Source organism: Adiantum capillus-veneris, chromosome 28, assembly GCF_014529385.1.
Source record: "Adiantum capillus-veneris isolate H3 chromosome 28, ASM1452938v2, whole genome shotgun sequence".
Lineage (NCBI taxonomy): Eukaryota > Viridiplantae > Streptophyta > Polypodiopsida > Polypodiales > Pteridaceae > Adiantum > Adiantum capillus-veneris.
Genome location: NC_140958.1, coordinates 71390481 through 71455175, shown reverse-complemented (window position 1 = coordinate 71455175; position 64695 = coordinate 71390481). Strand labels below are relative to the sequence as shown.

The 64695-nt window shown below is 41.5% G+C and overlaps 3 protein-coding genes across 3 annotated transcripts; all 3 read right to left on the bottom strand.

The window, feature by feature from the left end:
• Positions 1-4931: 4931 nt before the first annotated feature.
• Positions 4932-6960, bottom strand: LOC147420658 (UDP-glycosyltransferase 85A7-like). The gene is made up of 2 exons (XM_086504700.1): positions 6349-6960; positions 4932-6041 (listed from the first exon to the last, which is right to left on the bottom strand). The coding sequence occupies exons 1-2, from the start codon at positions 6851-6853 to the stop codon at positions 5095-5097; spliced, it is 1452 nt and encodes a 483-aa protein (XP_086360826.1). The 5' UTR covers positions 6854-6960; the 3' UTR covers positions 4932-5094.
• Positions 6961-22762: 15802 nt separating this feature from the next.
• Positions 22763-24178, bottom strand: LOC147420657 (uncharacterized). Its single transcript, XM_086504568.1, has one exon. The coding sequence runs from the start codon at positions 24176-24178 to the stop codon at positions 22763-22765; it is 1416 nt and encodes a 471-aa protein (XP_086360694.1).
• Positions 24179-24864: 686 nt separating this feature from the next.
• Positions 24865-25635, bottom strand: LOC147420656 (uncharacterized). Its single transcript, XM_086504567.1, has one exon. The coding sequence runs from the start codon at positions 25633-25635 to the stop codon at positions 24865-24867; it is 771 nt and encodes a 256-aa protein (XP_086360693.1).
• Positions 25636-64695: the final 39060 nt, after the last annotated feature.

Sequence of the window (64695 nt, the reverse complement as noted above, 5' to 3'; positions counted from 1 at the left end):
CTTAAGTGAAACAATGAGTGACACATGGAGGGTCTCTCCTTCCTTGAAAAATTTAAGCTACTTCATATATAGTATAGATATAGATGACTTGCTCCTTACCCTTCACTTTTACATTTCAAACCAAATGTTTCTTAATGTTCTTGAAATGAAGGAGTGAGTGACACATGGATTCCATGTCCTCTTCTTCCTTGAAAATTTTAAGCTCAATTATATATAGTATAGATAGATAGATCTTGAAGTTTGACCACACATAACAAAAAGGGGATAACTTTAGTGGAGGTTTTGTTAGTTAATGTGAATCTACTTTTTGAACATACAACAAGAAAAGAAGAATTTTAGTGATTTTTTTTTATTATAATTTTTGAAGATATATTTGGCTTTATCTTTTTAAGGGGCTTTTTCAAGACCAATATTGATATATTTTAGAAAAATTTAAAATTATGTATTTCTTTAACGAGTTTGAGAAAAAGAGAAAAGCTCGCCTAACGTCGACTTGGGACTGTTTCGCTTTGAGGACATGCATGACATGCAAATGCAGGGGTCGTTATCCACATTATTGAGACACACACACACACAGACTACCACATTGCTTGTGTGTGTGTGTGTGTGTGTGTGTGTGTGTGTGTGTGTGTGAGAGAGAGAGAGAGAGAGAGAGAGAGACTATCACATTGCCTATGTGCATACACATGTACATTTATGAGAGAGAGAGAGAGAGAGAGAGAGAGAGAGAAAGATTTTAACGTTGAGCTCAGGTACTTTTCAAATTTTCAAGATATTATTTTTTGGCTTAGTGTATATTTAAAAGGATAGCTAAAGTTTTTCACCCGTAGAAAATGGATTAAATGCCCGAGAAAGACCAACCCTCACATTAACATCCCAAATGGGTAGAGAGATTTTCCACCATCACATTGTCTGTGTGCATACACATACACATTTATGAGGGAAAGCGAGAGAAAGAAAGATTTTACCGTTGAGCTCACGCACTTTTCAAATTTTCAAGATATTATTTTTTGGCATTACTGTATTTTTAAAAGGATAACTAAAGTTTTTCACCCGTAGAAAATGGAGGTAAATGCCCGACAAAGAGCAACCCTCACATTAACACCCCAAATGGGTGAAGAGATTTCCCAGTTGATGGAACTTTTACCAATTCTTGAATATTTTGTTCTTTTTGTATTTAAGAGTTAAACATGTGGGCTTTAAAAATCTATAAATTCCTTAAATTTTAGCAGACAAGGGTATCAATCTAAAATCAACTAGAGAGAACACCCCAAATGGATATAGAGATTTCTCAGTTTTGATGGACCTTTTACCAATTCTTGGATATTTTGTTCTTTTTATTTTTAAGAGTTAACATGTGGGCCATACTTAAAAATCTATAAATTCTTTAAATTTTGGCAAGCAAGGGTGCCAATCTAAAATCAACGCGAGAGAGAGACGGGGGGGGGGGGGGGGGGGGGGGGGGCGGGGGGGGACGAAGAGATGACATTTTTTTAGTAGTATATTTAATGTGTGAAAGTGCAAAGTCCAACAAATGACGCAAGAAAAGAGAGGAAGACAGAACAAAATGTTTGCGTGTAGGAACAATCTAAAGTGACTTTAAAAGTTACAAGACAAGTCTTCAACAAAAGTGGATATCTATGGGGAGAGAGAGAGAGAGAGAGAGAGAGAGAGAGGCAAACCACTCATAGCCATCTATACTTTTCGCTTTTCCTTTGTGAATGTCCACTTAGGATCGTCACTTCAACTAGAGGGTTTGGGAAGGGGGAGCATAGAAACTTTGAATGTCATAGTTACTGTATTGGAACAATAACAAGATGCCTCATGACCTATGTGACAAATCTTTCCTTCAAGCATATATATATATATATATATATATATATATATATATATATATATATATATATATATATATATATATATAGACATACATACATATAAATATATATACATATATATGTGTGTGTGTGCGCACGTGCACACGCGTGCGCTATGTGTACATATAGATATATATGTATATATACATCCATACATACGTACAAAGATAGAATCAAGTAAGAGAGTGGAGTAGAGACATTGAATCCAATTGCGTTCTATCATTGAAACCAATTCTAGGTCCCACTCTATTTATATTAAAAAAAAATTACTATTACATTGACTTCTCTTAGCTTTCATCTCTTCACACCATGCTAGCTTATCTAATCTCTATAATCAAGCTTGGTAGTATTGCTAGATCAAGGTAGACCAAAAGGAGGAATCTTTCTCTCTCTCTCTCTCTCTCTCTCTCTCTATATATATATATATATATATATATATATATATACACACACACACACACACACACACCCACTCCAATAGAATTAGAGTACTCCTAAGTTTTTAATTCCATTGGAACAATCCCAAAATATATATCTCACAACATGGGTAAGAATAAAGTTATTTTTGTTTCATCTTCTCTCTCTCTCTCTCTCTCACACACACACACACACACACATATACTTGATAAAAGGAGAATTGAAAATGTTATAGGAACATCCAATGAAATCTCAAAGATCTATCTGTCGATGCTAGAGAGAGAGAGAGAGAGAGAGAGAGCCCTCATAGCCATCTATACTTTTCTTTACAAAAAAGTATACTTCTCTACCGATGCTAGAGAGAGAGAGAGAGCCCTCATAGCCATCTATACTTTTCTTTACAAAAAAATGAGAAAAAGGAGTCCACTTTTCCTTTTTGAATGTCCACCTAGGATCGTCACTTCAATTAGAGGGTTTTGGGGAGGGGATGAGGAGAGCATAAAAACTTTGAATGTCATAGTTATTGTATTGGAACAATAACAAGATGCCTCAAGATGGATGTGACAAATCTTTCCTTCAAGCATATATATGTGTGTGTGTGTGTGTGTGTGTGTGTGTGTGTGTGTGTACGCACGCGCGTGCTATGTGTACATATATACATAATTGGAGCATATCATGATGCTTCAAGACCTATGTGAAAAATCTTTTCTTCAAGTATATATATATATATATGTGTGTGTGTGTGTGTGTGTGTGTGTGTGTGTGTGTGTGTGTACTATATGTACGTATAGATATATATGTATACATCCATACAAGGATAGAAGCAAGTAAGAGAGTGGAGTAGAGACATTGAATCCAATTGCGTTCCTATCATTGAAACCAATTCTAAGACCCGCTCTATTTATTTAAAAAAATCTTATTATTACATTGACTTCTCTTAGCTTTCATCTCTTCACACTATGCTAGCTTACCTAATCTCTATAATCAAGCTTAATAGCATTGCTAGATCAAGGGAGACCAAAACGAGGAATCTCTCTCTCTCTCTCTCTCTCTCTCTCTCTCTCCACACATCACACATCACACACACATACACACACACTCCAATAGAATTAGAGCACTCCTAAGTTTGTTGAACAAGGGCTAGCACCTAATGAAAATATAATGTCTATGAAAAGCTTCCAATCTTGGTATCAGGTCACATGCATCACTTTTATAAATGCGATAGACTATACGTGTAGGAATAGAGTATTGATAGTGTCCCACTTGGAAGAGAAGATAGCCGTATGAGAATAGAGGCATTGTTTCCTTAGTCGCAGCAACGCACGGGTCACATACTAGTATAATTTAAAACAACATAACAAATCTTACATGACTAAGTAGTTGTACATGTAGTAGATGAACCATTCAATTACTCACTACCTCTCATAACGACATGAAAACAAATAATTTAAAACATAACAAAATCTTTCATTACTAAGTAGTAAGTACAATTATCCTCCGACTAGTAAGACTTTACAATTAAGTAGCAATCTGAAAAACATGTTAACTAAGGTGGTGGTCACGCGAGGCACATTTATCAATAACTCAGATAGATAACTGAGCCGCAATGTGGTCACACGTATCCTACAGAGCCAACTCAACACTATCGAACATAGTCTGCTATAAATAAATGTGGCGATTTTGGCACAGGTGCATTAGGGGGGGTTTATAATACATTTAATGCAGGCAGTTTTCAAAGGAATCAACGTTCTCTTTCTACATCCTCTCTTCTCTACCTGCTAGCAAAGGTAATATCCTCCATGCAGCTTTTGTTGACTGTCACATGCAAGTAATTGTGCTCGCGTGTGACCGTGACCATGACTCGATTATCGCTCATTCAATGCGTGGGAGGATCAGTAGCCTCAGTTACCAAAACGGATAACTGATCCCTCACGTGACCACCACCTAAACGTGAAAATGGTTTGTCTTTAGATAAAGTGCTACTTCATCAATGGCTTCAACAATACCCTTGACATGAAAGGTCACCTATGGCCACGAGCAAGCTTTGCTAGCAAAAAGAGCTTGCTTATGTACAACTACTACATGTACAACTACTTAGTCATGTAAGATCAGGCTTGCTTTGTTTCATGGGTAAAATTTGCTTAGTCATCTACTACAACTACTTAGTTACAAATCTTACATGACTCCTTAGTCTTGGTACAACTACTTAGTTACAAATCTTACATGACTACTTAATCTTGGTACTGCTTTGTTACAAATCTTACATGACTAAGTAGTTGTACCAAGAATCTTGCTTATGTGTCATGTTGTGATTTGCTGGAAAGTGTATTCCTGGGTCTTGAGTGTCTCTAATGCTTCAAAATGCCTCAAAAACTGAATTGTTTCAAATGGAGCATTCAAATAAAATCTAAAAAATATTGATTTTGGTATCAATAGATTCACCTTTTTATGAGGAATCTCGTGCAATGCGTAAATATTGAAAATGATGAGATTTGCAAAATCCCCCCCATAAACATCACGTTTCCACAAAACACCTCTAAACTGGATCCCTTACCCTCCAACCTTTCCGCTCAAAAAGCTCAAAAAGCTAGATGCGTCTTCCCAAAAGAGGAAATTAAGTACTTGAGGTGAAAGCGCTTTCCACACATAATAGTTTCAACTTTCATTGAATCAAGATATAGGTACCATTGCTTGCTTTACAGAGCTTGTGTGAGCTGGCACTCGGATATTTCCCCAATGTGGAGAAGAAGAAGAAATAATCAGGCTTGCTTTGTTTCATGGGTAAAATTTGCTCTACCTGCTACTCTTGTAAAACATCTGCTCTCTTTTCTGCAGCTCGCCTAAACATGTCCTCCACAAACACATCCAGATGGGGAGCACAAGCTCCCATGGAGGCAGTCCGGAGCTCCGCCGCTTTCTGACGAAATAGCAACCGCCGCTCGCTCTGCATTAGCGTCCTTATCGCCTCCTCTACCTCCTTTGCACCGTCCTTACCCTCCTGCCTCAGCAACTGCACCCCCATTCCCCATTGACTTGACACCTCCCAACTGTTGGTGAATTGATCCAAAAAGCACGGCCACGCCAGCATTGGCACCCCCTTGCTCACACTCTCTATGGTCGAATTCCAGCCTGCATGCGATAGAAATCCGCCCACTGCGCGATGTGACAGCACTTTCAACTGCGGCGTCCATGTTGTAAGCTTCCCTGCCTCCATGGCAAATCCCCAAAACTCCTCGCTCAGAAATCCTCGTGCTTCATCCCACCCGGACCGCAGAGCCCATAGAAATGGTTGTCGGCAAGCTAAGAGTCCCTTGGCCACATCCTGAATGGCATCTGGGGTGCGTAAGACGACACTGCCGAATGAAATATATAAGACAGAGGCATCTTTCTGAGTGTCCAGCCATTGAAGGCAGTCAAGTTCTTGCTCTTTCCATAAGCTTGCGCGGAATTCGGGGGTGATGGATTCACAAAGAGGGCCAAGGAGGAGGAGCTTGGAGCGGGGGATGATGGAAGATGAGCAGAGGGCGTCGATGAAGGGGGCTTCGAGCGCTTGGAAGGAATTGGCTATGAACCAGGCTGCCTCATGCACGCGCTGGAACTGGAACTCAAGAATGCCGCGGAGCCACTTGGTGTTTTCGCTCTCCTCTTCGACAAAGTCCGTATCCCCATTGAAAGCCAGGTCGTAAGGATCCATAGGCAGTAAGCCAGGGAGCAGAGTCACAAGTTCCTTCTCGCCTCTGCGTTTCACTACAAGCCACAAATTCACATGGGTGCACCAGGTTTGAAATGAGAAAAAAGCTTGATCAAGCAGAATATGACATGGGTGCGCTTTAACGAATCAAATTGAACAGGTCAACATGAGTGCTATTGCAACCAGCTTCACATGAGCATTTCTCTGCAAGTAAAGTGACATGGGTTCACTTTGTTCAAGCAAATTGACAAGCAAAAAATTTTGTAAGCAGATTGACATGGTGGCACTTTTGTTCAAGCAGGTCCTAATACCACATATACACACTGAATCATTATGTAGCACTGTAAGCATTCACAGGGGTACCTCGTCGGAGAAACGGATCGTAGCCGCCAGCAATGAGCTTCGAGGTCGATGTGAACGCACAGCATGTGGCCATAGACATGGTCCAGAACAGGACCCGAGGGAGCCCCCACTTCAGTGCCACATCAAAAGTCCAGGGCAAGAAGGAGTCCGAGATGATGCAGGTGATTGGGGGCAAGCTCAGATTGTGGGAAATGGAGAGCAAGAGCTGCTCCAACGGTCCATCCAGACTTTCGACGGATCGAATGAAAGCCATATCTACCGGGTTGTGCGGGTCGTTGGCTGGAAGGCCATCGTCTAGCCCGACAAAGCATAGATTCCCTTCCTTCTCCTCTGGAAGAGCCTCCCCAGCTGCACAGAGGCGAATATGTGCAAGACGATAAGCAGTAGTGACGAAGGTCACCATGATTCCTCGCACAGCCAGCTTCTGGGAGAAGTGCATGGTGGGCGTCAGGTGCCCCTGGACGGGATATGGGAAGACTATAACATGAGGCCTAATCCTGCTCATGGTTGCAACGCTCGGGTAGCTCACATTCACACACGCTCTTCTCTTCGGCCCCCAACCAGAAGCCTGGCTAGGAGAGCACAATTTTATCGAAGATAGGAACAGGCTATGTGGACTGTGGGAGTGAAGATTTTAGCTTATCGTGCCTTCCTATTCATCGTTGAAAATGTGGACCGGTCACCGACACGCGGTGAACAAAAACAAGCATGTTAAATGTTTAAGAATTCAACTTGCCGTCCCAACATAAACAATCTTATTCTTAAAAGTGTGTATGGGAATGTGAGGCGGTGGTCACGCCGGGCTCAGTTATCAATTATTTGAGCTGAAAATTGAGCCAGTGTTATGGTCACACGCTATAACTGAATAGCTTAGGTAGTAGGCCCAATCTTTTGTAACTATGCCAAAATCGGCATAGTTGCAAAAGGTACAGGATATGTAAGTGAGCCCCTCTGGCACCCATGCCTTCATGGTGTCACCCCAACCCCAAGCCGCCATAGCAGGGCAACGACTTCAATGTTTTTTTGGCTCTCTCGCTCTCTCTCTCTCTCTCTGTGTGTGTGTGTGTGTGTGTGTGTGCGCGCGCCCGCGACATTGAATGGCAATCTCTCTCTCGCTCTGGCTCTACCTGCCCGCCCTCTACCCCCTCAGCCACCGTATTGCTTAACAGTCGTGAGGCACCTCAAGTTGCGCCTCTGTGAGGCTCAATTATGGGCACTCTCTCTCTCTCTCTCTATTAATTGGCCGCAGTCAAGCTTTCCCTACCCTCCACCACAAGCTCACGATGACGCAGTCACCTCTACCCTCAACATGTACCATAAGCCCCTCAGTATTCACCTTCATTATCTTAGAAGGTAACCTCTTCATGTATTACTTGCAGCTAATGAATAACCCCTGGGCCCTCAGTAGCCACCTTCATTCTCTCTCTCTCTCTCTCTCTCCACATAGAAGCCTCTTCTTTTACTCGTAGCTACCAAAGTTGACAGGTAGTGAGCCATTCTTTAAGACCGTGGTCCCGCAATCCTTGGCAGCCAGTCCACTGTTTCTTATATAGGGACAGCTTGTAGTGAGGATGAACTCGAGGTTTGATCTCAATAGCTTCTATGCTGATGACGAGGACAGCCAATCTGATGAGGAGCTCTCTTGGTCGCAATTGTTGCAAGTGCTTGCGAGCCAGCCCCCACCTGTGATGCCAACAAGCTTCTCTGGTGTGCCATCTCCAGCCTCCTATGGTTTTATTGCCCAACCCAGCCCCCTATCTACAGATTTTGAGGAAGTCATATATCGCCTTTCTAAGGTGCTCGTACAGTTGACTTCACCTCCTTTGTAATATATATTATAAGGGGTATGAGCCTCTCGAGAACGATCACGGGAGGGGACCCCCACCTAAACACGCTAGCCTCACTCCACGCACTCGTGCACTGTGGGGACTCCACGCAAGGTCCCCCGGGGCACGCTATGACCCTTCGTGAGTGCGGCGGAGCCTGAGGCTACGTGGGTCTAGGGACCCGGAACGCAAGACTCGTGAAACGTAACACGGCCGTCGACCCATGGAACGCAACCACGTCCAAACCGGCCCCGTCCGAGCCGGGCCCCCGTGAAGGCAACTCGACCCGAGCCGGGCCCTCCTGAGCCGGTGCCGTCCGCGCCAGGACCCCTTGAAGAAACACCTCGACCCGAGCCGGTCCCGTCCGAGCCGATGCCGTCCGCTCCAGGACCCCTTGAAGAAACACCTCGACCCGAGCCGGTCCCGTCCGAGCCGGGCCCTCCTGAGCCGGTGCCGTCCGCGTCAGGACCCTTTGAAGAAACACCCCGACCTGAGCCGGTCCCGTCCGAGCCAGGCCCTTGAAGACAAAACACCCCTCCGCCCGAGCCGGTCCCGTCCGAGCCAGGCCCCTTGGAAAGCGAACGCGCCCACCACGCACCTCAACCCGACGCGCCCAAATTCTGGGGCGTCACAATATACAAGTTGTAGATATTGTCATTATTAAAAAATTTGATAAAATTTCCTTTGTACATTGGCACTAATTTAAAAATATTATCAAATAAGCATGCCTCCAACTCAATAGGATCACCACAAGAGATTTAAAGCTTCCAAAACCAAACAAAAAAGACTTCTCTAAAGCAAAATAGATAAAATACTAATTTCACTTAACAATGTATTAAATTTTGAAGGTTTTTCTTAAAGTAAGAGAAATGAGATAAATATAATGCGCTACAGGAGATGATAACTCGGGATGAGTGCTCAATGTGTACTCTTTTTACTTCATGAGAGAGATGTGCAATAGACTAGAGAGAGAAGAGAGAGATATTGTGAATGAAGGTCCTGTGAGTGATAGAGAGATAAAGAAGACTAACACTAGATGGGATCCCAAACCCCCCTCCAAGGGCCCCCTCTCTTATCACTAAAGAGGTATTTGCTTTAGATTGCATAAATGTTGATACAATGGATCTAGAATTTGAGATGTTGATGGGATCTTGTGTATATGCTTGAATCTAAGCGACTAAGGGCTAAAAACTAAAAATTGACATGCTATCTGACTTGGATTGACTTGGATTTGCAACTTTTGATGAGGCTACTAGCGTGTGACCCGCGCGTCGCCGCGGCTAGAAAATACATGTTTTCTATTCTTACAATTAAAAAGGTGGAAATTTATATAAATTCTATTTTTTTACATGCATACACTCTTTTGCATTGCAAAAAAATTATTCATAACGTCTCTCTATGGATTCTCAAAAAAATTGATGCATGCAAGAGGCAACAAATATTCCTTTAATACCAAGCTTGGCAGGTTCTCACATGTTTCGTACGCTCGGTTGTAAACCTCTATCCCTCAAGGCTTGGCATGAGCTTGAGGATGATTTGTATATATGTTGGTGACTATATAATACAATCACTCCCAATTGTGAGTTTTGCAAAAAAAAAAAGGATTTTCTAGCCCTTATTCAATGGATCTAGGAGTGCTTTATAGCTATTGAAGAGAGAGAGAGAGAGAGAAAGAGAGAGAGAGAGAGATTAATGTTTATATTCTCCTCCTCCTCCTCCTCCTCCTTCTCTCTGTTTGATTGGATAGTCTCTAGGTTGCTTGTCCTCCTCCTTCTCTCTATTGGATAGCCTCTAGGTTGCTTGTAATTGTTTAAGTTTCACTATTCTCTCTCTCTCTCTCTCTCTCTCTCTCTCTCTCTCTCTCTCTCTAATTAATATTTATATTCTCCTTCTCCTCCTCCTCCTCCTTCTCTCTATTTGATTGGATAGTCTCTAGGTTGCTTGTCCTCCTCCTTCTCTTTGTTTGATTAGATAGCCTCTAGGTTGTTTATAGTTGTTTAATTTCACTATTCTCTCTCTCTCTCTCTCTCTCTCTCTCTCTCTCTCTCTCTCTCTCCGGCGCGCGCCCAAAAAAAATTAAATACTAAATACCTTCATATTGTGTATGTTTTCTTACCTTCTAATTTATAATTTAGAGGCAGCGTTTCAAAATTTGTAGGTGACATTCCACTTTTTTATCAAACTTTGCTCCCAAGTCATGAAGTCTCCAATGCTTATGGTGTTTGTTGCACGCACGCACGCGCGCACACACACACACACACACACACACACACACACACACACACAGTCTAATTGTCCGAGATGAAGGAGAGCTACATAGGGCCTTCCAAGTCCATATTGTTGAAGGAGAATTTAACTTTAAATAGCTTCTCCAAGGAGCTACTGCACATCTTTGGCCAACATGGAAGACGGTCATGCCTATGTGTACCACATCTGAGAGATGCACTTGGCCATAAACATGCAGAAGATGTGCTGTGTCATTGCCACCCAATGAGCCATCTTGTGAGGAGTACCATCAGCCCTTGGTTGCACTCACATCGAGCTCTTATGCTTAAAATGGATGATTCCAAGCATTTAGAAGAGGTGAAAAGAAGCATTGCTCAGGTTTTCTCATTGGATGACTTATACATCAGACTCGACATTCTCGAGTCCATGGGATTGGTCCCTAACTTGATGTAGGAAGACATGAAGAATGGTTTACAAACATTGAAGCATGTTGTTGGGCCGCTAGGCTTCAAAGGATTATCTTCATACCCATCCCACATTCAAGAAAACCAATAGTTCAAGAAACCATTAATTTGTTTGATGAGGGAGAATATGCCCTCTTCACCATCATTATTAGATGCTGGATCAATGGCACCTTCAACAAATAATGTGTAAGGCACTTTGACACCTTCTCCTCCCTGCTAAAAGTCTGAAGGCTTTCATCTCTTGTAACATTGATTTTGTGTATTCCAATGTTGGAAAAAGGGCTAGGTTTAGTGCAATCACACCTAGAAATTTATTTGAGTGTACACTTACTGTAATCATATGTAGATTTTCTAAGTGTTTTCAAAACAATATTGTGTATTTGAGTGTTAAAAAAAAACCTAGGTTTAGTGTGATCCCACCACCTGCAAAACAAAATCTAAAAATATAATAGATTTGCCTTTGAAATTTCTCATACGTACGTTTTCCAAGTTTTTGGTAGAAAGTATTGTGTATCTGAATGCTAAAAAAAAACCTATTTTTACTGAAATCTGATCTACAAATTTTGAGATTTACCTCTAAATTCTAGATTTGAATGTAAGAACTTCTACAAGGTTTAGATAAATTTAGTGTAAAAACCATCAAATACAATAAATTTGCCTCTAAATTTTCTCATAGGTAGGTTTTGTAAATTCTTGAAAAAAGCATTATGTACCTGAGTGCTCGAAGAAAATCTAAGTTTAATGTAAGTAAGTAAATTTGCCTCCTTTAATTTAAGTGCACTCCAAGATGTTACATTTAAATATAGTGTACATGTTGGCCAAAACATTTTGAAGCAGGATGGGTTTTTTAAAGAGCCCCTTAATAGCCTTTTTTTTTTGCTTATGCCAAATACTTGCATGATGCCACATGCCTTTGAGATATAAGGATACAAAATTGTATCCGGACACGAGTCCTCACCTTGCCTCATGTGAAGAGCTTCCTTACCCTCACCCTTCTCCTTCCAGACATATGCGGCATCCTAAACTGCTTGTTGTGCATTTTTCAGTACATGATCACACTTAGTGTACATGTTGAGTAAAACATTTTCAACCATAATCTGTTTTTTGGGCTTCTCCAAGAGCCCTTGATAGGAATCTCAGCATGAATTCTTTCATTCATATCAACTTCTTAAATGTTGGCATTGGATAATACTAACATACCTTCAAGGTGAAAGCCAATGTTGACATCATTTAGTCCATTTAATAAGCAGAAAAAAGGCTAGTTGTGTTGGCACGCAAAGCCCGGGACTTGGATGTAAGTTTCTAGGAAGGGAAACTATGAGTGATGACTTCTCAAGTTCCTTAGTGAAAGCCCAAAGATTGACACCGACAAAACACACTCTAGAGGGATCCACAAGGTCGAGACCTTGAGGAGTTGCAAGTTTTGTTGACTTTGGGACCAATTAGTAGGGATGAATTACAAATCAGAGAGGATGCATTCAATCATCATCAGACATGCAAATGGAGAAAATCAACTTGAAAGACTTCAAATATAGTAAATTTTCTTCTAAAATTTCTCATACAGAATACTTTTTGTAGGATTGGCCCTTGATATAAACCGCTAAATTTAGTTAAAATTTTCAAATTTTAGATGCAAATTTCTAAGCTTTTAGAGGAAAATTTTAGGTAATTGTGTAGAAATCTTCAAATATAGTACATTTGCCTCTAAATTTTTTCATATGGAGGTTTTCCAAGTATTTGGAAAAAAACACTTTATAATCAAGTGCTCGAAAAAAAACCTAGGTTAAGTGTAATCCCACCTACAAATTTTGAGGTTTACCTCTAAATTCTAGATTTAAAGCTGAGAAAACCTACCAAGTTCATAGAAATTAGCAGGATGAACTACAGATCAAAAGGGAGACACACAATCATCATCATATACACAAACTAAAAAATTTAAATATAAAAACCTTCAATTATAGTAAATTTGTCTCTAAAAGTTTATCATATGTAGACTTTTCAATTTTCAATTTTTTGTGGAATTCTCCAAGAGCCCTTGATGGCAACCTCCAAATTTTGTATAAACCTTCAAATTTTAAAGGCAAATCTCCAAACTTTAGAGGAAAATTTTAGGAAAATCACGTAAAGACCTTCAAATATACTTTCTCATATGTAGGTTTTCCAAGTTTTTGAAAAACACCACTATATACCTGAGTGATGGTGCTAGGAAAAAGGCTAGGTTTAGTGTAATCCAACCTACGAATTTTAAATTATAGATTTGAAGGTGAGAAAACTCATGAAGTTTATAGAAAAGCACTATGTATCCAAGTGCTCGAAAAACCCTAGGTTTGTTGTAATCCCACCTACAAATTTTGAGATTTACCTCTAAATTCTAATTTGAAGGTGAGAATGCCTATGAAGTTAATACAAAAAAACCTAGGTCTAGTGTAATCTCACCCACAAATTTTGAAATTCACCTCTAAATTCCAATTTGAAGTTGAGAATACCTACAAAATTCAAAGAAATTTAGCGCAAAAACTTTTAAACAAAGTCAAACACTTTACTCCGCCTTCCTTCGTTGTTAACTTGCAATTGCTCACACCCGTCTTAGATTTTCTCCCTGTCCTGGATTCGTAAACTTGGGCTTACTCACCCTTGTTCGTGATTGGCTATGGGACCAACTACTCTCTCTCTCTCTCTCTCTCTCTCTCTCTCTCTCTCTCTCACACACACACACACACACACACACACACACACTCTCTCTCTCTCTCTCTTCAAGTAATAAACACATAGTGAGTTTGAGTGAGTGATCACACTACCGCACATCTACATACAGATGGATATTATGTATCTTGATCATAAAAGGTTGAATTGGACACGGTTTTTTTGAGCACTATACTTTTGTAATAAATGGTAGCATAGCCACATATTTTAATCTAGGTACAAAATTGTATCAATTTGCAGGACAACCAAGGAACGGATGAGTCTAATACATGAGATACGTTTCACACTAAACAAGATCAATCAACAAGATGATTTATCAGCTGTTTTCTTCAAGCAAATTCATGTGGCTTCCTGTAAAGATCACCTGTTGGTGTCGTTCTCGCAATAAAGGGCCTTGTAACTAGGCAGATTTTTAGATTTACATTATTGTACCATCTTCGATACCTTGTGGGATTATTGATGATTCTTACTGTATAAGTTAGGTGGTAATATTATAAATGCATTATGTTCCTGGAAAGGGTAACAAAGTATGCACATGTAAGCCTTTATTTTATTTTATTTTTTGGGTTTAAGTACCAAATTTCTATAATATTTTTCAAGGTTGCATTTTATGTGCTATAAGGGAGGAGACAATATGCCTGAAAAGAAACCCCCTTAGGTTTAAAGTTGAATATTCTTACAAGAGTGGGCAACCTCCCCCTTTGTTTTCCCAAGTTTAAATGCCTTAAATGTGTAAACATAAGGCATGGGTTAGGTGTGAATATATTCACCCTTAGAATTCTTCTAAAAAGACTTAGTTGCTGCAACCGTTTAAAACATATAGCATGTTAGTAGCTTTCAATGTTCATCCTCAATTTTTCTAAAAATAAAAGTCAAACTTTCTATTTGAAAGAGTTACAACTCATGGCCTTAACTATTTGCGCATGGAGTTGCCAAGAAAGTGTAGTATGAAAAATAGCCTTCAAATAACTCTTTAAAAAGGCCTATGCATGAATAGAATTTGTGCGCTTCTTCTTGCAATTAGTTATTCACTTGCAATTGCTTGCAACACTCTTAGCTTCTCAGTGCTAAGGGATGCTATTTTTTGATAAGCATGCGCATGAGCGCGCGCGCGCACACACACACACACACACACACACACACACACACTCTCACATAAGCCTTGCAGGTGCTACGTTCTTTGCATCTCAACGTCAAGAGATAGTGAGCCATATAATTTCCCTTCTTGCACACACACACACACACACACACACACACACACATCTGTTGGCACAAGCTTCTTTCTTCAAGTATACATGCACATGTACATGCACACACAATTCCCAATCAAGGAGGCTTACAATTCGGCACACCCCTTTACCTTCAATTGCGTCAAACGACGATCATCAAGCAAGGATTGGAATTAGGCATCGTAACAAAGTGCATAGTTGAAGTAACATTTTTACGAACAAAATGGCTTCGACATCAATCTCTCAGGTTGGTTCGAACCAATTTACAAAGTTGGTTTTTTTTGGCTTTTTCATTGTAGTCATGATGAAAAGGCATTAACATATTGACCTCAAGCATAATTATGAAACCTTTTGTCATAGATTTAGAGGTTATTAAAGCTTTCTTTTCATGCATATTGAAGGTTACACCAGAAACAAACTTAAGTAAGCACAATGTTTGGATTTAGTATTTGAGTGATGAATAGGCATACATGGATGTTTAAACGAAAAGATTTGATGAAAGTATACTCGACTACGATAAATGGGCATCCCACAACCCACATGGCTATTTCTATCATGAGAAATGTGTTCAAACTAACGAATATTATCTATAAAGAGTTTAATTTTGTCTTCGTGTGCTGAAAAAACATAATTGTATCATCGCAATAAGACATACGGACTATTTGTTTCTAATTTTTTCTCGGTACCCAATACTAACTCAATAGGATGATTTCTATAGATTTTTTGCATTATGGTATGATCATGATACTCTATGATGGTAATTCTATTGGGTCTAGTTTCTCATCCCTTTATGCTTTTCAATCTTGTATTACCCACACCGATAAACTCATATTATCTCTAGCCCTTGGCCTCTTTTATATATCACATTATACCCTTGCTATACACATCTAATACTTTGCACACCAACCTAACGTGACATGTTGTGATTATCCCTCAAGAAACTTGTGTAAACGTTAATGATAACGCAACTCAAAAACAGGTAAAGGAGCTCATCGACAACCCAAAGGAAGGAAGCCGCTTTAAATACTCACCCTCTGGGAAACTCCATCCGTATGCTATACGTGATTTTCCTATAGGTTGTAAGCCTGCACACCTCTATAAAAGCACTAAAATCATAGCTCGAAAAATATTACCCTATCGCAAAGCAAAAAACCTTCCACCTAATGTATATAAGGAGAGTGAGGGAGTGTAGGGCTATGTGATAGTGATGACAAACAGAATAGACTGGTTGGATACCTGTCTTCCCATCAGAGATAGTCCAAGTTCTAACTTGTTATCTGTGTTGGATGGTGGCAGGTATAGGTCTATTCTCTCATGGTCTAGGAGCTCGTTCAGTCTCCTACAAGATCGGTTGTACCAATAAATATGAAATAACAAGTTATTTCTTAATCTTTGTCCATTTTTCTCTTGGAACCTTTTTTGGTACTGTCCATGTCAATAATTTATATATGGTTCTGTATTGAAGGGATATTAAACATAAACACACACACACACACACACACACACACACACACACACACACACACACACTCAGAGCCTTGGGTGTGCACATGGGCTTGCTCAGCTAAATTGGACTCTCTCAGAATTGCATTGTAGGTTGAGATTCAAATCTCACACACACACACATAGCCAGTGGCCAATCGCGTTGCTTCTCTCTCTCTCTCTCTCTCTCTCTCTCTCTCTCACACACACACACACACACACACACACAAACACATAAACACACCACATACACACAACATGGACATGAACACACACACAAGTAGATGTTGCAGGTTGAGATTGGTCTGAGACCTTCAAGCGCCAAGGTTGTTGAGCTGTAGTTATTTCATGGAGTTCCAAACATGGACGGTTGTGCAAGTTACAGTGGATGACACGTGGGAGGCCTCTCCTTGCTTGGAAAATTTAAGCTCCATATATATCTATAGATCTACTTTAAAATTATTTCGATTAAAAAAATAGTTTCCGCACTCTCTTTAAGACCTCTCTCTCTCTCTCTCTCTCTCTCTCTCTCTCTCTCTCTCTCTCACACACACACACACACACACACACACAAACAAAGACACATGTCTTTCCATTTTGGGGCTATTCGAGACCACCGTTTGATTAAAATCAAGGTTCCTAGCCAAATTTTAAGATCATCTTGATGTAAATCAACAAAATTTTAGTGGCATACACACTAACAATTTCTTAAGTTATAAACTTTTATGGCCATTGGCTTTCCAAAATCAAAGTTGAGCCACCCTTCAATTGGCTTTCAAAACAAAAATGAAAGTATGGAAAAGTAGAGTCATGCTTTTTTTGTTACTAGAAAGGTTAAAAGTTGAAAGGTTGAAAAGTTTCACCGACTCCCAACATTCCAAACTTCAAAGAAAAGTGAGATTTTATTACGTTTCTCTTAAGTGAAGCAGTGAGTGACACATGGAGGCAATGTTCGGGAAAAGCGTGCCTCAGCTTAGCCTTGAGCTGGTTGCAAAATCGAAGTAGTCGATTGAGGGCAGGGCAAGAAGGAGAAAATCCCGCATAAGATACATGGAAAATAGTGTAATTTTACAAAAATAATGGCTAGCATTATAAAATTTTTGGTTCAGGTTTGTCTTCGAGAGATTTCTGAATGTTTGTGAAAATGATTTTTCCCGAATACTACATGGAGGGTCTCTCCTTCTTTGAAAAATTGAAGCTGCTTCATATATAGTACTAGGATGTGACCTGCACGTTGCTGCGGCCAATTAGAAGGAGTATCATTCAATTTTGTGTAACTCCCCCTCTCCCCTTCTTATAAAGGATAACATGTGTAAGTATTCTTTATGCATCCAATTCAAGGTAGTGAGAACCATATCTTAAATGCTTTATTATGTGCAATAATGCTTTGTGCACATTGACTTTGTGCAGTAATATCATTTCTACTAGACATACTGGGTCGATGACCCTTTCATTAATTAATTAATCAATGAGATTCCATTTTGCACCAATATTTTGAACTCTCGCTAGCTCATGCGCAGCGACGTGCTCGCCGCTCGCACGTCGAGGTCACCATCTGCACGATCGACAGAGACAGACGAAGCTCGACAGTCCACCCCTCTTTGCGCAGGCGATGCAGAGACAGACGACCCAAAATGGCATATGCTGTCGACGCGCCAAAACTAGATCCTCTCTCTCTCTCTCTCTCTCTCTCTCTCTCTCTCTCTCTCTCTCTCTCTCTCTCTCTCTCTCTCTCTCGCTCTCGTCTCCACACGTGTCCTCCCTCCCTCTTTTCTCCTCAAAAACCTCAAGAGCATCTCACTAGATTCTGGCTAATTAGACGTGCTTGGAAAATCGTGGCAACATACTGCTTTGAATCACATTGACTTTATGCGACAATAGAAAGTGCGTAGAGAATTAAATGAACATAACAGCTATAGAGCATAAATTTAAAAGACTACACAGGAGAGAGAGAGATAGAGATAGAGAGAGAGAGAGAGAGAGAGAGAGAGAGAGAAGGGAGACTAAAAGAAAAAAAACAATCCAGTTCCATTACTGTAAGTAGTCGTTGTAAGCATAACCTAATATTCGTCTCTAAAGAAGAAGTTTTTGAAAGCCACTAAATCTTAACTAACAAAACAACTACAACTTCAAAATGACAGCCTTTGGGATGTTGCATTTGGTACTCGTAGAACCCATGGACCCACATAACGAATGCTCCTACCAAAACGACGACGGCCCTCATACAGGGTGCAAACCAAAAGAGTACACTATTAATACCATTGAAACTCTTAAATTTGTAACAAAATCTTAGTTCTCAATCACTCTAGACATTCATAAAGAGCCGCACAAATCTACTCGTTTATGTGTACATAAGCCACAACATTTCAAACATGAAAAATATTGCACATATGCAACAACTTAAAACAGAGGCAACACTTAGTTTTGAGATTTTGATGCCTTTTTTGAAAAGAAATAACTCCAAATGCAATACCAATAATCGTTCAAACACCGAAAGATTTTATTTATGATTTACATTGTCCACTCCATGCAAAATGTCAAAACTCTTAGGAAACAAACAAAGTAGTTAGTGGCAAAGGATGCTTTGGTGGAGTTTCAATTGGTAATATATAATAATTATAATAATAACATCCAAATTTCATACACTATCAAACATCGGTGACCCTTTTGTAAAAACAATCCCACAAACTCTATCGTCTTGTTTGAACCTTCCACAATTAGGATACATTATACATACTTTGTGGATATACATCACAACAGGGTCTCAATGGTCCTAATTGCAACCTTGAAGCTCACATAGCTAAGCATAGTTGTAATGATGGAAGCCTCTTGTCTAACAACATGCTAACTTATGTCCCCAAGCCACAAAGGTAGTACCTCATATTGTTTTGACAAAAATATCATCTCAACCAAGGACTCAAAACTTCTCAACCAGGGACTCAAAACTTAATTTAATGGCTTCATGCCATGTAGATCAAGCAACACAAGTATAAAACCAAACAAAACAGCATGTTCACTAATTTATCCTATCAACATAGTTCAAAGAAATGTATGCTTTAGTACATCAAGACAGTGAATCAAATGAACACATAGAAGTACGTGCTTCAATTATTTCTAGTAGCCAAGGTTGAACGTTGCTATATGGCACGGCCATCAGAAGATCGAGCCATCTTTTTCGTCAATGCATTCAATCGATTCAGGTGGACCTTGAGCCGGGTTACCTCTCCTTCAAGAGCAAGGACCTAGTCCTTCAATGCATCAATTTGGATATGGATTTCCCTATTGGGCATGCCTTAGCTTTGCATTGATTCAAGTTTTTGCTCCATGCGCACCAACATGTTGAATTGGTTCTCCTCAACCTGGGCGATTTCTCCATTGAAGCGTTGTGCACATAAACACACCTCATTGCGAAGGTCTACAATGTGTTGGCCATTCGCTTGCTGAGTCACGTCTAAAACTGCTTCCAAGTGTTGTTCAAAGTCCAACTGCCTAGACTCACTACGGGTAAAGAAGTCCCTTAATGCATCCATGAGTTAGTGATTCCCATCATTTACGATAGGATTAACAGAAGAGGATCCCACACATCGAGCACTTCTCTTTGCCGCTCGAACATTGGCATTAAACCTTGGAGGAGTAGACTCAATACCATCAGACTAAGTCTCAATGATGGCATTGTTATTAGTGTTCTCCATAGCTGTACCATTAAAAAGTACATCACAATGCATATAAAGCTGAATTATGTGTCAACTACCACAAAGGAAGCAATCCCTTGCACAATATTACGAACATAACATCTTATCATACAAAAAAAACATAATCTACACAAAGCAAAAGAGGTGAAAGCAAAAGAGGTGAAAGTTCAGGAAAAGACACAAAGAGACTTTAGAGTTTTCTTCATGCAATATGCATGATTTTCTCTCTTCCTTATTGCACACCTCTCTCTCTCACACACACACTCAACATAGAAACCTATATATCCTCTCTCTCTCTCTCACACACACACACACACTCAACATAGAAACCTATATATCCTCTCACAAATGTGAGGATCAATGCATAGAATTGTTATGCTTAAACAAAGATCTCTAAGATATGAACCTAATATATTGGATCCCTCAAACTCAAATAGCAAGTGGAAAACTCTACTGCATAGAATTACAAAGTCATAATAAACATCAAGACATTTAGCAATGTATCCATACCTTCAAAGAAAATTGCCTAAAATGGATCACAAACATGGCAAAGTTGTTGATATGTTTTTCATAGAAACAAACACAATCAAGGACACTATTGTGCCACAAATGATCTAAGAGGCAATATTAACGTAGCTTGCTTTATCATGCAATTGGCAATCAGCTTGGAGTTTCTCCATTCCTAAATTAAGGACCGTTTTTCCATCCCAAAGTTGATTACCTCCTGGATTAACAAACAAAAGTAGTAAAAAAGGAGACTTTTTTTTGGAATAATACAATCATAGCTCCAAACACAACAACTTACATGTACCACTTATTGTAGCTATGTATGGTATCGCCAAACATGCAAGTTGTTTAGGCAAGTAGATTTGGTAGATCAACTCAGCAAACCTAGAACTCTGGAGGTACTCCCAATCATTGGGAATAGAGTATCCTTCATATCTAGCAAACCACTGAGCATCATCTTCATCTTGGGAAGACACACACTCCTTCCTTATCGAGTAGACACCGTACTCAACGTTGGAGGAGTATGCCAAAATACACAATGTAAAAATATCAATAGATGGCAACTTCCTAAGGTTCGTAACACATAAGGAAACAAAAAAACCATGAGTCTTACTTTATGCAAAGGGAATTCCTAATTTCAAGCACACACACCTGGTCTTGTAGTGCTTGCGGATGGTCCTAACAATTTTTTCGTGCGGCAAAGGCGCACACCAAAAATGTGGCTCTGCTTAAAATAATGGAAAAAAAATAAAGGTCCCAAAGATAACACAATAAGTCTCCACATAATGTCTTAATGGTGGACAAAAACATACCAGGATGTGGATGATCTTCCACATTTAATAGAAAGGACACCTCAGAGATGTAAGAAAACTGATCCATGATCTTTATACCCAAATGGAAACCAAAAAATAGACAATGTTATGGAGAGAGGTAGAAAATTAATTCATGAAATATTCTATGATTTGAAACATATACAAAGAAGAAGACAATCATTAGGAGATTTCGGAGGTCTTTTGGAGGGCCTTTTGGAAGAGAGAGGAAAATAAGCTCCTCCAATGAGAGAAGAGCTTACGTTACGTAGAAAAATAGATTGATATTAACAAAAATATAAAAGGTGTCCCTCTCCTCATTTAATAATCTAGTGGTCCTTGAAGACGATCACTTTCTTTCATTTAATGCGAGCACCTTTTTCAGAAGGTAGATGCAGTGCATTTGATACGGCTTACGTCATCACTAGAACTCAAAAAGTTACAAAACTATCAAGTGCTGGAAGATTTTGAAACTTTTGATACTGTCAATGCGTCCGGAACGCCCTAATATCCTAGAAATGAATGTCCAATTGCCTCGCTCCGACATCCAAAAAGGCAAAGAATGTCAAAAACCCCTAAAAGAACATTTTACTAACGGCGCGCGAGGGGGCATTCCAAAATTTTGGAATGCCTCCTCGTGCGCCGTTAGTAAAAAGCCCCTTTTTTTCTCTTTTAGGGAGCTTTTTGAGAGGAAAATGTTCAAAAACCTCTAAAAAGGGGCTTTTTTGAAAGATAATTGTCCAAAAATCACTAAAAGGAGCTTTGTACTAACGGCGCACAGAGGGGCATTTTAAAATTTTAGAATGCCTCGTCGCGCGCCTTAAGTAAAAAACCCATTTTTTGGGGTTTTTCGACATTTTTTGCCTTTCCGGATGTCGGAATGAGACAAGTAGACATTCGTTTTTAGGGTATTTTGGCGTTCCGCACGCATTGGTGGTGTCAAAAGTCTCAAAATATATCACTATTTGATAGTTTGTGACTTTTCAACTTTCAGTGATGACGTAAGCTGCATTGAATATGCCGCACCTGCCTCCTGGAAAAGACGCTCGTATTAAATAAAAAAGTGATCGTTTTCAAGGACGATTGGGAATATAAATCTACTTTTTAGAGTGTCTGGTTGTCCTTTTGGACTTACTCACAAGGTGCAAGTGCATTTTAAAAAATGTTTCTAGAGAGAGAAATACAATTTCTTACAAGGCCCTCCAAATGACCTCCGAAATTTTCTAATGGATGAGAAGGATTGGAGCCTTCATATGGCATTGATTACTATCTCATGGTATTGTTACTGCAATTGTTTCGTAATTTACATCAACATCATGTAGGAGACTTTTCACTCCAACAATTGAACGTGCGCGTGATAATGCAACATACAATTGTCCATGAGTGAAGATCGGTGTCACCAGGTATAGCCCCAACATGGTAATGCTTTGGCCCTATGACTTATTTATCATCATATAGAAAGAAGGATTGGAACTTTCATATAGCATTGTTTAATATCTCATGGTACACAATGTTTGTTGTTAGTGTAGTTGTTTTGTTTACATCAACGTCACGTAGGAGAATCTTCACTCCAGAGGCTGAACGTGCACGTGACAATGCATCATACAATTGTCCATGAGTGAAGACCGGTGTCACCAGGTATAGGCCCAACATGGCAATGCTTTGGCCCTGTGACTTATTTATCGTCATACAAAAAGCCAATCTAACTAAAAATTGTCTCCATCTAAGAACAAATGGCAACTTTGTATCAGAATGCACAAAACTTATTCGAGGGATGAAAACCCGATTGCCAACCCGTGTACCCGTAATAACTTCTGCCTCCAAAACTCTTGCATGAAATGCCTTGCACACCAAGAGTGTCCCATTACATAGACCTCGATTTGGATCAATGTTCCGTAGTAGAATTATTGGGGCATTCATCTTCAACTCCAAGCAATGTGTTGGAAATCCACCACCCAAGGTGAGACTATTTAAAAACTCCATAGAGTATAAGAAAGGATCTTGCATCGAGTTTTCCACCATAGAGTCAGCACAAAAGTATTGCACAACATCACCTTTCATTGTGTACAGGGCCTTAGCATTGAGAATATCAACTTCAGAGTTTTTTGGAGCAAGAATGGCCCGCTCTTTGAAGTATTCTGCATAGACCACATCTTTATCAATTTTTGAATAGATGCAACCTAGCAAATCATCTAAAGAAGATGAAGAAAGCACCATGTGACGGGGGATTTCTATCATTTGTTCATCACCGATTGTCAAAATCCCATTTCCTACATCCATAAGCCATTCTCTGTAGGTAGAATTTGCAACATCACCACCTCCCACACACATGTTATGTGCCAATTTAAGGATCTTCACATGATTCCATAAGTGCGATCGACAAAGTGTAGCATCAACAATGTCAGCACGCGCTCCCTGGAACACCACTGGTAGGATTTGTCTGAAATCTCCCCCAAGAAGCAACACTTTTCCACCAAATGGATTTCTTGAGCACATGATATCTTGCAAAGACTTGTCCAAAGCTTCGAAGGCATATCGATGCATCATAGGAGCCTCATCCCACACAATCAACTTGCACTTTCTAAGCAATTCAGCAAGTTGACCCTGAACAGGGATATTGCATGTGCTGCAACTATCAAGGTCCAAGGGTATCTTGAATCTAGAATGTGCAGTGCGTCCATTTTGCAATAGCAATGCTGAAATACCAGAAGATGATGTGGCCAATGCAACTTCTCCTTCTCCACCCACGCGCGACAATAAACAATTATACAAATAAGTTTTCCCAGTCCCTGCAGGGCCATCTAGGAAAAAAATAGTCCCACCGTCAATAGTCATTCCATGCAAGACTGCCTCAAAAGCAATTCTTTGGTCTTCATTTAGAGCCTGCTCCATTTCACGTGACAAGATAGTTCTTGTACCGTCTCAAGGCATTGCTCTTGGAAAAGCAAGCTATTTTCATCACGTGTCACAAAGCGCTCATCAGGCATTGGAATTCCAAGAAATTCAGCTAGACTTCGTCCAAAAGTACCAAGAATGTTATGAAAATCTCTCAACGCATACCCTTCAGCAACTTGTGTACATCCATCTAACGACTCATATCTCATCTCCAACATGTGTTGGCAGTCCTCATACAAAAAACATCGAAATCTTTCCCACAAGATATGAGGGGAGGAGGGTTCACAAAATAGTAGAATGGTCACAAACAAATGTCTCAATTGCAAGCTTGTATGTGTACTGCAAGCTTCCTCCATGCATCCGAACCATTCCCCATTATCTTCCAAGATACCCCTTGCAATGCATGCTGCCTTGAATGTTGGAAACAATACACCATTTGCGGAGCGTAGATCCTCAAATGATTTACATCCTTTACAAATAGTTAAAAGAAAACGAACAGAATATCGTTCACCTGTAGAGGGCTGCACAAAGTACATCCGCCCAATAGTGTCCCCACGACGTCTCTTTGTCCATTTTTTGGAACCCGAATTCCACACCCACTTTTGAGGAAAATCAATGTACAAACTATCATTTGCATCAGGATTCTCCAAGTTGCATGTGAACCACTTTGTCAAAGTGGTCTTCTATGCATTGTCCCTTTGCAAGACATCATTAAGTCTATCATTATCTCGAAAAGTCACCATTTGACTAGTCGGAACATGCACACTCAATCTCTGAACAACTGGTGCGTCATTGTGCAAAGGATATCCAAAAATTCTCCAGCAAGCCTCAGATGCAGATACATAGCGGCCATCTGTGTACATGTCTATCTCATCAATGTTCTCCCTTTGTGCATCATGTACCGATGTATGGAATCTTACAGTTGCCCTATCATGCCCCTTGTAGATGTACTTATAAACATACTTGACAACTGAAATTGTAGAGCATACCTCAACATTGATATACGCATTAAATAATGCTGACAAAATAGGATTATATGGCACAACCCATCGGTTATCAATAGTAGAACCCCTAACCTTGGCAGTGAAGCCATTGTTTCGTCGCACATAAATGGGGTAGCCATTATTATCCATGCTTGTTTGCTCACAAAATGAACGTGGATATTTTCTAATACACCGGCCATCAACCATGCAAGGAGACGAACTATTGAACTCACCACATGGTCCATGAATGTTACAACTAACAATGATATCATGGAGCACTGGAAATCGATTTTTCTCTGGCAGCTCTGCACAAACCATCTTGTCATAGTCAAATGTTGATTGAGGCTTACATCGAGGATCTAAAATCAATAATGTATGAGAATGTGGCAAGCCTCTCTTTTGGAACTCCACAACAGACATGTAAGCCACCACTTTCCCAAAGATATCTTTCTTTAAGATATACTTCATCATGCTCAAGTGTTTCAAGAAGAAAACCCTGGTGGTTATGTCTGGTCGATCAAAGGAAACATGTCCTAGAAGTAGTGCCTCATTTATTTCTAGCCATTTAGGGTTACATGTGAATGTGATAAATAGGGTTACATGTGAATGTGATAAATAGGCCTGGCTTTCCCATTGCACGCACAATTGCCATTGCATCTTGATACAATTGGTACAGGTGCCAAGGGCCACCTATAAAAGATGAGGGTAAGACAATTCTTCGACCTACAGATCGTCCAAGTACAGCATCACTCCCAGACAAATGCACCATGTCAGCCAGACCTGCATGCAATTCTACCCTCAACGTCTTCTGATTTGTACGGACCCATGCAAGACAACATTCCTCAATGGCACAATATGCATCAACCATAAATTGTTGAAGTAAACGACCCCCACGAAGCAAGCATGACTCCGTATCAGTACAAACCTGTAGTCGATATGCATAGTACTCTCTTTGAGTGACACATTGTCAACCAGCCAAGGCATCCAAAGGTCCATGCACTGCATGAGCATAAGGAAGCTTGATATACCATCCATCTTCTCGCCGTGGAAAGAGAAGAACATACAATAGTGGCATGTATGACCTGTGTAGATTTGAAATCCTTTACAGCCTTCCATTTTGACAATGTATCACAATGTCTCGATGGCCAGTTGTTTGTACATCCCCTTGACCCGACATAATTGCAGCAACCTCATTGCCAACAGGTATCAAGTACTGCCTAGAAGTATTTCTATTCTCACAAATTTTCATTTTGATCTCCACACCAGGACTGTCATGTAACATTCTACCAACATTGTAGAAGGCACGCATATGGATTGCATGATCGCATCATCATTGATAATGCTTCAAGAGTGGACAAATTCAAACCATCCAAGGCACTCATACGATTCCGAACCTCATGCTCAGTATCATATACATATATCTATGCAAATTTTGGCACCCCTGCTTGATGTGGTAGCAAAGAACCAATTCAATGGTACACACCGCCATGTACACGAAAGCAATATGCACCAGACCTACCCATCAATGTCTCATTAATGGTAGCTCCAAGAGATGCAAATGCCATCACACTATTGTAACTCCTGATGTTTTTTTTGAAGGACCTACTCATAGCATCATTGTTATTGAGTAGCCTCTCCAATACATCTGGCGGTCTTGCAAAAGGAAAGAGGGATACTTTTCCACCTTTGCAACAATATTTTCCCATTGATGGTGTATCTTCCTTCTTCATTCACACGGCCAAAGACGTGCACCACAAAACTCATAGAAGGAGGACATGGTTCCTGTATGATCTGTAGGCAATGAGACATGTATCAATGGTAGCATGGAAGGGTGAACACCTTGTATACAGGGATAAGCATGTAGAATGCAAGAAATTCCTCCATGTGATGTGTCATGAAAATACGAGACCTGTTCCTCATTTTGAGCGTCTATGAGAGGGCAAAAGTGTCCGTCATGTTGATGGCGCTGCTCTCTTATGTTGGAGGTACGTTGCCTTGCCCGTTGTCAACGATATCTTCTTGTCGCATCCAAACATAAAAGAGTGTGTTGTCTTTGTCCTTGTCCTTGCATGACTGTTTGCAGAGGGACTTGTGGAATTGTAACATCACCATGGATAGAACCCTCCACAAATGTGGAGGGACTCCTACCACGACCATGGTCATTTGTTAAGCATGGCAAGGCATTACTTGTCAAGTATACGGTACGCTGTATAGCGAGTTGGCGTTAATAATTTCGTGCAACCTTTTGGCGTGCACACACATGAGAGGAATGACTTGGAGATTCACAAAGACAAAGGAATGTGTCCCTTGTCCTCATAAATGCTTCTGTCAAAGCAACAAAGAAAACACTAAGCTCATAATGAGTGCATAAGTTTTAGCAGTGCAATATGTATAATCAATTTAGACATCATGGCAACGTGATAGAACGTAGGTGTAGTAGTCCAAATGGCCCCGAAGGCTATGGTGCAAAGGTGTAGAGAGGTAGGTCATGGTCAAATATAGTGGAGGTTTGCCCTAATTTATTGTGCCCTATGTCATCAGTGCTTTGAGAAAAAGCATTGTCACCCTGAAAGATCGGTTTAGTGTATTCTTGCCTAACAAATTTTAATATGGGAAATTACCAAAATACCCCTCTAATTTGTCAAGATTCCCACTTATGAATTTCGAGATCCACCTCTAAAATTTTACCTCAAGGCGATAGCACCCACGAAAGGTGATAGCACCCATGAAACTCAAAGCACCCGTGTTTTGGACGAAAGTATCTTAACTTTAGTACAATCCCACCTACGAATCTTGAGTTATCTCTAAATTTCACCCCAAGGTGATATAATGCATGAAACTTAAAGGAATTTAATGTAAAATAATCTCCAAATATAGCGAAGGGTTGCCTTGATTGATCGTGTCCTTTGTCATCAGTGCTTTGAGAAAAAGCATTGTTGCTCTGAAAGATCGATTTAGTGTAATCCCACCTAACAAATTTTAATATTTACCTTGAGATTTTAATTTTCACCTTGAGAACACCATAAGGTGATAGCACGCATGAAACTCTCTAATGTAAACATCTCCAAATATAGCAAAGGGTTGCCCTATTTCATTGTGTACTTCATCATTAGTGCTTTGGGAAAAAACATTGTCACCCTAAAAGATCGATTTAGTGGAAATTCCCGAAATATCCCTCAAATATCAAAAATACCTTTGTATCCATTTTGGTAATTTTCTTCAAGATTTCCTAGTCTTAATTTCTTCTTGACAATTGAGATCCGTTTTTGAGTGCTTAGTATGTAAAAAATTTGGCACAAATTAGCTCGCATAAGAAGGGTTTTATGTCTAAAAATAAAGAATCTCCAAAGCGTACATGACCAACTCAAATTCTAGTTTTAGCATCTTGTATGATAGACAATCAGTCTTCTTATGAAAAGCTACAAAAAAGCAATCGTTGGAGAAATTTACTCTCTCAACCAGGGGTATTTTGGTTGGAAAATTTGAAGGACATTTTGGGAATTTATGACAAAATATTGGGGATATTTTGGAAATTTTCTTCAAGATTTCCTAGTCTTAATTTCTTTTTGACAACTGAGATCCGTTTTTGAGTGCTTAACATGTAATTTGGCACAAATCACCTCGCAGAAGAAGGCAATTATGACTCAAATTCTAGTTTTATCATCTTGTATGATAGACAATTATTCTTCCTATGAAAAGCTACAAATTTTCTAATTTTTGGAGAAATTCACTCTCACAACCGGGGGTATTTTGGGAATATCCACATATTAGAGGGGTGTTTTGGGGATATTTTGCAAATTTTCTTCAAGATTTCCTAGTCTTAATTCCTTTTTGACAACTGAGATCCGTTTTTGAGTGCTTAGCATGTAATTTGGCACAAATTACCGAGCGAAGAAGAAGGCAATTATGACTCAAATTCTAGTTTTAGCATCTTGTATGATAGATATGATAGACAATTAGTCTTCCTATGAAAAGCTACAAATTTTCTAATTTTTGGAGAAAGTCACTCTCACCGCGGGTATTTTGGGAATTTTGGAAATTTGAGGGGCATTTTGGGAATATCCACATATTAGAGGGGTGTTTTGGTTTCCCTTTTCAAGTTGACCTTAAGAACACCATAAGGTGATCGCACGCACAAAACGCAGAGGAAAATGCAATGGCAAAAAGACAGGGTTTAGAGCAATCGCAAACACGAAACGCAAATAAAAATGCATTGAGAAAACCTCAAAATCCAACTTGAGGGTTCGTCGCCCTAAATCCACTCACTCCTGCCACCATCCCTTGTCGCTTGCCTTTGTCTTCGCCGCTCGCGAAGTCCCTCCCCACCTCTCTCTCTCTCTCTCTCTCTCTCTCAAGCACTCGACCTGCATCCTTTTTGACAATTGAGATCCGTTTTGGAGTGCTTAGCATGTAATTTTGGGAGAAATTCACTCTCATAACCAGGGGTATTTTGGGAGTTTTGGAAATTTGAGGGGAATTTTGGAAATTTCCACAAATCAAAGGGGTGTTTGAACCTTAAGAACACCATAATTAAGAACTGAAAATCACAATTACCCAGCATAAGAAGACAATGATGAATTTTGATGTTGACCTTAAGAATTGAAAAGGCACAAACTACCTAGTCTGCTATGAAAACCTATTTTGAAAATTTTGAAAATTTGAGGGGCATTTTGGAAATTTCCACAAATCAAAGGGGTGTTTTGGTAATTTGCCCTTTTCAACGGCAAGCATTTTCAATGGAAAGCAAACACAAACGCAAACGCAAACGCAAACAGAAACGCGAACGCAAATATTGCATCGGGAAAACCTTAAAGTTTAAGGTGAGCGTCGTCGTTCGTCCCGCCTCCCATGCTTGCTGCTTGCCGATGCTAATCGCTTGCCGCTTGCCTTCGCTAATCGCTTGCCGATCGTCTTTGCGGCTCGTCTTCGTCGCTTGCCTTCACCACTTGCCGACTGGAATGGCAACGAGTCCCTCCCCACCTCCCTCTCTCTCTCTCTCTCTCTCTCTCTCTCTCTCTCTCTAGCAAGCACTCGAACTTGAAGTCTCGACCTGCTATGGACCTCGATGACTCTCTATGAGTATAGAAAGAGTCCTAGAGGCTTAGATTATCCTTTTGTAGTTGTGCGCACACAGAATCTGGATGTTTAAACTGCACAGAGAGAGAGAGAGAGAGAGAGAGAGAGAGAGAGAGAGAGAGAGAGAGAGAGAGAGAGAGAGAGAGAGAGAGAGAGAGAGAGAGAGAGAGAGAGAGAGAGAGAGCCCATCCGCACAGAGCGCTCAGATAGCCCTCATGAAAAGCTGTCGTAACCTGCAATAAGGTTCAAACACCATTGAGTCGAAACCTTGTCCACATGACTGTGTGTGTGTGTGTGTGTGTGTGTGTGTGTGAGAGAGAGAGAGAGAGAGAGAGGGTTAGGGCTTCGTCCAGCCTTGCTCAAGGGAGAGTCCTAGAGTTAAGAGCGAGAGGTGGTTTGAAGGCGGCATGCAAGGACATCACGCACAGGAGCTGCATGACAACGTCAATCGAGCATTCAATCTCGACTGCAGGCACAGTCTCTTGGCGCACTCTCTCGTCAAGGCCAGAGGCCCGATTGGGGGAGGTTGCAAGGGCCACGCCCTATATTCGGATGGGATGGAAAGTGAATTAAAGATCCTGCAGCAGCAACAACAGGCGCCATGACTCCAGCAGCTCAGCGCGCAGCGTGTGTGTGTGTATGTGTGTGTGTGTGTGTGTGTGTGTGTGTGTGTGTGTGTGAGAGAGAGAGAGAGAGAGAGAGAGAGAGAGAGAGAGAGAGAGAGAGAGAGAGAGAGAGAGAGAGAGAGAGAGATAGAGAGAGAGAGAGCGAGAGACCCTGTGCGACAGATCATGCCGGTTGGGGGAGGCGGTCTTTCCTGCAACTGTCGACACATGTTTCCTGCGGGGACAGAGGCCCGGTTAGGGGAAGTTGCAAGGGCCAAGCCCTATGGGATGGGTGTTAGGAAATGAGACGTAGCTAAATAGATAATTGAGTAGATTACTTAATGGAGAGAGACAGATTTACATACACGAGATTATAGAGGAGAGAGAGAGAGAGAGAGAGAGAGAGAGAGAGAGAGAGAGAGAGAGTACACACGATATATGTGGTTCACCCAATGTGGGCTACGTACACGAGAAAGCAGCCACTCAATGGCTTTAGGGTATAAGCATGTTAACTTGTCATGCTTTTTGGTGTCCCGGACAATGCTAGTAAGAGGTGCTTGTTAGCATCTATTCAAAACCAAAGAGCAAGTGAAGTTTGAAATTTTAATAACCATAAGATATATTATTTGTTCCCTCCCATATGGGGTGTGGACTCTGTTTTTTGTTACGACGACGACGTGGGGTGTGGCCTTTGTTCTCTGTGTGTGTGTGTGTGTGTGTGTGTGTGTGTGTGTGTGCGGCGCAGACTCCCTCTCTGTCTCACTCTCAGACCAGTTTACAGTTTGCCCTGTTCCTACTCCCTCCTTCCCTCCCTCCCTCTCCCTCTCCCTCTCCCTCTCCCTCTCTCTCTCTCTCTCTCTCTCTCTCTCTCTCTCTCTCTCTCTCTCTCTCTCTCTCTCTCTCTCTCTCTCTCTCTCTCTCTCTCTCTCTCTCGCATTGCTTCTTGCCTCGAAGTTGAGTTGTCAAAGCTTAGTAGACTTGCAGATATGGAAAACCAGCAGACAACATTATTGCCACTAGAAATGGAGGCAGAAGGGAGCCATTACAGGAAATGAATCACAACTACCATCATCAAGCTTTTCTATTATCAGGAAATATGAGACAGAAAGAAAGCGTAAAGAGCGGGAGCACCGACAGATGACAACTAAACGAGGACATCATGCCGTCGATGATGAGGAGAAAAGGAAAATCTCCTTCGAGATTGTGAAAGCTTTCAAGAGCAGGACTGAAGGTCTCAACAAAGAAGCAAAGTGCGAAATCTGGAATCTTGTTGCTCAACATCTGCTTGTTTGGGTAATCCGTGATCAGTCTTTAGAGGAGGAGGCTGCTGTTGTGCATAGTGCAATTGTCTCCAATGTCCACAACACACTAGCTATCGTCAAGCATCCAGCTTCTAACGACGAGCTGTTTTTGAAGAATGCAGCATTGCAGATGATGATAAATTCAAAGGAAAATATGCCTATTGCCAAATTCTCCAGGGTCCTAAAAGTTGACCGTCGCAGCTTGTTCAAATCAAAATCATGGCAGGTGAATTCTGGTGTCAATGCTCGACTGTTTTCATTGGCTGAATGTCACAAGCAACACCGTCATAGCCCTATCACAGATGAAATTAAGGAATTGGTCTACACATTTTGGATAGAGGAGACTTGTGTTTCACCCAACAAGAAGGATGTTTGTCGAAAGAGAGTGGGAAGGAAAAGCTACATAAAACACCCTGTGCACCTCTTGGATGAGTCTCAGGTGATCAATGACATACTTGCGCCATAACTTATGCATTCTAGCATGCTAGTAATCTACCTAACATACAGAGAATGCTAGTTATCACAATATATTATGCTATGTATGCCGTGCTAGTTAGCATAGTCTCACTCCTAGTATGCTGGGTATGTTGTTTAGCATGATAAGTATGCTGTCTAGCACAATATGTAAGCTACTATAACACCCTTTATGCTAGTTAGCATACCTATTATGCTAACTAGCATGCTCTGTATGTTATTTGACACAATGAGTATGCTAGCTATCTTTCGTAGTATGCTAACTAGCATAATGGGTAAGTTGGTTTATGGTATATGCTAGTTAGCATTCCTGTATGGTGGGTATGGTGTTCAGGATAAATCTTCCACTAGTTAGCATGCCTAGTGATCTTGAGGACTATGTTGGTTAGCACAATATGTATGCTACTTTAACACCTTTTATGCTAGTGTGCTAGCTATTCTATTCAACATAACAAGTGTGCTGGCTAACACAATATGTATGCTAGTTAGCATACCTTCTATTCTTCTTAGCACACTTTGTGTGGTTAACCATGACTCATATGTTAAACTACACACTGATTTTGCTTGTTATCATAGCTAGTATGCTAGTTAGCATACTCAGCTGTGCTAACTAGCAATATAGCATGCTAGTAAGCATACTCAGCTAGCTAACTAGCATGCTGAGTATGCTAGTTAGCACAGCTAAGAATGCTAAGTAGCATAATGGGTAAGCTGGTTTATGCTAGTATGCTGGTTAGCATATTCAGCTATGCTAACTAGCATACTCAACATGTTAGTTAGCATACTCAGCATGCTAACTAGCATGCTCATGAGTATGATAGTTAGCACAGCTGAGAATGCTAAGTAGCATAACGGGTAAGGTGATTTATGCTAGTTAGCATTCGTAGTGTGATGGCTATGTTGTTCAACATAATAAGTGTGGTGGTTAGCACAATATGTATGCTAGTTAGCATACCTTCTATTCTTCTTAGCACACATTCATGTGGTTAACAATGACTCATATGCTAAATTACACACTGATTATGCTTGTAAGCACAGCTAGTATACTAGTTAGCATATTCAGCTATGCTAACTAGCATACTTAGCATGCTACCTAGCATGCTTATGAGTATACTCAGCATGCTAACTAGCATGCTGATGAGTATGCCTCGTATGCTAAACTACACACTGATTGTGCTTGTTAGCACAGCTAGTATGCTAGTTAGCATACTCAGCATGCTAATGAGTATGCTAGTTAGCACAGCTAGTATGCTAACTCAGCATGCTAGTTAGCATACTCAGTATGCCGATGAGTATACTCAGCATGCTAACTAGCATGTTGATGAGTATGCCTCGTATGCTACACTACACACTGATTGTGCTTGTTAGCATAGCTAGTATTCTAGTTAGCATACTCAGCTATGCTAGTTAGCATACTCAGCATGCTAACTAGCATGCTTAGTATACAATGTTATTCCCAGTTACATGCATGTTAGGACCATACAATGTGTTGTTTAACACACCAATTTGTTTCTATGGTAGATGTATTAAGTAGCAATGCGTATAGTCCTGTTTGGATTATTTCTCCTAGTAAACATACTGATCAAATATGGATATTGTAGGTTGAGCTCTTTCAAAGATTCAAACAAAAAAATCCAGATTGTAAGATTGGCATGAGGATGTTTGAGATGTTAAAGCCATTATTTTGCAGGAGGCTGAAGGATAGGTACACATGCTGTTGCGAATACCATGTGCAGATGACCTTTTTGAAAGACGCACTGAACCACATGCGCTCTCGTGCTTTGGGGCTGCATGATACATGTTGCAACTGTGTATGCAATATCTGTGCTACAAGCAAGAGCATTAGCAGCGGCTTCCTGGCTTCACATCACACGTTCAAAGGTGTCACACAGATGTGAGAGTCCGTTCTTCGTCCAAAGCCAGCAGATGCAGTTTTCCATAGAAGGGAATGCCTGATGGGAGACTGTAAGATATGTGGAGTAAAGAAGTTAGAATTATGTTGCTTAGAAATAGAAAATCCAGGTAAGAGTATTAATGTGAAAGTATTTGCGTATGTAGAAGCAAAAGACAGGCATGGAAACAGTAAGAAAAGAAAAGATCTTTTGCATAAAGAAATGCAGTGCTGGGAGTTTCTTCGACTGTTGCAGACCAAGTTGAAGCTCTTCATCACTCATAACTATGTGGCACGATGGCAAGGACAACAATTTAAGGATTGTATACTTCGCTTTTTGGATGATGTCATTGTCTCAATTGTTGACTTTGCTGAAAATTACGCCTTCAAGGAGCAAAATGAGATTCAGTCAATGCATTGGCACTCTAGTCAAGTAACTATTTTTGTACACATAACGTACTACCGCAAGGCAGGGGAGGTAGTCAAAACAATCCACTTCTTCATATCAAATGATAGGGTCCATGACACACTGTTTGTGCAACATTGCTTCATGCTACACTGTGACTGGTTACAACAAGAGGGTGTCACTTGTAAACAAAATTGGGTGTGGTCAGATGGTGCGGCCTCGCAATTCAAGGGAGCCAGGCCTTTCTATTTTGTTGCAAGATATGGTGGACTCACAGGGATTGGGATGAGCTGGTTCTTCTTTGGATCAGGGCATGGCAAGGGCGAGCATGATGGTGTAGGAGAAGTTGTGAAAAGAACCTTGACCCATGAACAACTAAAACCTAATGGAGCTATATTGCAGTGTGCAGCTGATGTGGTTGCTTATTGCCAGGCCAACCTATCGCATGGAGCACCTGCATCATATCCTTCAAAAGAAAGGGAATGTGCTCGTGTGTTCTGGGAGGTTAAAGAGGGGGATGTTAACAGGGAAGTTAAGTGGAATTGTGCCACTGTGGCAAAAACTCGCTCTTTGCATGCTATTCGTGGTCACAACCTGCAGGATCCAACTGCCCTTGCAACAAGAAAGTTGGCATGCTTCTGTGATGCATGCATGAACGGAAGGTGGAATCACTGCATCAATAAAGCTCACGTGGAGGCTTGGGATTATCAGATTCTGCAGCCATTACTTGAGCAAACAGATGAAGTTTCGACAGAGGAAGTTGTTGGCTATGATGACTTCACATACGAAGGTCATCATGATGTGTTGAGTAGCGCTCTATGTTCTGGAGACACATTTGCTGTAAATCCAGATGCTTTAACCAACGCCGAAGATGTGGATTTCTATCTGGTCAAGTGTGTTGGAGAAAAGGAGAAGGTGGAGAAGGGGTACATTGATGAATGGAGCAATGTAATTGACAGAGGCTCATATGTTGTGCAAGGACTGTATTACAAGCAATTGGATGCATACACCTTCAAGCTAGACCACAAGCAGCCTATCGTCCACCTACTTTCACATCTGGTGCGATGTATCAAAATACCCATGGAGCACGTCCCAAGGAGAAGGCAGGTGTACACAATCACTCCAGAAAGCTATGAAGCAATTTGTAATAGCATGCCCTTCAGCTTTTAAGTTGTATCCACTGGATTTTCTATATACCACTTTGCTGTAAGGGTATGCAGTTTTATTATAAAGTTGGTCAGCATGCTAACTATCAAACTGTTTATATTAATTGCCAGCATGCTAACTCAAACTGTTTACATCTTGTGTCATCATGCTAACTATCAAACTGTTTGCATTAATTTCCAGCATCAAATTATTTACATAGGGTTCAATTTTACAATGACAGTCACTGCCCCAAAAACCCTTAAGGCCTCCTCGGAGGGCGCTTGTAGTGACCGGGCTGTCCTCGCTATTTGTCTTCTTCCTGCTGCCTCTTTTCTTTTCTCTCTGCTTCTAGGTTGGCACTATGCTGCTCACTTTCTCTTCTTTCCCTCTCCAGCTTTTCTTTCTCTCTTTCTGCTTCTAGGTCAGCTTCCCGCTGTTTGCGACGAATTTCTTCCAGTCTTTTAGCCTCAATATCCCTCTTTTGAATGTCAAGAAAACGTTTGACGACTGCATCAGAAAACTCATCTGAGCCTATCTCAAACACATTATCAGCAACATATGCTTTCCGATCATTCGTTTGCAGCCAAAGAAAAAGCCAGGACTTCAAAGTTTCTATAAGGAACTTTTCCCTCTGCTCAGCACTCTGGTGCTCTAGACTGGGAGTAGCAAGCCAAGTTTGTGGTGGGTTCTAAAACACTTAATTTGTAGAAGCTATTATTGATTATAAATGTGTTTTGGGCGTTGTACCCCGGAGTGTGTTTCCAGAACAAGGATAAGTCTTTCATAAACACAGGTTTTCTCTGGATCTGCCAGGATTGCTTTGTACAGTGCGCTTGAGCAAAAAACCCAGTAATCCTTGGCACCTGCTCTTTAAAAACAGTACGGAAAATACTCATGACTTTACTATGAAGGCTTGTGCTCCATATAAACACATTAAAGAACTGCAGGCACCGGTCAAAAAAAAAAGGCTGTCCGTGCGACAAAACACCTGCTTATCAAGTACATCGTATTTCAACATTTCATCTGCATATGCCGGGGGCTTTTCACCAAAACGAGGCTCTACCACTACCACCAAAAGACCGTTCAGGTCCAGCACCAGAGCCCTTTTTTCATCACTGTTGGACGGGAGCGACTCACACACCCATGAAGTGCATGCAAACACTACCTAGATCAACATAATGTCAATCGAGGACACAGATGACACGATAGGCGCACGGAGGAAATCTCTGTAGCTTGTCAGACTGAGACCATCCTACACATACAACACTCTGGAAGGCCAACTATACCACAATCAAGAACCTCACTGCTCTCAACTACACCACCTAGCCACATACACACATACGGAAGGTAACTCACCTAATCATGCCAGATTCAGACGAAACTTAAGGAACACCATCCCCTCACTAGGATACACCTATCCCTAAGCTTCTACACTCAAAACCCTCACTCTAAACCCATCTGCGGAAAACGCGTAGGATGACATAACAGAATTTTGAAAGTGCTCGAAACTGAAATTTATGAGTACCTATGCGTAGCTTATGTCGCCACGATTCTATAGACTACTAGCACGCAAAAAACAGACATCGTTTGATACACTTACGGCCACAAATAGCTCGTAGATGCGTCGGCGTGTGCGCTTCTTCTCGCGTGGAATGCTTGGCGTTGTCGCGTAGCTCTCCTTAAGCCTACAACAATGGTGCAGTCAGATCTCCAATGCGTTGAGCGAGCCGGGCTTAGCGAGAGGATGAAGCTCACGCTCTCTCTCTTTCTCTCTCTCACACAGTAGACGGCAGCGCTAAAGTTTGATTATGATAAAAGTCTTTTTTACAAAATGAACTAGGTACCTTATATACTAAGGCTACCTTAGGTTTAACCAAAAATGGGGTTGAAAGGGTCAAATGGCTCTGTATTTACAATCTGGAAGTGCCATTGCACCCCGGCTTCTGAAACTAGAATAACTACTCATTACAAATGACGTTTATAGCCATAATCCGCAGCATTTCATAACTCGCAAAAGATAAGACTTTGGTACGAAACTTGAGTTATGTTGTGTTGTTGACCCAGTGGTCAACATTCCCCCCTTCCGCAGTCATGTTGTCCCCGACATGACCTGATTGTCGATGGCGATGTGGTCCTTGCTGTCGTTTTGTTGTTGGAAAGAAAGTATAGACTATAGCCTTTGCAGTAGCTTGTCTTGTTCGTCCAATCCGATGTACATAGTCTTCACATGATTCAGAAAAATCATAATTGATGACGAACTTTATGTCTTTCACATCCACGCTCCGAGCTGCAGCATCTGTTTCTGTCATTATAGGTCTACTGCCAGATCTAAATTAAAAAAGAACCCAATGTCGTTTAACTTGACTCTTATCATCATGGATAGAGAAAGATCCATCCATCATTTGCTCCAGCAAATCTGTGAATTTGGAGTATTTGTGATTCTCAGAAACAACTTCTACAATCTGTAGAATTAAGTGATTGGCTTTCTTGAGTTATGTTGTGTTGTTAACCCAGCGGTCAACACTTGGCTGTTGTTTTGGCTTCATCTGTTGCACTGCTTGTATCTTTGTTGAACCACAACAAGAACTGTGATCCATTAGAGTGGACGTCTATCATCGGAACCATTCATCTATTGAGATCCTTTGATTACTTTTATGTCTGCTCTTCTTCATTGAGGACTTCTTTGTTCCTGTGCAATCATGTTGTTAGTGTTGTTTGCAGCTTTGTCATTGTAGGCCATTCTTCGACTCGCCATTGAGGAGAAGTATGCTATGATCTGAAATTGGTGCTCCAATTCATTTGTAAATTGATTAAGTAGCATTTCCTTATTGTTGATGTAGAAGGAATATGTACAAGAGGATGGTGATAGGTGTCTTTAGATTAGGGTCTAAAACCTGGATGACCAAAGGGAAAAAACCCGGTGGGAAAAAAATGCCTTTGGTATACACTCTTATTGGAGTTGAACAGTTGAACGTGAAGTACATGTTCATGAAAGGTGTGTGCTTGGGTGAAACACGGAAAGAGTGCCTGATGCAAGTGCCAATTATGGGACACTCTATATGCATATGAGAAATTTTGTCAACAAAAGCATGCAATGTGAAAGAAGGAGATGATGGGTGTTTTGAGGAATAAATGTAGCACATGTGACATCAAAAGATGTCTCAATAGCTTCCACCTTTCCAAGAAGGGTTATCTATGTAGAAGTTTCTCTACTCATATCTCACTGTGCTCAGTACGTGAGTGTCTTTTGGACCTTCTCCTTCACTTCACCAGACTTAAGTACTTAGACTTCGACTCTTTTGCTCACCTTACCAGCATGAGCGACACAACGTAAATATGCTCAACTCTTCCAGCTTGAGCAGTACCTAGAATAGCTAGAACACTTAGACCACAGAGAATATTACTTGAAGCTTTGGGACTAACACCTCAGTCATTTTGTGGCTGAGCTACTCGACTCTGACTTGTATGACTTGTCGGTTGCATGATGACACTGCTTTGTGACAAGTTCTTCGGTTGTTGTAGTGGCTACTGAGACATACTTCATGAAGTTTCGTCGTTTCCTTGTACCTTCTTCTTTTTGTAGTGCTCAGGCATCTCGTCAGTCTTTTCTTCATGTGGATTATGGATTTTTTTATTTTTTTCTTAATAAAAAACAAAGAAAATCTTAAAACAACTTAACAAAAGAAAAATCATTCAAATAGAAATCTAAATGCTATGTACACTATACACATGTCCCTAGGGGCTCATATATGGATTTTGTCCCCATACTCCTCTGTAACACTACTATGAGGGCATATACTCGAAATTTCATAAAAAATTATCACAATAAAACGCAAAAATTCAATGCATCTCACAAAACATTTCCCTCTAATAGTCATAATATTAGGTCCGCATTCAGAATGCCTCCCCCCTTCCTATTTGGAGTCATCCTTTATGACAGGGTATCGCAAAGGGTATGTGTTGTGCTTGGGCAATTAAAAGTTGTGCCTATGCAGGCCTGGTAATGTAGCCCTATTATGCATACACAATCAATGCATGGAAAAGATTTATGTTGTGCAAGATGTGGGTATAAGCAATTTGCTTATTGGCATTTGTTGGCGAGGCTTCCTATTCTAAGCAATGTAATGGTCTTTGAAGCTCCGGTATCGTTGCTTGATTGAAGCGACTTGCTCTCTTCTAACTGTACTGTAATCGTAGGAAGAATTGTAAGAATTCAAGCGGAGATGCACTGACAACAGTTTTGTTGTTCTTCTTTGCGACCCATTTCTTTGCGATTATTAGCTGTTTTGTTGCTGGCTCTCGTTTGGGAACTCATACTTGCCCGTGCTTCGTTTGTGTTTGAAGAGACTTCTTTGGGATCCACCTTTTTGTTGTGTGAGTCGACAGTGGTCTTTGCTTCAGCCCTTGTATGCTTAGTTGGGGACGGGATTTAGGGTTTGAAAGTTGATACTGTGGTTGTTTTGGAATCCAAATGAATTCCTGACTTTTTTGTGCTTGAATCAACTTCTTTGGAGCCCAAACCTGAGTTGTGAAAGCTTGCTATTTTGTGATATTCTTACCCGTTCGTGCACGCTTTCCTTGTTTTTGTTTTGGTGTTGGATCTTGTGATTTGTCATTAGAGATCTTTGTCGTCTTGATCCATATCTGTTTTTGGCCGATCTGGCTTTTTGGTATCTAGATTTGTCGAGCTTTTTGGATTTGACTTGTTGTCTTGTTCTTTTGACCTGTCATGGTTGTTGCTGAAGGGGTTGGTGATAGTGATGGCGTGAGTTGATGATAGTGGATGTTGTAAGATTCATCACTATCACTACTATCCTCAGCAAGGTTGACTTCTTGTACTTTCCCTTGATTTTTTGGCTGGTAGTGGAAAGTTACTGTCTGTTTGCTCGTGGGTGGTAGTTTCTTGGAGGACTTTTCTAGCCCATTGATTAGAGCATTGTTAGCTCGTTGCTCTGGTCATATTCCTCCTAGCTAAGTCTTTGCATCCTTATTAGGAGCCATGTATGAGAATGCTTGTGGTGGCTGTGTCTTCACCGAGGACTTTGGAATCCACTTTTGATGCACTTTATTCATGTAGCGATGACATTGATTCCAGGGTCGTTGATCTTCTTGAAGCTCGAAGTGTTCTACAGAGTCATAGAACTCGTCGTCTTCTTCATCTTTTGATTCTCCACATTTCTTTCTTTGCTCCTTATGTCGAGAGCTTGTTGATATTTGGATCTCTTTGTTTTCCTGGATTACACTCACTGCAAAATAAGGAACGACATCATAGCCATTTTCATCACAAAACTTTGTTGTGGGAGCATCCTCCACGGCGCACACGTCCAGAGTAGCCAAGATGTGTTCCCATCCAAAAGGCTCAACTCTTCTTCAGGAAATGGTTCCGGGATTCCTTATCCTCTATAACCCGCTCTAGGATACATTCCTCACGTTTTAAGCTACCACATTGTGAAGCTCCACACATCCACAGTTCTTTAGGCTTACCTAACCAAGCTGGAAGTTCTGATCCTGCTACTGTGGCGGAATCAAACTCCTCTACCGGTGTTCTTGTCACATCCATATAGCTATGGTCCCTCAAGTTTATCTTTGTTATGGTCTCCATATGTCTCAGGTATATATGGTCATAACCCCAATCTTGGACCATTTTCAATTGTCGCATGAATGGTCTTCCGAGAATGATGTCATAGTTGTTCTTCTTGCCAAAGTCAACAACAGCAAAAGTGTGTTCATATTCAATGCCACAAGAAGTAACAAGTACTTTTTCTAGCAGTCCTAGGGGCTTTTCTGTGTGTCCGTCTGCAAGCTACAGGGTCATTCGTGTGGATATCAAGGCAGGTTTTCCCCATTTTTTCCAAACCTCTTTGGTTGCAATGGCCACACCAGCTCCACTGTCAAGGATTGCCATGGTTTTTACATTATTGAATTCCACAGGAAGGGTGGTGTTTCCATCTTCTCCCTCGTAATACTCGCCTACCTTGTTTAATGGAACTGGCCTAGTATTTAGTTGAGGCATTTCAAGCTCTTTGATGCCTTCCTCGATTTGAGTCATTAGGGTTTTTACACCAAATTTCTCTAGACATTTACCCACATTAGCCCACATGTTTGGTCTAATTCTGAGCAACTCGGCTAACATTATTGTACAGGTGACTGGGGTAGATAGAATATCTACTAGCCCCTTTGAATCGATGGCCTTGTTGGGAGATAGTCTCTGTGATGGGACTGCAACCACATCTGACTTGGTCTTGTACTCTCCCATGTAGGACGGTAGTGTTCTTAGCGAATGGGGTTGACTATCCATAGATTGTACAGATCCTTTCTCGCCCCAATATGATCACACGTCTAGATTTATTTGAGATCCAGTCTCAAATTCTTCTATTGGCGGTAGAAACACTCCTCGTTCATCACCAATCTTGTCTACTTGTCTTCTTAGGTCATCGGATTCATTGGCCTCTCTGACTTGTTTCCACAATTCGTCAAGACCATCTATCTCTTTACAATCCTCAGGTATAGATTGGTGAAATCCCTCGGAAGAGTTATCCGTGGTATTCAGTACTATCCTTGGTTCTAATGCTGGGTCTTTGAGGTTTGGTATGTGCTCGTGACTAGAATCTGGCTCTTTTAGTTCCTGGTTTGGTGGGATTACTTGTGTAGGCATGACACGGATCACATCCTCAGGTTTTGCAACTGGTGGTTCTAGTAAAGCTTGGGCTGTTTGAATCATTTTATGGCACATTTCAAACCTTTGCTTTTCTAGTTCCTCATAGGGATATGTCATCCACCTGTGTTCTTGGGTTTGGTTGTTTTTGAGCCTCACATCATAGGCTTTCAAGAGGGCATCTAATGTCTCATTAACCTTCTCTGCCAACACAGATCCTCCTGAACTAGCACTTCTCGGTTTCTCATCCGTGGATGGTTCTTCTAGAGGTTTAACCATCTGTGTAAGAGAAGGTGCCTCCTTTTCCTCATGTTGTTTTATCTTCTCCTCAGCTTCGGTAAGCTTCTCAGCTAGGGATTTTTGCTCTTGTTCCCTGCGTGCTTTCATCCTAGTCTTTCTAGCTTTCCAACTATTTCGTTTGCTCTTGGTTTTCTGACTAGGTGCGTCTGTCTTTGGTCCATCATCTGTCTTTGGACTTGTGTCACTTTCCGTGTTCTTTGTTTCTGGATTTTCATCAGCTTTCTTTTGAGCTTGTGCTCTCGTAACTACTTGAACTGGTACAACATTTTCATTTTCTGAGCTACTAGGGAGCTGAACAATCGAGGATCAAGTGAGTGATGCCACACTCAAGACAATAGGCATTTACTTCAGTGATCTCCGTATGAGGACATTGTTTGACCAAGTGGTTGTCACGACTTTTGTGACAATCTGTCTCTGGTTGAGGAGATTCTTTTAGCATTTCCTCTTGGCTATAAGCAAGCTTTGACCTAGATAAGCCGCTATTTGCAATGAATCGCAATGTCCTTTCGTCCATTTCATACCTTCTTTCTTTCGACTGAAACCCAGGAGGTGGAGGTTGTACCGGCCTCACCACTCCACGTGTTTCTCTAACATTTTGTTGCTCCAAAGGGTAGTACCCACTTTGGTTGCTATACCACATTGTAGCTGGTACTGGCGTTGGTTTATTTGATGCTTCCATCATTGGCATGTATCTCATGTCTACCGGCATTCTAGCACCTGGCAGCGGAGGTTGTTGTCCTAAGACAAGCTGTGGCCTTAAAACTCCTACTGGTCTTGGTGCATTCCCCGTAATGTATCTAGGTGGAGTAGGTGCTTTTGGAACAGGTTGTACATACCTCTCCCTATCATTTTCCATGCTATAATAGCACTCTTCCTCCGTATGGTTCGTCCATTTTCTCTCAATTTCACACCACTTAGGCTCTCCTGAATCAGACCTTACAAGAGGAATCAATCTCTTCACCAAGTCGTCGATAAGCTTTTCTTGATCAATAGGTGCCGTTGGCTTGGAAATGGACTCACTTATCTGTGAAACACTGTGCTGAGAGGATGTGTCATCTCCTTGACTCTTAAGTCCTTTTCTTTGTATGCCTCACAATTATCCACTAGATAAAGAGCCTCTTTGATCAACTCGTTTAGCGTTATCCTCCTTATCATATGTAGATCCTTCTGAAGGCCCGGATGTCTCATTCCCTGGATAAAGATCAGCATCAATCGTGCTTGCGTAGGTAATTCCGCTCTCGGACAGAGCTTAACATATCTCTTGAGTCGTAATGATGCTTTGCGTATTGATTCATCCTCTTTCTATTTGAATCTATGGATTTGTGAGACCGTGTTGTGAGCAATGCCTTTTGGCGAGAATTCTTCAATAAACTCCTCAAGCAGCTCATCTAGGGTCTCAAAATCCAATTTTTCCACCGATTCGAACCATGTAGCTGCATCATCTTCTAGAGTCAATCCAAATCCCGCAAATTGTGTCGCAAAATCTGAAACTTCCTCTACTCTAATCTTTCTTCTAAAAGCCGTTACGTGATCTCTCGGATCTTTATCTCCGGAGTATTTTCTGTTTACCCATTTCTGGACTTGGGATGGTCTAACTCGTCGATTGTCTACAAGTCTAACCAGAGACTCTCCCAATCCTTCTCTCGTTATCGCTCTTGAAGGGAATCATGGTGGCTCTCTTCCTGGAATTTCTATAGGAATTCTCGTGTTTGGTGGAGGCATTTGTGGTCCTTCATTGACCAAATATCCACCTCTTTCTAGTACAGTCTGTGGATTTGTGCTTTCTACAACTCTGTATTCTCGTCCATACTTGTCGACAACTATAGATCTCCATTGACAGTCGACTCCGTATGTGTAGACATATAAGAGCTTGTAATCCGTTATCTCTTCTAGGTATGGATCTAAGCACCTATGAAGATTGACCTCATTGTCGTCAATGTATTTGTATAGTCCTTCACTCTCATGACCAATCATCCAAACTCTCGCAACAAGATGGGTCTTTATCAATTGCAAGTTTGGAAGATCCATTGTGGGAGGATATTCCTCTATCGTCTGGATCTCCAAGCTTGTGTAAGCTGCGTTTGAATCTAGGGTAGACATGATTTCTGGGCTTAAGAGTTTTTTCTTGGTTCAAGTAGACTTAGTCCACTGTGTTCAAGTGCTTTGGTTAGGGAAAAGTCGAAACTTTGTCCAAACCCGCAACCATTTCATCACAATTCTCGTAAATTGTCGCTTTCAGACACCCCTAACTTGCGGATGAATTTTGAGGCCTCAAACGATGTTTTTTTCAAAATTGAACTAAATGGTTTCCATAGGCAAACATTTAGTTCATGTTTTTGTCTAAGATCTGTAGAGCCTCTCTCAGGCTACGTTTTGATATAAAAACTTTTCGAATCCGATACCGTTTGTGAAAGTTATGGCCAAAACAGTGAAATGCAGTTTAGAATAGTCAAAATGAGTCCAAATTCAATTTTGAAAAAAGATTTGGGATCTCTATGACACTGTGAACACTCTTGTATGGTCAAAATTACAGTTGGACCCTAAAACTGGCCTAGAGACATCCTACACGTAGGATGTCTATATGCTCAGAATTTAACAAAATTTGGTCCAAAGACTCCCCTTAAGTCCAGCAACACAATGGTATGCTTAGAGGTTGATTTGGACCTAAAAATGGCCTTGAGACATCCTACGCGTAGAATGTCTTTTTGCTCAGAATGACTTGAAATTTTCACTCCAGCTTCTCCTTGATGTGTTGATCACAATGGTGTGCTCATAAGTTGGTTTGGAGTCCTAAATCAAGCTGAAGACATCCTACGCGTAGGATGTCTAACTGCTATGATTTTGTCCAAACTTGCACTGTAGTCTCCCCTTCATGTGCTAAACCCACAGCTATTTTTACTTTTTGATTCTGACACCTATGGGTTGGTCAAATGATCAAGAATCTGTTCCAGAAGCCTGATGTCTGTTTTGATGAATTCCTAAGTCAAATCAACTCCAAATTGGACCAAATTTTCCTAGGAGGCTTATCTAAGGCTATATCACAGCATGGTATGGTCACAGTAGAATTTTGGTTTCAGAATTATGCATTAGACATCCTACGCGTAGGATGTCTTTTTTGACCACAGACTCTCCTTAAGGTGCTGATCACTGTGGTATGCTCAGAATTTTGTTTAGAGTCCAAAATCACACAAAAGACATCCTACGCGTAGGATGTCTTTTTGGCATGTTTGACCCCAGACTTGTCCCACAGCTTCCCCTTGATGTCAGCAACCCAGTGGTATGCTTAGAATTTGGTTTGGATTTCAAAAGTCTCCAAAACTAGTTATTCTTGCCTTTTTCAGTCAAAAATGCCAAAGTCTGTTCAATCTTCCTTTCACTGACCCAAATGAGATAAAATCTCTCACATGCACTCAAAACATCATGTATAACATGCACATGAAGTCACCCTATGGTTTTGGTCTTGGAATAATACCTTGGCACAACATGGGTAGGATGTCTGGCAATTCTAGTCTTTTGGCTTTGATCTGTCAAAACTTGGTCAAATTTCCACTTTCCAGGTGAAAATAGGGTAGAACCTACCTTTTGAACACATTGGTAAACTCAGAATTTCAAAATTTCCACCAGATCACCCTGTAGACATCCTATGCGTAGGATGTCTTTTGCTGATTTTTTGAGACTGAAGTGTCCCTGATGCTTCCTTATGCTCTCAGAAAGTGAAAGTATGCTTTACAATTGCAAAAACATGCAAAAATCACTCAATTAAGCCTGTGCTGAAATTTTACGTTTTCTGACTCCGCCTTTTGGCTTTTGGTCAACAAAAATAGGGAAAAACACCCAAGTCAATATGTTACTAGGGTAAAACCTACCCTCTGAACCCACTGGTGCAGTCAAAATTTTCAAATTTGGTCTCCAGAACCCCCTTGAGACATCCTACGCGTAGGATGTCTATGTTTACAGAATTGCAGGTTTTCTTCACAGAAGCCTTGCAAATGCTCTTTTATATGCACATCATCAGTCAGTCATACAAAAATATCCACAAAAGCTTGTTTAATGCATTTTTACCCTCAAAAGCACACTTTTCTGTGATTTCAAATGCAATCAAGCACTTTAGCAAATAATTCAATGTTGAATAGCTCTAGATCAGAATCGGATCACTTACCTAAAGCTACTCCTACAAATCATATGGGGTTTTGCATCTATGAGTAGAAAAACGCTTCACTGCCACACACGGACTAGTAAACGCTTTTATCACCTCACAAATCCCTCGACCACCAACAACTACTCTAATCCACAGATCCTAACTAAACCTATCTAGTCGTAGACCCTCGGCAAGACACACGCTTCTTGGCTATCCACTTGATCCCGGAATATCCTCTTCCGGATCCACTTAAGAAAAATGCTTTCTTTAGCCGAAACTAAATCAAGCAAACATCACACGAGTGTTAGTAGGAAACCTACTTAAGTCCTTGTGTCCCCGGAAACAGTGCCAATGTTGGACAAGAGCGACTCACACACCCATGAAGTGCATGCAAACACTACCTAGATCAACATAATTTCAATCGAGGACACAGATGACACGATAGGCACATGGAGGAAATCTCTGTAGCTTGTCAGGCTGAGACCATCCTACACATACAACACTCTGGAAGGCCAACTATACCACAATCAAGAACCTCACTGCTCTCAACTACACCACCTAGCCACATACACACATACGGAAGGTAACTCACCTAATCATGCCAGATTCCTACGAAACTTAAGGAACACCATCCCCTCACTAGGATACACTTATCCCTAAGCTTCTACACTCAAAAACCTCACTCTAAACCCATCTGCGGAAAACGCGTAGGATGACAGAACAGAATTTTGAAAGTGCCCGAAACTGAAATTTATGAGTACCTATGCGTAGCTTATGTCACCACGATTCTATAGACTACTAGCACGCAGAAAACAGACATCGTTTGATACACTTACGACCACAAATAGCTCGTAAATGCGTCGACGTGTGCGCTTCTTCTCGCGTGGAATGCTTGGCGTTGTCACGTAGCTCTCCTCGAGCCTACAACAATGGTGCAGTCGGATCTCCAATGCATTGAGCGAGCCGGGCGTAGCGAGAGGATGAAGCTCACGCTCTCTCTCTTTCTCTCTCTCACACAGTAGACGGCAGCGCTAAAGTTTGATTATGATAAAAGTCTTTTTTACAAAATGACCTAGGTACCTTATATACTAAGGCTACCTTAGGTTTAACAAAAAATGGGGTTGAAAGGGTCAAATGGCTCTGTATTTACAATCTGGAAGTGCCATTGCACCCCGGCTTCTGAAACTAGAATAACTACTCATTACAAATGACGTTTATAGCTGCCATAATCCGCAGCATTTCATAACTCGCAAAAGATAAGACTTTGGTACGAAACTTGAGTTATGTTGTGTTGTTGACCCAGCGGTCAACAATCACATAAACGCTTAGGCACCCATATTAGGTATGGTAGAGGATACCATTTAGCAAAAATAACTGGCCCACTTGGGTGCACATAATTTAGGCGCTCAATAATACTATGGGCAAGCTGTGAATATCGTTCAAGGCGTTTTTCAATCTCCATTTTCTGTCTCCTTAACTGCCTGGCTTTGTGGACTCGCCATCTCCGTAATTTCTGCCATTGCACGGCCGTAGTTGCATCAGGCATGACGATCAATGCCTGTTTCTCTTCCTTTGCAGGGAAACCGCGATACGAAATGAACAAGTTTAAAAAAGAAAAACCGCAAAAATTACAATGAACTATTACAATGAACTGCTACTCAGATTTATATTGCACAAAAGTACATTTTCATTGGAAAACAAAATGCATGTCAGTTACAATACGCATTTGGGTTTCAAAATGGTCTAGCATATACAGTGAAGGGCACAACCGGGTAGGGAGCAATAAGTCTTAACACAATTTTTTGCAAGCTCTTGAGCGGGTGGCTTTCTTTTCACCTTTGGAGCTTTCAGCCTTGTCCGAACCACAGGCTGTGCTTGCAATGTCTTCGGGTACCTCTTCAAGGCCAACTTTTCTTTTCAGCTGAGCTTTACGCAAAAAACCCTCGAGAGGGCTGTTGTCACCAACTTCTTGCTCATCTTCTATGTTGTCATTCTTCAAAGTTTCCCCTGAGCCACTAGCCACTGTCTGCTGCCGAGAAGCTTCGGCTTTGTCAGTTGCAGCAGGCATCGCTGGCACATGAGGCACACTAGGATCCATGACAAAAAAATCATCTTCTTTTTCATCTTCTGAGTTCCTGTTCACATCACCGCCTTCCTCCGTTGTTTTCATGCTTTCATTTGGCATCTGCTAGGAGCCCTCATCCACCCCTTCACTCCTTGCATCCAGCTCAACACCCTTCTCCATCAAAGGGTTCTCACCTGTATCCAGCTCATCACTCTCCTCGATTGAAAGGTCCTCCATTACAGCCTTTCCCTTGCCCTTCGTGTCATGCACACTGCCCACATCACGGAGGGACTGTCCCAGGCCTGCAACAAAAAATGTGGATTAAGACTCATATAAGCATGTCATGTATGCTAGAAAATGTTTGATATGCTGTGACTATGTGTGCGGCCTGGCATACATTGGAATCCATTATGCTGACAAGCCCAGTATGCTAATTCGAATTTTTGAGTATGCTAACTAGCATATCCAATATGCTAGTTTGCATCTGGAGATGGTAGCTTAGTTACTAGATTTGCCATTATGACAAACTTACTCTAGTCTGTACACTGAGCACAAGTATGCTAATTAGCATACTGGGTATACTAATGAGCATAATGGGTATGCTAATTAGCATACTGAAGACAATCCTTGTATGCTAGCTACTAGCAATTCCAGTATGCTAATTAGCATATCCAATATGCTAATTAGCATACCCAGTATGCTCATTTATACTAATTAGCATATTGGGTATACTAATGAGCATACTGGGTATGCTAATTAGCATACTGGATATGCTAATTAGCATACTGGGACTGTTGGTAGCTAGCATACAAGGATTGTCTTCAGTATGCTAATTAGCATACCTAGTATGCTATTTAGTATTCCCAGTATGCTAATTAGCATACCCAGTATGCTATTTAGCATATCCAATATGCTAATAAGCATATTATCCAGTATGCTAATCAGCATACTCAGTATGTGAATCAGCATACCCAGTATGCTAATGAGCATTCCCACTATGCTAATTAGCATACCCAATATGCTATTTAGCATATCCAGTATGCTAATTAGCATATCCAATATGCTAATAAGCATATCCAGTACGCTAATCAGCATACCCAGTATGCTAATCAGCATATACAGTTTGCTAGTTAGCATTTGGATATGGTAGTTAACTTACTAGATATGCTAATATGCCAAACTTACTCTAATCTGTTCACTGAGCACAGGGTATGCTAATTAGCATACAAGGTCTGCTAATTAGCATATCCAGTTAGCACACTCAATATTCTCACTGGGTACGCTAATTAGCATACCCAGTATGCTAATGAGCATATCCAATATGCTAATCAGCATACCCAGTATGCTAATCAGCATATAAGATATGCTAATTAGCATATCCAATTAACACACTAAATATTCTAATTAACACAGTGGGTATGCTAATTAGCACACCCTGTACAATCTTACCAAATGTTGGTGTGATTGGATGTCTTTGCCCTGTGGGTTTCCAACACCATTCTTGTGGTATCCTTTGCTGGCAGAGGTCACAGCTCTACATTTTGTCGACAAGGAGCATGCAGCTGCAAAGCAGAGAAAGTGATAGCTATGTCCACAAGGCATCTTGACCATGGCGGAGATTCCCTTTACTTCAAGTGGAAAACTGCAGCCACTGCACGGGTTGATCATCGTCCCATCGCATACCCCTTCTATACTTTCTATAAAAGTGCCCATAGCCATATTACACAGGGCAGTGGGAATGGAGGAGCCTTGTAGCATCTTTCTCATGTGCATTAGGAGCTGCAGTTGACCTTCACATGCATTCACTTTTTCTTCCATAACCTCCACATTAATTTGTACACCAAAAAAAAGAGGAGCATGGTAAGTACATAGGTCTGTTGTGCACATATTCCAATCATACGATAGAAGCATAAAAGTCACGCACTTACACGCTGACAAGTTGAGTCAGCAGCAAGAGTGTCCTCACTGTCAAGAAATACCAAACCTTCCAATGTCTCTTTAAATGTCTCTATTTTTACTTTACACTCTATTTCCCTCTTTGCATCCACGCTGTCGCTCTGTAGTAACCTCTGTAATTCATTTTCAGCATCGTGAAGCTTTTGTCTCATAGCAAGCACAATTGGGGTGACCCTAGCATTGCTTGCTTGGACAACCCTCACAGCTTCAAAGTCTGATTTTGTAGTTAGAAGATGTTCTTTAGCATCTTGCAGTTGTTTGCTGAGAATTTCAGAGGCAGCCTTTATGTGCTACAAATTCTCAACGCCAAAAAATGACAGGCTTTCAGCCTGCTGGTGAGTGCTGTGGCGAGAGATGGGTGTCTCCTTGGTATCCTCGTTCATTTCAGCTTGCGCCTCCTCGATGTTTAGACATACATTGCGCATCCTCCACTTTTCGACATGGGCCTCGTAGTACCCTTTCTCTCGGAGGTCCTGCAAATGCTGGACAGCGAATTCAACCCAGTTGAATTGCATGGCTGAGCTACTTGCAATTGCCGCCGGGCTGAATTCTTTAACAAACCCCTTGGCGAATGCAGAGTTGATCTCCATGTTTGTTGGGGGCTTCTGGTACACCTTGTAATGCAGCTGCATCACCTGGTCGAACATATCAGTACGCAAACAACTGCATTTAATGCGATAGTGACTACGATTCTTTGACTCTCTGAAAACATTGAACCACTCCACATCACTGATCTGATCCCACCTCACTAGTTTGGGGTTGGCACCAGCCAGGGAGAGGCCATGAACATCATTGAACTCTTCTGCTGTAATACAAAACTTGCTCTGTACTGGGACTGTAAACTTTGGAGCTTTCCATCGACCTGCACACCCCCAATGTCACAAGATTAGCAGTAGGAAAGTGCAGTATTGAGCACTTCCTTCCAATTTCAAGGTTCAAATCAAACACTAGTTTGTGCTTCTTGAGCCAGACTTCGACTTGAGCGATTGTATTTCAAGTGACTATTCACAAGATGTCCTACTGCTAAAGACGACATCAAGGGACAACTCTCCAGCCAAGACAGCACCAACTACCATCCTCGCAAATCATAATGAGGTAGAGAGAGAGAGAGAGAGAGAGAGAGAGAGAGAGAGAGAGAGAGAGAGAGAGAGAGAGAGAGAGAGAGAGAGTACCTGAGTCATCCTTCCCCTTTGTATGCAAGGTCTTTGCCATTGGGGATGCTGGGGAATCAGAGAGCTTCACCCTTTTTCGGGGCGGAGAAGAAGCAGCAGAAAGTTCAGGGGTCGACTTTGTTTTTGGTTCTCTCTTACCTCTGGTCCCTGCGTCCCTCTTACCTCTGGCCCCTGCGTCCCGCTTCTCTCCATGCATGTTGACTGGCCCACTCCGCTTCTCTCCACACATTTTGACTGCCCCACTCCCCTCAGAGAAACACTGCGTAAATGGTCAGGAAAGTGGATTCAGGGAGATCTCCCTATTTTGAAATATTTGATGGATTCCCACACGTTTGAAAAGTTACACTCTCATTATGCTTACAAGATATGCTTGTTGCCACATGATAACTAGCACAAAAAGCATGACAAGTTAACATACTTATATCCTTTAGTACTTCCAAACAAGAAGTAGTTTACAAAGGGATTATACCCTTAATGGAGCTCCCGCCTTGCTTCACTCTCACCACCTCACACTCACCTTGTTGCATCAACTTCACACTATATAAAATGTGTGTATAAATGGCCTCCTTTTATAGGCCAAAAGGGTTGCCCTCTCTCATGAGAGGCAGCCATGTGTAGCCGCCCTTGTGTAGATAAGTCCAAATCGGACCCTCCAATCCACCCATGTGTGGCCGCCCTTGAGAAGACAAGTCCGCTTTTGAATTCGGCCACCGGCCACCGGCCATTGACTTCCGACCACCGGTCAACCGACAGTTGTTTTCCGACCACTTTCCGGCCGTCGTCCGGCCATAATATTCTGGCGAAAAGGAATATTCCGGTGGGGGTAAATTTTTGGCCGTGAAAATTTAGGTTTCCGACGAGTGATTTTCCTTCACGCATGATGGCTTCTCCTCATAATGGGGGCCTTACAAATGTGCGCTTTTACCATAGAAAATTACAAGGGTAAATCAGGCTCCATACTTGACAATCTCCCACTTGGAGACTGATCTCAAAACCAAACTTGTGGGACTGCTTTCTATTCTGGCTTCTTATCCATGAATGTCGATTGAAGATGAGCAGAAGCTCAACTTCTTCTTTTTGACCACCTTTGTAAACATGTCTGCAGGATTTTCACTTGTATGCACCTTTCCTAGCTTTAGCTGTCCCTCTTCCAAAAGAGTACGTATGAAGTGATATCTCACCTCAATGTGCTTTGTCCTTGAATGAAAGGCTGAGTTCTTCTCAAGATGGATAACGCTTTGGCTATCACTGTACAAGACACAATTGTCTTGTTTGAATCCAAGCTCTTCTAAGAATCTGTGAAGCCACAGAATTTCTTTGCTTGCCTCCGTCATTGCTACATACTCTGCTTCCGTGGTAGAAAGTGAAACCACTTTCTGCATCTTTGAAGCCCAGCTTACTGCTGTGCCTCCAACCATGAACACATAGCCAGTAGTGCTCCTTCGAGTATCTTTGTCACCTGCCATATCTGCATCAACATACCCTTCTAGAAAAATATCACTTCCTCCAAAATACAAAGCATTTGTTTTTGTCCCTTTTAGATACCTAAGTATCCACTTCACATCTTGCCAATGCTCTTTACCTGGGTTGTCCATGAACCTACTCACAACTCCCACTACATGTGCAATGTCTGGCCTTGTCCAGACCATAGCATACATTAGAGAACCTACCGCTGCAGCATATGGAACTTTAGACATATAGGATATCTCCTCTTGTGTCTTTGGACACATATCCTTCGTCTGGTTTTGCATTTTGCAGCCACAAGGCTTAAGACAAGCCTAATTGAGTTCATTTTTACAATAGGAGAAAATATTTCATTGAAGTCAATACCTTTCTTTTGAGAAAAACCTTTTACCACAAGCCTAGACTTGTACCTTTTCTTCCCACCTTCTTCTTCCTTCTGGTTGTACACCCATTTGTTTTGAAGTCCCTGCTTACCTTTAGGCAACTCAACCAACTCCCATGTTTGGTTGCGATGTAGTGAGTCCATCTCCACTTGCATGCTCTTCGTCCATTCTTCTTTGGATTCATGTTGCATAGCTTCTTCGTATGATTCTGGCTCTCCAGACTCTGAGATCAAGAGATGGTTGAAGGAAGGAACAAGCCTTTCTGGAGGTCTACTTGCTCTTGTAGATCTTCGGGTAATAGATTGAGGCTCCTCATTTGGTTGACGTTGTTGCACATTGTCACCATTTGCAGTCCTTGAGTATTCACCATCCTCAAGCTCCATGTAGTCATCACCTGTTTCTTTTGTTCGTTTTCTTTCCAAGTAATCTTTGTACATATTTTGTTCGTTAAAAATTACATCCCTACTCCTTAAGATTTTACCATCTTCAGGATTCCATAGGCGATACCCAAAGTCACTTTCTCCATAGCCAATGAAGAAACACTTTTTGGACTTTGCATCTATCTTTGATCTTAGGCTTCTATCTATGTGCATGAAAGCCTCACACCCAAACACTTTGAGAAATGCATAATTCACCGGTTTACCTGTCCATGCCTCTTCTGGAACTCCCCCATCCAATGCCGTTGAGGGTGACCGATTGATTAAGTACACAGACGTACTTACAGCTTCCGCCCAAAGCTCAAGCGGTAGGCCTGCATGTAGCCACATGCTTCGTGCTCGCTCCATGATTGTCCTATTCATCCTTTCCGAAATCCCATTTTGTTGAGGTGTCCTTGGGGTTGTCCTTTGCCTCCGAATGCCATTGCTAGCACAAAAGCTTTCAAAATCTTGGCTGCAATATTCGCCTCCATTGTCGGATCTGAGGCATTTAACCCTGGTACCTGTTTCATTCTCCACAAAGGCTTTCCACCTTTGAAATATGGAAAATACATCAGATTTATTCTTCATGACATAAAACCATGTTTTTCTAGTCTCATCGTCTATGAATGTTACATAGTACAATGAGCCACCAAGTGATGGTGTACTTGCAGGACCCCAAACATCAGAATGAACCAACTCAAGTTTTTTATTTATTCTTTCATTTCGTGATTTTTGAAATTTTACCCTCTTTTGTTTACCATAAACACAATCTTCACAGAACTCTAAGTCCACTTCTTTCAAACATGGTAGAAGCTTCTTTGTTTGAAGGATTTGCATTCCTTTGGCACTCATATGCCCAAGCCGGTAGTGCCACACCGCACTGTCAACTTCTTTCAAACATGGTAGAAGCTTCTTTGTTTGAAGGATTTGCATTCCTTTGGCACTCATATGCCCAAGCCGGTAGTGCCACACCGCACTGTCAACTTCTATAGTTGCTGCATAAGCTGAAGGTTACGTGCTAACAATACACAAGTAAAGTGTACCGACTTTTTCTCCCTTGGCAACCACCAAAGATCCCTTTGAGATCTTCCACTGTTTGTTTCCGAATGCAATGTTGTGACCTTCTTCGTCCAATTGTCCTGTAGAGATCAAATTTTTGCAAAGAGAAGGAACATGCCTTACATCTTGAAGCTTCCATTCATTTCCATTATCAGTTTTGACAAAAACTGTACCTTTGCCGACAATCTCACAAGCTTCATCATCTCCCAAGTATACATACCCAAAATTACCTTTGGTGTAGTCTTGGAAATGTTGCTTGTGTGGTATCGCATGGAATGAAGCCCCGGAATCTACTATCCATGAATTAGATACATTGTCTAATGAGAGAATTAGAGCATCTTGCTCTACTTTACCTGCCACATTGGCCTCCGATGTTGGCTTGTTGTCTTGAGACTCTGTCTCCTTCTTCTTCTTGGACCAAAAATCCTTCTTGACGTGGCCCTTCTTGCCGCAGTTCCAACATTCAAGAACTGACTTTGTGCGTGACTTGCTCCGCCTTGAGCGATCATGACCCTTTTGGTTTTTGAACCTCTCCTTAGGCCTTTCTCTTGTTTCTACTGACAGTGCAACACTTGATGATTCTCATGTGCTTCTCCTTCGTATTTCCTCGCTTAGGAGAACACCCATAAAATCATCAAACTTAAGAGTATTTGTGCCAGATATAGAATTACTTACAGCCATCACAAGGCTGTCCCAACTATCCGGTAGAGATGATAGTATAAGGAGAGCTCGCACTTCGTCATCGAAATTGATTTTCACCGATCGAAGTTGACTTATATTTGTGTTAAAGTCATTTAGGTGTTCTGCAACTGAACCATTCTCTGCCATCTTTAGATTGAACAAGCGCTTCATAAGAAATACCTTATTGGATGCCGATGGTTTCTCGTAGAAGTCGTCAAGCGACTTCATCAAGTCCTCCGTGGTCATCTCTGAAACATTGAAGGCCACTGTTGACGCTAAGCTTAACCTGATTGTTCCCAATGCGTTTGGATCAAGGACAATCCATGCTTCATCTGCCATTGTTGCGGGCTTCTTTGCAAGACCGCCTAGTGGCAACTAGAGGTCCTTCTGGTAGAGATAGTCTTCAATCTGCATCTTCTAATGTTGGTAGTTTTTGCCGTTGAAATTCTCAATCTTGAGCTTCCCTTCCTCCGCCATAACTCCCACTCAATTCAAGGAATCCTTTCCTTGAGATAACTTAGCTATGAGCAAACCTTGCTTGGATACCAGTTGTTAGGAAATGAGACGTAGCTAAATAGATAATTGAGTAGATTACTTAATGGAGAGAGACAGATTTACATACACGAGATTATAGAGTATATATAGAGAGAGAGTACACACGATATACGTGGTTCACCCAATGTGGGCTACGTCCATGGGAAAGCAGCCACTCAATGGCTTTAGTACTTCAAAACAAGAAGTAGTTTACAAAGGGATTATACCCTTAATGGAGCTCCCGCCTTGCTTCACTCTCACCACCTCACACTCACCTTGTTGCATCAACTTCACACTATATAAAATGTGTGTAGAAATGGCCTCCTTTTATAGGCCAAAAGGGCTGCCCTCTCTCATGAGAGGCAGCCATGTGTAGCCGTCCTTGTGCAGCCGCCCTTGTGTAGATAAGTCCAAATCGGACCCTCCAATCCGCCCATGTGTGGCCGCTCTTGAGAACACAAGTCCGCTTTTGAATTCGGCCACTGGCCACCGGCCATTGACTTCCGGCCACCACCGGCCAACCGACTGTTGTTTTCCGACCACTTTTCGGCCGCCATCCGGTCATAATATTCCGGTGAAAAGGAATATTCCAGCAAGGGTAAAGTTGCCCCTGATTTTTGGCCGTGAAAATTTTGGTTTCCGGCGAGTGATTTTCCTTCATGCACGATGGATTCTCCTCATAATGGGGGCCTTATAAATGTGCGCTTTTACCACAGAAAATTACAAGGGTAAATCAGGCTCCATACTTAACAATGGGATGGGAGGTGATAGCTCTTGCAGCGCGCCTCGACCTTGGCTCAGACCTTCGCGTGCCTCGACCTTGACAGCTCCTACAGGTCTCTTCGCTCAGACCTTGGCTGCAGTGTTTTTTTTTTTTTGGCTGCTACGTTTTTTGAGGATGAGGAAGGAAGGAGGAGAGATTGACACGTGGAGTGTCTCTCCTTCCTCAAAAATATTACGCTGCATAATAGAAGTATAGAAGTATAGATGGATTGATATGCTATGGCCAATGTCAAGGATATTGATGACAGTGAGGAAGATGGGCCAAAAAGTTAAACTTGCTACAATGCTGATGACGATGAAATTAGACTTCCTACGATGCAAACATGACTGAATGCATTGAGAAGATCTAAATAGTCGAGAACAAAAAAGGACCTTAAGTGAATTTTTAATCTGCCCACTTTACTACTAATTCTACTAATTCTGTTGAACATTCCAAAGGAAGAAACTTTGAAAATAATATATGTAGATGAATCCAAGGTAAGACCAGGTTCACCCTTAACAAATAGTCCAAAGTATAAACTCATCATAGTCACCCACAAGTCAATACAACCATCAGCTCCGTCATGCCTATAATTGACTAAATACTACAACATCCCCACTTATGTTGTTAGTGCCCAATAGATACTGAACACTTACGGGTCTATTCTACATTCCATTAATTAATTAAACACCAAGATTCTTGTCTAGTCTTGGCAGAAAGCAAATGTCTCTTGCTCTAGCCATTCCCACGCAACTCCAGGCCCCCATGTGTAGTGTCCGTCTCTCTCCTCACTCTCATTTGCAACCATTGTTCGCATAGTTGTGCCTCGAATCCGCCTTCTGGTCATTCACAATCGCAGAGCTCTCTTGGGTTCGCTCTCCCACCACAAAAAGTTTGGCTTCTGCTTGCACTCTCTTTGCTCCATTCGTGACACAAAGAAGACATTTTGCCATGCAATGAGAGCTCTCCAAGAATTCATCGCTCTCATTTGAGGATCCGAGGCCCCAGCTATTCGGATCACTGCCTCATGCAAGGCTAGCCCCTCGCCATTGCTGGTGTATGCACAACGACCACTTGTAGCAGTGGGCGAGTCTCTGCAGCTCATCCTTGAGCGAGGATCAAGGTTGCCTTGCGTGAACAGATCCGCAAGAGAGATGGAGAGCCAGCGAGGTAGATACCTGCATGTGGACGTCGAGGGGGGGGGGGGAGAGAGAGAGAGAGAGAGAGAGAGAGAGGAAATCTCTGATACAAGTCACACCTAGCACCTCCCAATGATCGTGTTGCTCTCCCTCTCTCTACCCTCTACAAGTCTTGCCATCTCTCTCCACTGCTGCACGTGTCAACCACCTCTTTTTCCCCTCTCAAAACAAAGGAGCCTCTCAATAGATTTTTCCCAAAATGCCCTTCAAATTTTTCAAAATTCCCAAAATATCCCTACTCAGCTGCCTGCTTTCTCATTCAAACTAAAACACTAAACATTTTGCTTTTACATCCCTTTAAACAAAAGTATCTCTCTAGATTCTACATAAATTAATGAATGCAAAATTGAACGGATATTTTTTTTTGGGTGTAGAGATATTGAAATTAAACCTACCATGATGCAAAACTAAGGGGAACGTTTTTCATGATTCTTTTCAATGATTATCCTTCTAATAAGATGGCACGATAGAACAACAAGAGCAATTTTTTTTTTTTTTTTGGCAGGACTCACAATAGTGAGTGATAATGTATTAGAAAAATCCAAAAAAATACAAGTATGACCTTGTTCACACACTGAGTTAGAGTACCATGATACGATCACATACATCAGTTGGAACAACTAGATATGACCACATACAACAAATGATCTAGGAGCCACCCGACGTAAAGACATGAACGATTGACAAGGGAGCCAACCTGACACAAAGGGACTGGCTTAGACCCATCTGAGGAGAGAAACAAGACCTACTGGGGATGCCACTAGATCTGATGGATTGTCAGCCCGCAAGACCTGTCCATGAAGGTGGTTAGTAACACCGATACCGTCGCAGACAAAGCTAATCACCACATAAGCACCTCTAAGTCCAACCGAAAAAAGACAAACCCTCCAATGAGACCATACCGTAAGAAACCACCAAACCAGACAACAACACTACCACAACTGTAGAAACATTGAAATTAAGCTTACTAGTGTGTGACCCACGCATTGTTGCGACCAAGAAAAGCATGGCCATTGGGTCACACACACACAAATTTGTAGGTGTGGATAAGTCTCTGTATGCACACAAGTGGAGAGAGTGGATCACTCCAAAAAGATGAAAATTATCCCTCTCTCTCTCTCTCTCTCATATTATATCATGAGATCAAGATTTGTCAAGTAGATCTTTGATATCTAATCGCATCAATAAAAATTATCTTCTGCGCCCCCCCCCCCCCCCCCCCCTCTCTCTCTCTCTCTCTCTCACACACACACACACACACACACACACAGGCACAGAGTTTTGAGGTGGAGACTTGTCAAGTAGATCTTTGAGATCTCTCTCAATAATAGAAAAGGGAAAATATAATAACAATTGACTGCGGTGGATTGTTTAGAAAAATTCCCTCTTAAAAACCAACTCTTAAAACTAAAGACATGTCAGGTTAGAAAATTGAGATATGTTAGTGTGTTCCTATGATATTAAAACCTCTCTTTCTCTCTCTCTCTCTCTCTCTCTCTCTCTCTCTCTCTCTCTCACACACACACACACACACACACACACACACACGTGATGGTGCACAACCCCTCAACTACCCTCTTTGTTTCCCTCCATCAGTATTTCTCTCCCTATGGGAAAATTCAAACCCATAAGGAGCTACCACTACTCTCTCTCTCTCTCTCTCTCTCTCTCTCTCTCTCTCTCTCTCTCTCTCTCACACACACACACACACACACACACATGCATACTTGCATTCAACCTCGCGATCACCCTCTCTACCCCCTCCATCAATCTTTCTCTTTTGATGGAAAAATGGAAGCCCATAAGGAGCTGCCACTTCTCTCTCTCTCTCTCTCTCTCTCTCTCTCTCTCTCTCTCTCTCTCTCTCTCTCAGACACACACACACACACACACACACACACACACATATGCGCGCGTGAAAACTTAGGAAGCAGTAATTGGAAACATTCCATACAAATTGTCTGTACAAAAATGTATATGTAATACAATTCTGATGATTGATCCTTGTTGGTATCTTCTCCAATAAGGATATGCTCAGTTGTTGCAGGGCCTTGATCTCTTTATGTGGAATAAGTTTTCAAGATAAACAATCCTTCAAGAAATTGATGCCTCTATTTGAATTAAATCTTCATGAGTTCTATGTCAAAATGCAATGTCTTATGTAGCACAAATGCAAGAGCCTCTCCCTTGAGAAAGTCGTTGAAATCATTATCTAGATAACCAAATTCTAATGGTAATATAATATTGCACACATCACCTAATCTAATGAGTTCAAAGCTGCATTATCAAATAAAACTTCTCATTTCCCTCAAATGAACCACCCTTTGCTTTAAGTTAAGCTTCAAAAATATGACCTCAATAGCCAATAGTGTAACCATTTCAATCTTGCACAATAGCTTCTCCCTCTTTTGGTGTTCACAGCCTTGGGTACTTGAGTTGTAATGAAGACCGTATCAATGTATATTAGGATACTTCATCTTTGGCTTTCCATAGTCTTTCCCTCGTATAGATGGCATGTCTACAAACTCTAACACTGACACTCTTTTATTTTATGGAGTATGTGAAAGCCAAAGTAGCGAGTGCTAGCTACATAAAGCATTTCTCATTGCAAAATGCCTAACTCCCTTTTTCCTTGAAATGGTATGTAGTTGCTTTAGGAACACTGCTAGATTGCCAAGGAATCTCTTTCTCTCTCTCTCTCTCTCTCTCTCTCTCTCTCTCTCTCTCTCTCTCTCTCTCTCTCTCTCTCTTGTGTTGGTGTCCCATGCAAGGGTTGTAACAAATTTTTAACAGGTGCACCTCTCCTCTTTGTGCATAGCTTGTGCTCAAGGTCGTGAGAGAGTGATCGTGGATGTACTGAACGTACATCTTTTTAGTGCCTCTCGTGCCCTTCCATTTTGGGTATGTTGGAAACCTGTGTTTACAAAAAAAAAAAAAGTTTAATGTACCTTCAACCGGCTAAAATTGTAAAACCTGTGCTACATTCCAAGATTGCCTTGAAGAAAATCAATAAATCTTGCAAGTTTCTATGTAAATATTGATAATTGTTCTAGTATCAATGTTACCGATGTAAAGTGTGAGCTTTGTCCTAAGGTGTGAGTCAAGGAGAGGAGAGTGGATTTATCCCACATAGTGTGGAGCAAGGCTATAGAGCTACTTAAAGCTCATCTCTTGAATCAATAAAAAACAACTCATTTGGCACTACATGCTTGTCTATGGTGAGCTTGTGCTAAGCTAAGTCAATACTCAAGATTGTGTTTATGAGTCCAAGCTAATCTATCTTGGAACCTAATTCACTTGAGTGATAAGCTTGCTTACACACACCACACACTTGCACCATGTTTCTCTTTCATCCACCATAGCTAGCACGATCCAAATTCCTAACATTTGGTAGCAGAGTCATGGTGTGCTAACTAGGTTTATTAGTGTGCATTTGTGTGATTAGCACTCTCTAATCTTATTTGCATCATGTGGATAATCCCAATCCCTAATCGCCACTTGGGCAAGAGCACGATCCACTACCCTATGGCGATTAGGTGAAGGGGAACTCGCATTTAGCATTGGTTGTATGTGCAATTTCTCACTTAATGTGAATTTCATACTCATTTTGACCTACTTTGTGTTTGTCATCAACCCTTTTTTGCATTAGCATTTATCTCATTGTATCATTTAGTTGCTCTACAATTTTATGTGTGTATGAAGCCATCATCAAGAGCTTTCCATCGACTGTCTCCTTGTTCGAGTCCGACTTCGTTAGAGCACTTAATCATTTAATCAATTCTTCACTCAAAGTGCATTCTCAGTCTCTCTAATCCCTACAGCAGTTCATAATTTTATGTGTGTATGTGTGTATGCCTAACTCCATTTAATGCCATGTGCCAAAATAATCTAAAAGTCAATGGGTAGCCCCAATTTGGTGGGTACCCTTCCCTAAGTTGGAGCTCAAGGCCCCACGCTCAAAGGCTCTGCCGACGGACCTCAGCTAGGCGGTGAGTTCGATTGGAATCCGAAATCGGGTCCGCAGCCGCCACCGGCCGTCGCAGGGAAACCACCGCCGTTCGACCCCCCCCCCCCCCCCCCCCCTTGCCTGCCCGATCAGCCGCATTCGCAGACCATCGCCGTCCGGTCACCCGTGCGCTCAACTGCAATTCAAGGTGTTTTCGGGTCTGCCCCTGTTGGGCCCCCCTTCCCACGCCTGTTAAGGCCCTCCTTGCTTAGCACCCCTTTTTTCCACCTCATGCCAAGGCCCCAAAGCCACTAAGCGGGCAATCCTGCCTCGAGCCTCCGAGCACCAATTTCTAAGTGGGCAGTCCTACCTCAAGCCTCCAAGGCAAACCTCCAAGAAGCCCAAAGCTTCCAAACTTAAGGCCCTGTTCCCACCAAAGCAGCAAAGTCTTCAAGGCCTTCCAAAAGACATTCAAAGGCGGATATTGTCAGGCTTCAAAAGGCATCTCCAAGCCAAATACGCCAAGGTAAAACAAAACCGTGAAGGGTGACTTCACCTCGAGTGAAGAGGTACTTCACATTTTGTTAAAAGGACATTAAAATTAGAATCTTGCAGCCAAGCACAATAACTTGCAAATAAATTTTTCTATCATCAATTGTGCGCCGTGTAAAGAGGTAGACACTGGCTAGGAGAGTCTCTTAAACTAAGACCCCTCTATTGGCACAAATGGGGGACAAGGGAATAGAGAAATTCAATGGGGAGGGATTTCACACTTGGCAAACAAAATTAAGAGGCTATCTTATGAAAAAATGTTTGTGGTCTGTCATTAGCACTGCCCTCGAGCAACAAGCCAAACCCGATGGAGTGCACACTAGGGCATCTACACTCATAGCAAGTGCACAAAATTTGGCCAAAGACGAACAAGCATTGGGAATTATCATCACAGATGAATGTAAGCATGCACATGAAGCCTAGCATGTCCTAGAAAGTAACTTTGGAGCTCGAGCCAAAAGAAGCAAAGTTAGTCTTAAAAGACAGCTTTACAAAGTTACTATGCTTCAAGGGGAGGATATTGCTAGCCTAGTGAACAGGCTTAAGAGCATTGTCACACAGCTCACTTACATCCAAGTGGAAGTACCAGAAGATGACAAAGTGGCTATACTTTTAAGTACACTTCCACCTTCTTATGACCACTTAGTCACAATTCTTGAAGAAAAAGAAGCGGCACCACCATTTCAAGATGTAATCAACTCGGTCCAAGCAGAAGAAAGAAAGCAAAGAGGTTCACTTACCCCATCAAGAGGATTTTTCATCGCAACATCTTCACAGGGAAGATATTCGCCATCAACATCGACAAACGGACGAAAGTGTTATGAATGTGGAAGAATGGGACACGTAGCAAAAGATTGCTACACAAACAAACCTCGCAAAAAATGTGGTAGGAAAGGACACCCTCCTTCTCGCTGCTACTCAAGTGGAGGCAGTAGCAGTGGAGAAAGCAGTAGCAGTAGAAGCAACAGCAGAAGCAACGAAGGCAAGAGACCTGACAGAGGATCATCTCACATAGTAGAAGACAAAGAGGATGAAGACGAAGGTAGCGTTTGGGAAGACCCATTTTGAAGATGCAGACTCTCTACTTGTAGGGGAGGACTTTTTCTTGTGTGGATACCAGATTATCATCTTGTGTAGACATCACCATCCTTTGTGAATTGTTCTTGTGTGGATGTTACCATCCTGTGTGGATATCACCATCCTTTGTGGACTTTATTTTCCTGTGTGGATTTGGTTAGCCTATGTGGATCCTGCATCTTGAGTATCTTGTCTTAGTCCAAACCTCAAGGGGAGGATTGTAAAGTGTGAGCTTTGTCCTAAGGTGTGAGTCAAGGAGAGGAGAGTGG

Excerpts from the sequence above, each read along its gene's own strand:
- LOC147420658 (XM_086504700.1), bottom strand. The coding sequence starts at position 6,853 with ATGAGCAGGATTAGGCCTCATGTTATAGTCTTCCCATATCCCGTCCAG. Across the intron at positions 6,042-6,348 it reads CGATCCGTTTCTCCGACGAG|TGAAACGCAGAGGCGAGAAG; the intron begins GTACCCCTGTGA and ends TGTGGCTTGTAG.
- LOC147420657 (XM_086504568.1), bottom strand. The coding sequence starts at position 24,178 with ATGGAGCAGGCTCTAAATGAAGACCAAAGAATTGCTTTTGAGGCAGTC.
- LOC147420656 (XM_086504567.1), bottom strand. The coding sequence starts at position 25,635 with ATGATGAAGTATATCTTAAAGAAAGATATCTTTGGGAAAGTGGTGGCT.